The 65,208-nt window shown below is 46.3% G+C and overlaps 1 protein-coding gene across 1 annotated transcript; it reads right to left on the bottom strand.

Annotated features, from left to right (window-relative positions):
- Window positions 1–49,297: 49,297 nt before the first annotated feature.
- LOC134142371 (aryl hydrocarbon receptor-like) lies at window positions 49,298–60,733 on the bottom strand. The gene is given in 10 exon segments (XM_062579359.1): window positions 49,298–49,652; window positions 49,654–50,004; window positions 50,006–50,017; window positions 50,505–50,646; window positions 51,079–51,107; window positions 51,109–51,179; window positions 51,558–51,767; window positions 52,504–52,645; window positions 59,711–59,776; window positions 60,690–60,733. Coding segments are annotated over 10 exon segments (1,422 nt in total).
- Between the last annotated feature and the right edge of the window lie 4,475 nt (window positions 60,734–65,208).

A 65,208-nucleotide genomic window follows, 5' to 3' on the forward strand; every position in this document is an offset into this window, starting at 1 on the left:
TTAAAAAAGAAAAAAAAAAGAAAAGAAAAAACATGAGCAAACATGAAGAAATACTTTTCCTGGTATCTGTAAACACAGTGTGGTGACGAGGGTACTGCTTCTCAAGCTTCTACATATGGATTTGACAGAACTACCATTCAGAGTGGGAACTTCACCAAGGAGCATCTCTTTAAATCCCCGCTCTTCAGAGAAGCAGCCCAAGACAGTGCCTTGGCATGGCTGTACAATACAAACATCTAAATCCAGGTCTCTGCCAAGCCTATTAGAACAACAATAAAGTAGGAGACTTCTGCTACTCTTTGAATTGCCTGGCCAGATCAAGTCAAACACTGTTTATTCTTAGATTTTCCTCCACTCTACTTCACTTGGGTAAATTCATCACTTGACGGATGGAGAAAAACGGAATCCCAAGCTGAGCAACAGGAATCCTAAGCAACAGGAGTTGTTGGTGTTGCTTATGTCTTTTTCTGTTATAAGCACATTCATAATAGCACCATCTGACCTCTGTTACATCAGGCAGTTCTACAGGCAGAATCATACCCTGCTTCCTACCTCAAAGAGGGAGACAGCTCTGCTCTGACAGCAAAAGCTAATTTTTGCTGCAGAGAGTGAAAAAAGCAATCTGCACAGAACAGTCAGCTACATGTCATAGCGCATGGAACATACAGGAATTTGAGAATAGATCCAAAGCATCTCCAAACAAAGGTTAGCTCTGATGACACAGTTAGCTGTCCTAAGAGGAGTTTTTACCTTCTTGCTGATCATTGCTGTGAATAGGCCATATTCTTTTTCCCTGGAGATCCTGGTTGGATACCTTCTCCTTGCAGCATGCTAGAGACCTAAAAACTCATCCATTCAACACAGGATGGACAGCCTCTGCTTCTCCTACAAGAGCTGAGATGTTATGGGGTCACTTCTTAGTTACTTGGAATGCAAACAGGGTTCTGCAAGTTCTGCAACTGGCCTTTTAATCCTGAATATCCTATTTAATTGCCCCCCCCCCCAAAAAAAGATGCACTCAAAAATAAGGTGATTTTTCCTTGTATTTCTGAGATCTGAAGTAATGTAAACATCATGTTACATTGTAGTGTAACTGAGCATTTGGTATGAGGAGAGAGGACAGAGCATCTGGGAGGCTGAACAGAGCGATGTGTCAAAACAAAACATTAATTTACTTTCTTCCAGATTTGACAAAAAAGTGCCTCCATTTAGCAAACACAAACATTTTTGTTTTGTGTTTGCTCAACTTGCTGTCTTCAAGTGCTGGCAGAGCTGTGCTAACCAAGAAAACAGACAGTGCCTTCTGCTGGGTTTCTCTAAGGTCACACATCTATTCTGTACACCTGCTAGAATGCATCCTAATTCAGACTGATGGAAAATCTAGCTTCAATTCCAGTGGCAGAAGGCAGATATGGATATTTATTGTCATAATATGTGAAGAGCAAATAAAATGTTAGAACTGCTTTCAGAAAGAAACTGGACACAATTAGGAGTGGGACTGTTCTGGTACTTTGAAGTGAAACTTCCTGACGACCTTGAACCAAAACAGTGTTTCATATCAGCTTCAGCCAGAGGAGAACATTCAGTGAGGAGCAACCACACTACAGATCACCATGTACTATTTGGCTGGGTTCTTCCCGGGGGGGGGATGTTTGAACAAGCCCATGGGTCTGTGTACAGAGCCATCCTTGGGAGCTGGAAGACCCTTGGATCTGTCACTGTGGCCTTTTCCTTCTCAAAACCTCTCCTCTGACTTGCTGCAGCTGGGAAGGACAGCAGACACATGAATAAGGCCTAGGAGCTTGCGAGATTTCTCTGAAGAGAGCTCCTGTCTGCTGTTGAGACCCTGCATGAGTATCTCCATCTGAATGGCCCGCACTACCATCCCCAGCCTACTCTCAGCTTCTCCAGGACCTTGATCTGCCCCTGATCATGCACATCCTCCACTCAAACACACTGGAGTCATTCTCTGAATGCTATGCTCTGTTTTCATAAAATAAACACTCCAGTTCCTTGGCCTGTGCAGGCTCAAAGCACGAAGTCCTCACTAAAGAAATTACCAAGGCAACCAATCTGAAGTTTCTGATGTATTTTTAATGCTACACAAGATTACATATTTTACAGTTCAGTGGCCTTTTCATCTTCTCCTAGAGCTCTAGGACTGCAAAATTGGCATGTGAGGAAGCATTATACTCCTAGGCAAGAATGGGTTGAGCTAGTCAGAGCTGTCGTCTTCCTCAAGAGGGGCTCATTCCTACCTGCTTAATAAATTTGGACTGTAAATATGCTGTTGGAAGTCTGCATAAACCGCACCTTTAGGGCACTATGGATGGGCATTAAATAAAAGAAGGCAGATGTTTTGAGGTGAGGCAGCAGCTCTTGTGAGCATGTTCCCTTCCTCCCCAGCATCACAAATCCTTCAACACATCCACTTTCTCAGCTTGGGCTGGATCAATGCCTTACTGGTAGAGCATCTCAGATCTGAACCAGACACAATGTTTTCTCTGTGCTGATAACCCCAGGACTGGCAGTAAGGGTCACAGGAGAAGGGATCAGGTGCTGGTAATTGGAGACAGTGTCCTTTGCTCTCTGGAGAGCTATGAAGGTCAGTCATGCAAAGGAGCTAACCTAACAATTTGGGAATGAGGCTGCTGTTCCAGATGCCCTGGCTTTGTATTTCTCCTCTGTGGCACAGGGCAGAAGTCAGTGCATACAAGGACATTGCTAATACAGCCACTGCCAAGATCCAGGGGAATACCCCGGCATGCAGCCACTGTACCAGCCTTTGTCAGTCATGAAGAAGAAGTTACGATGGCATAAAGCCTCATACTTTGGAGATCCTGACACTGTCTGCTCTCCCTTGCCTAGTCTCACTGGGCCTGGAAGAAAGCCTACAAGAGATGACCCTGTGTGGTAAGCATCACCTTGTGGTTCAGTTTCCTCAGCTCTGAAACGATTCCAACAGACCTCCAGTAAATGCCTTCCAGTGCTGTCTAATAGCAAAAGCCATGAAAATAGACATCCCCCCCCCCCAATCAAGAAGAAAGCCGGTTTTGTTCCCTAGAAGCTGAACAGCTTTCCTAGCAGCCACATCACCACCTGGCTACTCTCCTCATAAGGACAACAGGTCCTTGCAGGGGCACCATTGCTAGATTTAAACAGAAATCCTTCAGATGGCAGGGTCCTCCTGCAGCATTTATCCCAGAAACCCTGTGCTCCATGTCTGTCAGGAGCTAAAACCAGTCCTGTAACACTAACCCTAGCTACAGATGGGGAATCCACAGGAGCCCAGTTGGTCTGGCCCACTCCTTCCCTTCACAATGTATAGGCACCAGGAGTAATTAGAGCCTAGCATGTACTCTCAGCCAAATTCAGCTATTGTTGCTGCCAATTCTTGTTTCATTGTCCAGGTCTGTATTTCCCCCATTCCCTTTATTCTGGGCACAAATGTTCTCTCTATTTACTGTGTCGATCTGAATGTGTGGGAATCTGCTGCAGAGGTTAATTAGTGCTACTAAATGCACTTTAATCCTTTGAGTAGTTTCTAAGGCATTTCCATACCACGATGGCAGCCAAGCACATCTTGCATCACTATCTTTTCTTAAGTACACTGACAAGAGGAAGACTTAATAACTTGCAAAATATAATGTATATGTTATCCTGTACTGCTTAATAATACAGATTTGTAACTAGGCAAGACTATTGACCCAATTCTCAGTCTTGCTTAGGCTTCAGTCAATTTAAAGTGGCTTAACCCCAGTTTAACACGCCTTCTTATTCTCAGGAAGCTGCTAGAGAGAGCCTTGATGACAAGAAGAGAACAAAAATGTAAGGCTGGAAAATTACAGGAAAGGAAAGGAAGAGAGAGCCTTACATTTTTGGCTAAGAGATGAGACAAAGGAGTTATAGTTCTCAAAGGCTTTTAAACATGTAGGAGAACTTCCTCATAGTGCAAGGGCAAGTTCTAGATCTCAGTTGGCTTCAGCATCATACAGGAGGGTTCCTGGAAGAGCCAAATCTGAACACTGCGGTTTTAATGCACAGCCTGGTGCCTCTACAAGAATGGCATCAAACTTGAGGAGTCTGATGAGCAGGGTGTCAGCTCCCAGTGAGTCTTGCTGAGCACAGCTTTGTTACATTCACAGTTCTGTGCTTTGATAGCAAAAACCTTGCATTTTGGATTATTGACAAGCTTAGCTTTAAGACTTCTCTCATTAAACACAGTGAATTCCTGACTCCTTAGCTGTCAAGCAGGAGTATTATTGCACTTCCTACTAAGAGCTGAGTGAGCTTTTAAATAAATGTTGGGGATGAACAGCATGCTACTGCTGCTTATACCACCACAGATGAAAGCCCTTCCTCTTCAGGCAGGTGAGAGTACTGCAGCCCATGTTCCAGTGCCAAGAGGGGACAGGAAGGAAGACCTGCTACCTCGTAGGACCTTGTTGTGAGGGTGCGTCTCACTATCAAAGCAAGATTTTTTTATTTTCGTCAGTGTGCAGTTTGGAGACACACAAGGAGTGTGTCTACAGACACCTCTGAGTAAATCACCAAAGTGGCAGGTTCAGCCCAGCCATCCCATAGGCATTAGTGGCATTGCCTGGGGGGTTACATGAAGCATGCTCTGGAAAATAAAACTGTTTTCTATGTTTAAAATTCAATCTTTTCCATGGTAATAGGCACAAGCAACAAGGCCAGAGTCTAGAACAGCCCCCAGTCCCAAGTCAGTTTGGCACAGTAACAGTTGACTTCTACTTGAGGCAAATTTACACTTTTTCATACTTAAAGAGAGAAAGAAGTGAATGCTGCAGAGCTGGGAACAGAATATCCTTGGACAGAGGCACAGTGTGCAAATGGCAGACTCTGTTGATATGAGGTTATTCATGGAGTTCACACAGCCTTTACATCAAATATGAGAGATGAGGTTTTGAGAGAAAACAGCAGGACAAAGGCAACCCAAAGTGCGAACTGTAGTTGATTAGGTAAAATATTTGTGAGCTATTGTGACTACAATCTCTTCACTATCACAGAGCTGGCACACCTGCCTCATGGAGAGTGTTGCAACTCAGGAACTCTGCTTTCCACAACAGCAGGTGCAAAGGGTACATCTTCATTTCTGCTAGGCAAAGAGGTGCAAGTCTTCCTCCTGGATCTTAGTGGAGTACATCCAAGCTTTCATGCCCTCCAGTTTAGAAGAGTGGCATTGATCTTACATGGCGTTACATGCGAAGGCTGCCTGGAAACTTCATACAGAATTTTGACTACTTTAGTGAGATTTCCTGCCCCCAGTCCTATTTCCTGCCCCCAGTGCCTTTCCTCCAAAAGGCAATCAGTGCCTGGGTTTGGGCCTACAAAACCCATTTCAGCCTTCTTAGAAAAGGCCTCTGTCTGCATTCCCCCTTGAGAAGAGAACCCAGGCATTCCACACTCAACTCCTCTGTCTTGAGGTACTGGCATGCTATCCCATACATCTGGATGCAAGCAAACCCCTGCCAGGGTGACCAATGTTGTGCTGATACTCAGAGAAACATGGAAAATGATTCAGTGAATGTGGCTGTCAGTGCTTCTTGGTTACAAGATGCAGCAGACTGCACTTAGCCCCCTGCTGCTAAGGGGATAAAAGAGAAACATTCACACTTTGTTGCTGAGGCTCCTCTAACAGCAGAAGTCATAGGGCAAGAGGCCATTCCCTGTGGGCTCAGAAGAAGTATAAGAGTTGCAACAGAGGGCACATTACACCTCTTTCCACACACTCCAGCTTGCTGCAGGAGAGGTATTTTGCCAGGTTTAGGAGTCACATTGCGTCATAACATGGGATGCCTCCAGTTTCACCAATGGAGCAAGCCACATGCCCCTTGCAGCTCCCTGGAGGCAGCTACATACGCTACACATACCGGGTGAACAATTGGCCCGTCAATGCCTATTTACACTCTCCACATTTTAAGCATCACTGTCTGAAAAACGGGGAAGACTCCACAACATTTTCTTCCCCATTTTCATCTGTGTTTGGGCAACACCCCGAGTGCTAGACCAGTAAACCCATTTGGTAAAACACTCTCAATGTCCTGTTCTGCTTGGCTTCCATGCTACACGTATGGTCCAGTAAAACAAACTGGAACAATTGTTCCTCTGGCTCAGCAATCTAGTGCTGCTCAGAGTGAGATGAAGAGGAGTTCTGATATTTGAAAGATTTATAGCTGGCAGTTTTCTCTGGGAAAGAAGGGAAAAGGAAGCAGAAGCAACAACAACAATTCTCCTCCAGCGATTTGAAGAGCGCCTAAACCTCTGCTACATCAGAACCTTTGTAAGTTACACAGTGTGAAGTTACTGAACAAGAGCAGGGAGAAAATGAGTTTTGCATCCTCAGTAAAAGGCTGTATTGATCAACAAATACTTGAACAGAGATCAAGAACTGGACAGTTTCTCCCCTTCCAAGCCATTACATATTTCACCTTAATATCCTGCGATTAACAACACAGCAACCTGCGCTTTAGGTAAAACTCAAAGCAGCTGAAAAGGAGTCAAGTGAAAGAGCCTGCCAGGCATACATGAGCATTAACCTGTAAGAGTAGCTCTCCCTCTGGTACTCCTGCAGTTGCCAAGTCTGGAGCCGGTCCACTGTCATGGTCTCCATTCCTCTCTGCTTCTTTGGCATTGTGATTCTTTAGAGCAACTGGAACAAAGCAAAGAAAAATGTTATTGCAGCACTAAATTCCCTTAGGAAGTCCCCCTGGCAAATATCAGAATCTGTTACGGACCTGGCTGCATTTGCAGCTTATACTTGGCAATGCTGCTCCAGAGGAAGCTGTGATGTACCATCACCTTTTGTTTCACTCCTCATTTTCCTCAACGTCTCTCAAGGACATTTTTAGTTAGTTCATCAGCCGTAAAAAATTTTATCATTTAGCAGCAGCAATCACTGAGACCCCCAGTCCCAATGTGGGTACAGTTTTAAAGCCTTCTCCCACTTCTTGCCAGGACTAAGAAGTCATGTGCAGGTCCAAGCCAGTCCTTAGGTACAAAGCCAAACACACTCTACTATCTCTTGGAGCACAGTGGCTGCTCCGTTTCTGCCAGAGGCATTACCATGTTTGGTATTTCTTTGCCGCATCTGCTGTGCTGAAATAGAATAGATCCACAGATCTTCCTGTATGCCTTGACTCTGCTAAGGATAGCAGAGTTAGGCTGATCAGCAGCAGTGGTGGCTTGTTTTACATGAAAAGCTTTGCAGCATACCCCATTCTCTTTTTGAATAAGAAATATGCCATTTTGAAGCGTATAGTCTCATAGTCCACCAGCATAATTAGTTTACTCAGTTAAATTAAGATAAGCCACCGTTCACAGCAGGAGAAAAACATCATGGAAAAACGTACACATAGAAGGAAGTACAAATACACAGACACTTGAGATCACAAGCAATCTGTGTATTTATGCACAATAAATATGGATGAGGAAATCTATCACTCAGATTTACTAAAAGATGCACCTGTAAAGTTTGTACTGTGCTCCCTGCCAATGAGATCATATCTGTATTTTAGGGTGAATAATGGTTAAACAGCAAGACGACAACAAACCTCTGTGTTTCACACGTCTGTCCAGGAGACTGTGGACAATGCAGGAAAAGTGAAAAGCTTCTTGCAAGCACCTTGAGGATTTGGCCAGAGTCAAGATGTCCCTGATAAACCAGCTCCTCTCGCTGGAGCCTAGGAGGAGAGCGTGCTAGGTGCCCACAGCAGATGATACTGTTGTAGCCTGCCAGATGCTGTCCTTTTTTGCTGCTCAAAGAGAGCGAATTCTTTTAGAATTTGCCTTTCCAAGCTCCTACACTGTGTGCCAAAAAACCAACATGCCAATATGCTAGGGAGTGTCAGGTGGACCCTGGCAGTAATTTAATCCCCCATAAAGCTGTCAGCCCTGATGGCAGCAGGAGCAAAGCTGTGAGCAGTAACTGATCAGCAAATCAGAAGGCACCAGTAACCAGCATGTAAAGAAAAACAGTCTCTCTAAATCTCTGCTCTCCTTTTGCTTTGCCAGAACAGCTGCTGAAACTTAGCTCCTCCATGAATGTGGAACAGATATAGGAGGACCTATGTATACAATCTTTGTGCACAAGCAGCTTTCCAGACACTGCAAATACCAAGATGCACAGCAAGCAGTATCAAGGCTCTATTCCTCCAGCTCAGCATTTCTGAACCTTGCAGAATAGAGAGATCCCAAAGTCAAATCCAGTAGCTTTCTTGTGTTAGTAACACAGCTGCAAACAGAAATATTTGAGTAATGGAGGAAGATGCAACCAACAGGAAACACTAGACTTAGAAGGGCAGGTGAGCAAGATTAGCTCTGCATCACACTAAGCCTCTTGGCTGTCTGCCATGCCTACCTGGGAGGCTGGATGCTCTGGTTGAAGAGATGCTGTATCTCTATGATGTGGGAAATGCAAAGGAAACCAGGAATTGAACGTAAAGCTCAAATTCTGAGGAAAATGGCTGCAAACATTCCCCTCTCTAAAACTGGGCTGATTCCTTTTCATTCCAGCTTCAATCTGTGAGAGCTGAAGGGAGGAGAGGGGCTAGTTCAGGCCTGGTGCTCTCAGTCTCTGTTGCAACTCAGAAAGAAAGAAATCTTGACTATTACCAGTCTCTGTTTGGTTTTCTACATAGATTCATACTGGTTGTAGACCACCCAAACATTTATTTTCCACCAAAACTAGGCATGACATTACAGTGGAGGGTTTGGCTATCCAGAGAGAAGTATACTCACTCATGCAACATTTACTCTGATTCCTATATATTTTTAATCTGAATGCTGCTTCTTCACCAAAAAATATATATATTTTTTCTTTTGTGGGTGGGCACTGGAATGAATTGATTCCACACAACAATTATATTCCTGTTATTTTTACGGCTTTAAAAAAATCTACCTTAAATGTAGTAGTAAACTCTCAAATCTTTAAAGTACATTTTGCATGTAAAGCTCTATCTTGGGCCTTCGTCAGAGGAAGGAATACTTTTCATTAGATGTCTCAACATGCAGGTCTTCTTACCAGAGCTGTAGTCCTGGTGGCTATAGCCACAGTGTTAATGAAGGGATTGACAGCTTCCTCCTGTGCCAGGGATGCCCTTCATACACACACATACACAGATGGGACAGTGAGACAGCCAAAACAGGACAGAGGATGACACACAGCTCACAGCTCACAGCTGTGGTGTGGCAGCTCCTCTTGCACTGCCATGGTCTGCAGCAACACAGAACTGTGTGAGTTGCCAGTATCGAGTCACAGGTTTAAAAAAAACAGCCCAAAGCCCTCTCCCAGTATGCAATTTGGAGCAAAGCTGAGGGACATCATCCTCTTGCACTACATTTATATTAGAGGGTGGGAGTATGAAGGCAATTTTGCTCCTCACTGGTTTAATGCAGAACAAACAAGCCCTGGACCAAGGCAACAGCATCAACTAAAGCAAAGGCAATACTCTCCCTGCTCCTACACAAGGTTGCCTATTTCAAAGTCAATCTAGATCTTCCAGGCATCCATCCAGAGACTCCCCAGAGAAGGGTCCCCTTGCTCTAAAATAAGCACTGTCTCAGATGTTGAGCTCACTCCGATCAACAGGTCATTAGCAGATTATACCTGAGCACATAGTGTCCTCACTCCAGACAGGTTTTATAAGAGAAAAATGTGTTCAACTGAAGTTAAAAACATTCTGACAAATTAAAATCTCATTTGTAAATAGCATTTTTTTAAACTCTTCCATGACCAGGAAGTCATGTAGCAATGACAGAATATCAGAGAAAGTGAGACATGGAACAGACAGCAGAGCATAAAACTGGCTCTCTGACCCTTACTTCTCTGCTCACCCAGAGGACCTTAAGCCCAGCACTGTGTCTCCTAACTCATCTTGGAGCTAAGCATCCTTGGATCACACCATCCCTGCACTGGAAAATCCTTTGCTACCAGCCACTTTCCAGGATCTAAATGGATCAGGACATGTGACTGGCAGCTGCCCTAACTCTGTTCCCAGGAGACACTGCAGGAATTTGGTCAGCAGTCTTTTTGTGACTCAGATTTCTCGAAAGTCCTGCCCTTGACAAAACAGCTGTGCTCAGCAACATATCACAGACATGTCACTGGGAAGGGAGTCTCCGAGAAATCTCCTGTTCAGCTTATGCATCTTGGCAGGTCTATCCCCAACACCAAATCAAGGCAGACCTGGCTTTCTCTAGCTGAAGATGAAGATCTCCCCTCTCTAAGGACCTGCCTTAGCGCTGCGTCAGCCTCCTGGGAAAGATGTTCTTACCTTCTAGCTTGAAACCCCAGGCTCCATCCTAGATCACTATCCCTTGTTATATCACCTGCAAAGACAAGTTAGGTTCCAACATCTGTGCCCCTGCCCTGAATTGGTTCCCACATTTTTTTGTAGGCCATATGCCCTGGCTCTTAACCACATGTTTTATTTCCTACAGCTGGACAAAATGTAATATAGTCCCTCATCCGTCAGCATCTTTCTGCTAGGATAGGCAAGAGCACAGAAAAGGCACCACGTCTCCCCATTGACCCACCCCTTCTCCCTCTCAAAGCATGTCTTCCCTCTCCCCATAACCTTGGTCCATCACTTCTCCTGGTTTCACTTGCAATGAGCAAAGTCTTCTGCATCATCTGCAGATGTTTGTCAAATGCTGACTCTCAGGTAGACTGGAGTAAGCAAGAGTGACGTGGCCTGTTTACCCTCACTGGTGTGCAACAAACATACCATACGTGACACTTGGGCCAGAATATGTTTTCATCAGATGCAGTACCATCCCAAATATTGACTCCTTTTGCTCCATATACAAATGCAAAGCAAATTCAAATTCCAGTGCTACTTCTAAGAAAAATCTGATTCTGCAACAAAATTCCTTCTATTAGGAAGTCTGGGGAACTCCTCTTAAGTTCAATGCACACAGATTACTTCAGGAGCTATTTGAACACAAAGGGACAGACAGCTCAGGACTACATTCACAGCATGTGTCTATGCAACAGCGGGTCAGTCCGGAATGTACAATGGTAGATAAGCACATGTTGGTGTCTCCTGGCTACTGTCCCATATTGAATGCTTTCTGCAATTATAGCATTGGTTCTGAGGGGCTGTCCAGGGTCCTTCATTTGAATTAGAGCCCTAGAGATGTCAATAATACCTGAACAACACAGTTCAAAGATCCTGCAAAGATCCACTTCTACCTAGAAGTCTGACAAGTCTTGAAATTGGTTTCCTCTATTTAAATAATCAGAGTTTTCTGCTCAGAAGTACCATTTTGGAAAATTCACTTTTCATCAGTATGCACAAGGAGCCGTGTCCGCAGCACACAATTAAAACATAGCAGGCCTTGCAAGCCTTAGAAAAAAAAAGAGACTGTAATGCTGCTACCATGCCATTATGTTTAACTGGCACATGTATACCAGCTCAGCCTAGGACCAATCATTACATTAGGCAAAAGTGCAGAACAGGACTAGGCTGGCCTGCTTGGAGTGGCAAAGAGCAGAGCACTGACTGGACACACTGCAGTAGTTCCAGAGTGTTTGCTTGGGTTTTGCTGTGGACCTTCAAAGTTACAGTCCTCTCCAGGACAGCAAGTGCATGATACTCACCCAGCACTCACTGCAGTTCCATACACATGCAAAAGAACTTAATTGTTTGCATGTGAAAAATATATAGAGAAAGAAAAAGTAAGCATATTGCTGAGTTATCATTTCAGGTCAAATCCAGTCTTAAAATAAAAAATGACAGAAGTGAATTGTGCACTGCACTTGCTAACACAAGAGAAAGGAGTCTTTCTGTCATGCTAGAAAGTTAAGGCCTATAATGCCTCACAAGCACAGTCAGATGTGGGAGAACATCAGGCTGAGCAGTGTGTAAGCACTGTGGCTGTATTATCCAGGCAAGCTCTAGTGTTAGAGAAGAAGCAGGCTTGCAGCAGCGCACTTCCCCATTGCACTGACCGTGCAAGACAAGAATAGACCTGGACGATAAAGAACAGCCTAAAAGGTTGTCACCCTCTACTCAACGGTCTGTAGTAGAGGAGTTTAATGGCTTGAATATTTCTCAGAGCTCAACTCTGCAAAAGAAAAATTTGTGAATAATTAATTTGGAACACAAGTACTGCCTAAAATAGACCTTCACTTTCAGCAGTATTGAGTACTCAGGCCACTCCAAAGCTTTCACAGAATGACGACATTCCAGTCATGTGAGCTAGCCCACCATGTCTCTGTAATTGCAATGGGGTCATGGCCCAGAAACCACATACAGATCTCTGGTTCCTCCTGCTTATTTCTCATGCTGTGTGCACTGGTGTACAGGCATTTCAGAGAGTTAATTGTGCATACAGGTTTCCCAGGAGCAGTGCAAGTCATTTCTCATATGCATATCCCTGGCTGCATGCACTTGCTGGAAGCCTCCCAATTTGAGCTGTGTTTTGTTCACTACTCTGTCTTTATAACTCTCCCCTTTCCCCATCCTTCCGAGTTTAAAGCCCTCTTTACCAGGCTGGCCAAACTGTTGGCAAAGACATGTGTGCCCCACTCAGTGAGGTGGATCCCATCTCTCCCCATCAGTTGCTGATCTTCAGACAGGGTCCCATGATCATAGAAACCAAAACTCTGTTGCCAACACCAGTGGTGCAGCCAGTTGTTAACTTGGAAAATCCACCTACTGCTTTTTGTATCCTTCCCCCTCATTAGCAGGACCAAGGAGAAGATCACCTGGGCTCCCAGACCCTTGACCACCATGCCCAGAGCCCTGAAGTCTTGTTTGATTGTTTCCAGTTTGCCCTTGGTATCATTCACACCCATGTGAAAGAGCAGTATAGGGTAGTAGTATGACATGTGGACAAGTCTTAGCAGTTTTTCAATGACATTTCATATAGGAGCCCCTGGAGCCAGCAAACCTCTCTAGACAAGAGGTCAGGTCAGCAGATAGGTGCCTCTATTCCCCACAGCATGGGGTCACCCACAACAATCACTCATTGCTTCTTCTGAGTGTTTCTGCAAGGCACAGAGTCTGTTGGCCCAGTTGCTTCCCTTAAAGTCACGTCCAGGTCCTCCTCATCCTGGAGGGCTCTAAACCAGTTCTTCAACTGCAAATGCAGGCCTTCAGGAGGAGTAGGGGCTTCTTTCCTTCCACAAGAAGCAACCAGTTTCCAGCCTTCTTCTACAGTGCTGTGCTGTACTATTTCACTCTGCACAGAGCCCTCTAGCAACTCCCCTGATGCAGGGAATTGGGACTTCTGATGCAGCACAATCTCCAAGAATGTCCTGTCTATCTCCCGTTCATTATTGTGGATGCTACACGGTCTGCGGACTTCCTCCCATAACTCCTTTACCTGACAACACAATTCATCAACAGCAGCACACATTTTGCAGGAGAGATGACTGTCAGCCCAGGCCTTCTGGAGAGGCCCCAAGCACTCCCTGCAGCCTGAGACCCATAGAGCTGCATCTGCTGTCAGAGAGTCTGTCTGGGTCACAGCTTCTGACACAGCTGATGCAGCAACTCCAACAGCTACAGGCAAATGTGCTTTGCAGCGTGTCATGACCATGTCTGTGGAAGTGGGCACTACTAAGATTGGGAGAAAAAAAAAATGCCTTCTTGCACCTTCCTGTGCACCTTCTGTGCAAACTGTTGCATCTGTTCACCACCTCCATTATCTGCACTCTCTCTCTTTCAAGCCATCGAAGACATCAGTTGAAATCTGCAGTGCTGCAGAGACAGAAAGGGAGGATGGCGTCCTGTCCTCCATGCTGATGCTTACAACCAAACCGCATCCTGCTTCTGAAAACATGATCTAACTTCCCCATGGTGGAGGGAGGGAAGCCTCCCTGCTTCTCCTGGAAACAAGTTCATTTCCCTTTCTGGTTAAAAACCTCCACATCACTCACCTGGGAATAACCAGCATGACAGAAAATCAGACTATCTGGCTCAAGGGCTCCTGAGCTAAGCTGAGAAACACTTGCATCCTGCCAAAGTGGGAGACCTAGAGCAAGGTCTCTCTTCTTTGTATGAGAAGACCTAGAGCTCTTTTCATACCAAGAGACTTCCCCTATGAGGGTTTTTTTCTGACCTTCAAACAGCATGTTTTCAGCAGAAGCATCCAAGGAACCCCAAACAGGGCTAAAGATGTACAGCTCTTCGCTATAGACATCTCAGACCGTACTCTCTCAGTGTAATTTTTTCTGGCTTCATCTCCATAGGCCTGCACAGCCTCTTGGGTTACAAATTCAGCAGAACTGTCGCAGTAAATCTGGCTGACAGAGCAGAGACCAGCTGGAGAGCTGATAATGGCATCCTTCACACTGTAGCTCAACTCTGGCCCACCCTGCCCTAACACTATCCCTTGCTATCCAGGAACAGTAAGGCAGGAACTGGGAAAAATTACTCCTTACAGAAAGGTGGCCTTTCAAACCAAACACTTGCCTCCACACCAGCTATATTCAGCAGGGAGATGGGATGCTGTCTTCACGTTTGCTAGTAAGGGCTGCATCACCTGGGACACTTATAGGACAAAAGAACAGAAGTGACTTGTCCTGTGGAAGTAAGTTTCCTCCCTTAGTTCACATGGTGTCCTCACCAGCGGCACTTACGCTGCAGGCAGATAGTGAAGGAGGGAAGTAAGGATGGGAAAGATAGGTTTGTACATTTTCCCTTCTATATATATATATATATATATATATATAAAAAACAAAATAAAATGAACAGAAACAACACCACCAACTTCTGCTGCACCTGGATGCTTCCCCACCCCCCCACAAAAAGCCTTTCAGTAAAGAGGAAAAAGAAATCCCTCTATATGTACCTCCCAACAGGAAGCGGATGTTGCTCCCTGTATCACATAAAGGACCATTTCCCGAGATGAACCAGGCATTTTGTTTTAAACACCTCACAGCAAACAGGAACTCTGCTATACACAACAGGGCAAATAACATGCTACTGTCATGCTCAAGGGTCTTCGGGATCGGGGGTGGGGACAAAAGAAGAGAACAGGTGGAGCTTCAAATCTTATAACGTGTTACATGATGGGGACACTGCTTTGTGTAGTTTTGGGTGACTTGCACAAGGCTTCCAAAAGCTGGAGCTCCTATTCCAGAACCACAGCATCAAGAGCAAGGGCACGCCCAGGCTCCTGCTTTTGGTGAGAGGTTGCAAAGTGTGAGATTTGCCTCTCATAGAGAGAAAGAAAAAAGGCTTTGTTGCCAGGACTGTGAGAGAAGTTGCAGTTTGGAAGTCTTTTGTCTCTTGTAGGCATCACAAACATTTAAGCCCTGTCACCCCGGCTTTTGCAATACTGCTGTGCCAGAGAACTGCACTGTAAGCCCTGGGGAGATGTGAGCACTGATTTCTACTCAGAGAAAAAGCATGCAAGAAACATACTATTCATCCAAGCAGAAGCAGTCCCTGGCCTCCCTCAGCTGGGAGGAAAAGACCAGCCTTTTGTGCAAGGAGTGAAGAATCAGGATCAAATGTGGAACCCAGATTTCCCCAGCAAGACAGAACACAGGACATGAAAGGGAGCAAACCTTCAGTTTTACAGTCTGAGACAATCTCTGGCCAAGAATTGTGATACTGGGGTCACATATCCTCCATCCCTACTTGTCTTAAATAGTCCCTAGCAGAAAGATCAGACCCATTTGGCTCTAGTCCAAATTGATGCTCCCCAGCTTACACACAGGTGCCCAGGTGACACAAAAGATTCTGTTCTGTTCATAGTGCCAGGGACAAACAGAAAAGTCCCCAGCCTACCAAGCAAACATACCAAAACAGGTAGCTCTCTGATCTCCAGGCTTATTCTGAAGTCACTGCCATTTCTTCTGCACAAAGTCATCTTGCCTGCTCATCTTGCCTGCTCCTGGTAAATCTCTCCTGTAGTTTGCTCAGTTTGCCAGCCCCCAGTTACACTGCTTAGCCTGGGGGGGTCCATGCATTTATATTTGCCCATGCGGTTTTCCTCCTCAGTGTGGAGTAGACTGAGCTTCCAGAAAGCCAGCCATCACTCCCAGCAATCAAAGAGCAAGAATCACAAAGCCTTGGAGAAACTTGAAATTCACCACCAGGGCCTCACTGAAAATTTCTCATCTACTTCACTTGCTAGGCCTCTCTTGCCTGGATTAGTGCTGTCAACCTGCAGGAACAGGACGACTGGTAAGCCAAGAGTTTCCTCCCTCTGTCTGCAATGCTGTACTTCCACCAACTCCCAACTTGGAAAACTATGTTGTGTGACAGTGATGGAGTGGAGTGACCTCCCCACCTACCAGGGTTGCCAATGAACTCTGGAATCTGAAAGCGCTTTTCAGACTGGAACATTCTCTGCACTGACTCTTCCCTCCAAACAAGCAAAAACACCTAGCAGAAAAAGAATTGCACATTGGCCACTGATGGCAAAAGAGGAAAACAAGAGGGCTCAGTCCTAAACACACTCCAGGGATTAATGCAGAAGCAGCAGCAGAACGGAACACAACACCTTCGTGTCTTCAAGAGCGGCAGTGGGCTGCATCCACACACCACTGTTGGAATCATCCTAACAAGGTAAGAAAACACTTAAGCCACTACAAGGGGTGGCAGGGACATCTGCATGTAAATTATTTGTTTGGACAGGCCTCTGCATGTAGAGAGAGGAGGATGTTTGATAATGGTGCTCCTTGCAGCCATTCTGCATTGCAAACCACCCCAGTGCATATCAGTTACTCTTCTGGGGAAGTACAAAGAAATTGGACTCTTAGAAAAGCCTTTGCTTTGGATGAGGCACCTCCCCATTAGTGCCAATAAAAGGAAACCTTCCACATTCCACAGTTCAAGCCATCTTCTTGGTAAACAGATCAAAAAAAAAAAAAAAAAAAAAAAAAAAAGATATGATCTGGCCAAGTAAGGCACAGAAGTCATACCAGGGAAGTATTAATCCATTATTAGTTATGCTACAGTAGCATTAGTCAGGTCCCTTTTTAACTGAAGGTCTGTCATGATTTAAGGAGGTGAATCACAGCACAGACCACTCCCAGGCACTGCTAACTAACACAGAATGAGAAGGGGATAATGAGGCACCAAAATTTGCAATAAAAGTGATTTTCTAAGTTAGACATGCCATATCTTCTAAAGATATTGCACAAATGTCAGCAACTATCCATACCTGTCCTTGTTCCCTCTTAGACTTTCCCCCAAAGTAAACACACCTCAACCAGCAACAAAGCACCCATTTTGCAACAAAAGCAACAGCAGAGCTCAGAAGGTTGTGATGAGTAGTGCAAAGCCTAGCTGTAGGCCAGGAAGTTGCAGTGCATGCCAGGGGTTACTCCTGGGTCCAAGCCTGTTCAATGGCTCCATCTGTGACCCAGATGATAGGACAGATGATATACCCTCAGCAAGTCTGTGGCTGACAGAAAACCGGGCAGATAGGCTGATACATCAAGTACTTATGCCGCTGTTCGGCAGCACCCTGACAGGCTGAACAAATGGGCAGAGAGGAACCTCATGAAGTTCCACAAAGGGAGGTACAAAGTCCTCCACTGGACTGGGATACCTGGGATTGTTTAGCCTGGAGAAGAGAGGACTCAAGGGGGATTTTATCAATGTTTATATATACTTGTTCAAAGGGTGTAAAGAGGACAGAGCCAGACTCTTTTCAGTGGTGCCCAGTAACAGGATGAGAGACAACAGCCAAACTAAGACACAGGAAATTACATTTGAACATAAGAAAACACTTCTTCACTGTGAAGACTGTTGAACACTAGAACACGTTGCCCTGTAGAGTCTCTGTGCTCGGAGATCTTCAAAACCTGACTGGATAAAGTCCTGGGCAGCGTGCTCTAGGTAACTCCACTTGAGCAGAAGGATTGGACAAGATAACCTCCAGAGGTCCCTTTCAACCCCAACTATTCTGTGATTCCAAAAAGAGAGGTTTTTAATTAAATTGCCTTTTAACCCTCCTCTCTCTTTCTGCCATTTACCAATTCCATGAAATGCAGATTTGCACTCCCATGACAGTAAAAAACAAACCAAAAAAACAGCTTTATCATGAGATTTTCCTTTTCCCATCTTTTCTGCTTCAAGAACAGCCCTGAGATGCTCATGGACAGAGGGACCCTGCAGTTCTGTTTTTTGGTATACACTACCTCATTTTAAATAATCTCTCAAAGTCATTTTCTTGATGCAAAGAAAAAAGAATATTTGAAATTTTGAAAAAAAAACCTCCAGCTTTGTTTTGAAAACATTGAGGTTTCCATTTAGGTTAAAAATGAAACAAATTGGAACATTCATTTGAACAGAAAAGTATCAAAGGTTAGTTTTCCCCCAGTCAGAATATCTGACAATGGGGGTGAGGGGAGGGGAGATGGGAATTCCTCTCACCATAAGAACAGCTTAGGCTGACAAATTTAGACCAATTCCACATAGAAGGCAGTGCAATGGCTGTTGTAACTCACTCACAGCACAGGAGTGAGTTACCTTCCCGACTGATGCAGTTTAAGGTTGCCCATATCAGACATTATCTACTTCCCTCGTCCCTTTGCTTGGCAAGGTCTCATCTTCCAGCAAGGGATTGCACTGCCTGCCACCCTCACAGGCCAGATCCTCTCTGCTGAAGGGATCCTCTAGGACCTGTAATTGTCACCTTCTGCCACATATTTCCACGCATGAAAGTATGCATGTTGTCAGTCCTGTTTCAAGTCAAGAAAGAGCCTGGCTATTTCTCTTCAGTGTAACATACTAATTGCAGTTTTCAAACAAAAGCATATGGGCTAGCACAATCAACATCCTCTCTTGACAGAACTTTACTATAATCAGCTGCCCTGCATGGCCCTAAGACAACCCCAGCAATGCCACTTTCCCAGGACACGCACTGGCTGGAAACACACTGCTGGAAACACTGCAGAGTAGATGAGAACATTTTGCAATATGCTGCCATTATCTAACCGCACAGGCAAGCATATTGAAAACCATTGTCTTTTCTTCTGTCTGCTTGCCCTGTTGTCTCCATTCAACTCTCAAAAGTCAAAATCTAGCCAGCTTCCTTGCAGCTCCTGGGTACTCTTCAATTACAGATATTAAGGGGGCAAAACTAGGCCTAAACTTCTCCTTCGTTAACATGCTAGAAACAATGTAAAGCTGAACTGTGATTGGGAAGTCAGCTAAAGCACTGTTACCTGGCTCTCTGATGGCACCTTAAATTAAGTCAGTACACCAAATGTGAGCATAACACTTCTGTGATATAATCTACGTATTTTACAGCAAGCTCGCAAGTCTCAAATTATTTTGGGAAGTAAAGAAGAGGAACATGCATTTAGTAATTTGTATCCTACTCTGGGATTTGGTTGGGGATTTTTTTTTTTTTTGGTTTCTTGTTTCATTGGGCACGAGCTGAGCTCTTCAAAGCGAATGCAAAATTATTCTACTTTGTCATAAAAGGAAGCGAACTGGTTCAATGGATGTAGGTAGTATCTCCTCAGATGTGAAGTGTTTAAAATGCATTAGAAGGAAAGAATATCACGGAAACTGCAGAAGAAATAGGTAGAGATTTGCTGAAACTGGGCAGCAGAGCTATCCTTTCTCTGGCTTGCTGAAATACATCCATTTTTCACCACTGAACTATACAGAGTCCATCTTCTAGCATCTGGCAAATACTTTCTGAAGACAGTAACAATTAATTTCAATTTGCTGAAAATTTCAATTTTTCAATAGATACTATGGTTTTACTCAGTGTTTCATAATACCTGCCACTGCAGGTATTTGTTGACGTAAATTTCATTAAATAGATTAATTTTTTATCTCTAGTTTGAATGGTACAGATACAAAGTTCTGTGAACATATCTGGTCAATAATAAATGACCCATTAGAAGAGTTAATTGCACTTTTAAAAGCAAGGATGCTTTGACTGCATGTTACTTTCTGCATGTCAAGTGAAAAGCACGTGCGGAGGTGAGTTTGCATGAGACCCATCATGAGTTTGCAGGAGACCTATACAGGCTTTCCCTTCATTTTGCAGGATCTATGATCATATGTACCCTCATAATCCTAGTCCTTTAGTTGATCTTAATGACAATCCTAATGCCAGTCTCCCACTGAGCATTTCTGGTGGTTTTCTCAGTGCAAATGTTAAATACACAATCACTAAAACAAAAGGACTAGTTTTCCACAAGCACACACGCACACTCAGCAAACTTTAAGTCCTCTGTCTTTCTCCCTATGGTCTCCATACAGGAAGGCAACCACATACATACCTAGGTCTGTGACTAATGCCACTGACTTCACATAGAAGGCAATGAGGTTTTTACCTTGAAGACCCTGTGTCATTGACTTTCAAAGGCAAAAGAAGTGCTTTGCACAAGGCTCTGTACCTTTGGAGAGGCAGCACACAGTCAGGCCATAGTATCTGTTATTCTAGAGGGAGTTGACTAGAATTACATAGTAAGATTTCAAATTCAGCCTGTGATTTCAGCAATAGTCTATTAGTGGTCTCTGTGGAACACCATACAGACAAGCAGGAGTATTATTTGTACCCAACTGGACACCATAGAACCAAATCCTAAACAAACAGGCATCTATTTCCTGCACTGTTTTTTCCCTAAAAATGAATAACTGGAACAGAGATTCTCTAAGTCTCCAGCAGGCAACTTCACTGCTTCTTGTGCACTTCCAGCTCAAGCCTCCTCTCACTTTGCAGTATTTAGCTAGTGTAAGAGTTTTCCAAATGACAGGTTAGAGATGGCAGAGACCCTCCACAGTCTGAGGAAGTTCCTTTGTGCCAAGGAAGATATGTTCATCCTGTAACTCATCACTGTAAATCATGCAGACACCTACAAGCTCTGCTTCCCCCTTAATACCAAAATGAATATTTTCTGTTCCATGAGCACTCCAGAACTTTTACAACTCACTGATTCATCTCCCCTCCAAAAAACTCCGTGTCTTCAGCAGAAATAAACTGAAATATCCCAGATACCAAGCTGGAAAGTTAAAGATATAGTCAATATGAAGTGTAAGAACTGCACCTTAAAGAAACAAAGTAGCATTATTTTAGACTTGGAAAAATTGCCTACAGTAAACAAAACCAGTAATAAGAATACCCAAGAGGAGTCATGACTTTCATTAAGAGTATGAGATCTATTTGTAAGTTTACAATAACCAGGTCAGTGCCAAATTCTAGACATTAAGAATAACTTGTGGGCAAACTATGTGAAAATTTGTTATTGAATTGATTAGCACAACCTTGAACAAACATGTAACATCATACACAGAACAAAGGGCTGCAAATCTTTCTCCCCAAGCAGAGTGCACAGCTCTTTCTCAGACCCTCACTGCATTCCCAGCATATGGCTTTCCCTGATGCAGCTCTCAACTGAGTCAAAAGACTCCAGAGAGCAAGAAGTCCTCCATGTCTTGCTATCAGCACATCCTGGTCCCAACGTCTGTCTCTCAAGAGCTTTAGATTTGCATTGTCTCAACCTGAGATCTTAACCTGAAGTTTCTTGCCAGTTCTGCTCCCTTGCTTGTGTTTGAATGGACTAGGAGCCTGGAGAGACCCCAATGCAGAGGCAATTCAAGCCAACAGAGCAGACAGCTATTGAGCATCTGTTTGAAATCTCATGGATCTCTGTCATCTTCCTACAAGTTATTTTCATAAGGCCCAAGGAAAAGTATTTTGCAAGGAAAGCAAAAAGCAGGAAAGCTGACTATCTACAAAGAGTCACAAGACTTGTGTGCTGTGCTCAATCACTGCCACCTCCTGTCTTTCCAGTATGAGCAGTAGATCTAGAGGCATCTCATTCTTTCCCCCATAACCCCTCTTCCTCTGCTCAAGGATACAGCATTTGTTCAGGAACTGCTCTGTGACAGAATTTGTTCTCAAATATTCCCCTTCAGGGGCCACCATGGAGGTCAGTATGGCTGGATGAGACCTTTGTGTGAACAGAAGCAGAGATTAGACAACAAAATAAGCAACAAAATGGATCAGAATACATTGGGTAAACGCCACTTTCACATACCAACATGGATGTACAAGCACTATACAAGCATGGATCTGTTCCCAGAGAGCACACTCTTCCAGAGGAGCTACTTCCTCCAAGGCCAGCTCAATCTGAAGCTGTATCTGCTGCCTGCTGAAACCACACTAGCATGGCATTTTCAATCCTGAGCTTCTCTCACTGGCACTGCATGCACAGCAAAGATAGGTTTTACACAATTAAGAAAGCAGTATAGTCAGAGGACAATGTTTTATTCTCTTAAACAATCCTCCAGGTTTTAATGTAACACCTATTTGCATATGCACTTGAATAGCTTAGAAGTTGAGAGCAGAAGAAGCAAATTACTAAACACCTATGAGTAAGACTTAATAATAGTATTCACCAAACAAAAATGCAAAGTGATAATATTAATAAATGCACATCCTGACCACATATCCTTACCCCTAAGTAGAGATTTCAGAGGCACAGTTCAAGTCTATTTGTTATAATTAGCATAAAAAGCATTTTTCTAGCCTGACTATGGCTGGCTAACTCATCTCAATACCACAGGGAAGAAGAGATTTTTAGTTCTGAATTTGGTTCCCTACACAAAATGTTACAAAAGCGTCTTACATCTTGAATTGCTTCCGAGAGCACCAACGGTCTGTAGGTTGGATACACGTTAAATCGGCTTAACGATTAATCCACATCTGTTTCATTTTCATGCCAGGCAGAGAGGAGTCTTACCTTACTCCCACTTGCAGAGGAACTTTAGTTGTCTTTTGATGTGTTTAGGAGGGAAGGAGGGAAGACTGTCAGGCTCTTCGCAGATCATTACAGCTCTAAGAATAACTGTTTGCACTTGTACCAGAGGTTTAAGGGATTAGGCCCAACCATGAGGCTGCATACCAATCCTTCAGAAGCCATCTGAGATTTAAGGACTACTGTAAGAAAACCTCAAACCCTCAACACCCTCAGGATTTTTTTTTTAAATATGAGAAATACAAACTGCTTGGCTTTATGTCTTTTGGATAAATTACACTATCACCTCACAAATACACCAAGCGGCTCAAAACCATAACTAAAAGACAAATCCACCTACTCATCCGTGATGACAGACTGTGCAGCTGATACTCATCTTGAGATTGATTTCTAGCACCACAATACATGCCTAGATATTTTTCTGGCCTGCTCACAGCCAGTTATGCATTTGAACTGCCCAGAAGACATTCATTTAGCTGCTGCCAAGTCCAGTTCCCTGGACAGGATACTTAGCCTGGTCAAACACCTCAGAGGTATCAGGCAGAGACTGCACATGGGCAGAGGTGTATTTCAGTTGCCAAGGAGCCTTACTTTAAAGTGGAGTTATCTGCTTATTAGCTTACAGTATAGCTCAGCACTGGAGTTCAGAAATGCAGCTCTTGGCACTACATGCCAAAGTTTTCTTATTGATGTTCCTATGGTATATAAATCCAGGGCTCAGTTTGGATGTGTCAAGAGAAATTGCTGGAAGTGAGGGTTCCCGAATGTTAGCTGATGATTAGCCAAAGAGCAATCAAAACCACTTTAATGGCATTTGTCTGATGAGGCAGCCTACTTCATACCTGGAAGCGTGTCATCCAGTGGTGCCCCCTCCTACACTTTAGCTTCAGGAACAGCTAGAAGAGCTGTGCACTGGTATCTGAAGGACTAGGAAGTTTGCTGTGCGGAAACCCTTTGAAATGGCATAAACCCACCAGCTATTTGGAAAGCAAAGTGAGATCAATTCAGGTGACCTGAATCCTGACAAAACACTTGTATGGCAGACACCCAGAAACAAAGCCAGTAGGGCACAGGTTTTTGACAGGCATGGGACTCCCTGTGAGCACAGAGCTGGCCAAAGAAGGGCAAAAGAGTATTCTGTGGTAGGGCTAGCTCTTGCACCCCAAAGTGGCAAGGCTTACCCTAGAACAAGGCACTGCAAAAAGTATGGCTCAGACAAGCTTTCCAGCACACTACAGAAGTATGCTTACAGTAGCAAACTGCATGAGATTTCTGTGATCTAACTCCTAGAGTATTTTGAGGTCTACCAAGTAACTTCCTCACCAGATATTTAAGTGGGAAAAGCAATATATGTATCCTACAACCAATCACAAGGTGCCTTTGAGTCATTTCTTTTAGCAAGACTTAGTAATAAATACTACACAGAGCATAACACAACAGCAAATGCAGCCCAGATGCCTTCCTTAAAGGCTGCAACTAGTGCATTCTCTTTTTGTTCTCCCCCCTTTTTGGAGGGTGAGGGAGGCAAAAGAAACAGTGACCTCTCTGTACACAAGCAATGTTTACCAGGCTCGCTGCGTCAGAGGCATTTAGTGTCAAGTGAAAGAATGGGGAAGGATTAGAGGGGACCAGCCCGCCAGGCACAGTCAGACTAATCTGTCAGTGCTCATTTGGAATTATGCATTGAGCAGACCCCAATACACTGGCGCCGGGCAGCCCAACAAGATGTGCATTATTAGAGAGGGACAGGAGGATGGCAGAAACGAGGCTCTGTAATTACTTGGCTTTGTTGCACCATGCTGAGGACAGTCCTCAAAGGAAGAGGGAGTGGTAAGAGAGGTTCCGTGGGCTTGTCACCCACCAGGAGCTCACAGCACTCTAGCCACAGGGGTCACAGGCAAGGCTATTCTCTGGCTCTCCCCACTGAAATTCACTCCTGCCAAATGTAACATCATCACTAAAGCCCTTCCAGCCAAAAGGCCGTATGATGAAGGCCAGCTCCTTGCACCAAACCCCGTATCTACGGTCCAGGTACTACAGAATCTAACCACAGGGCAACTGCTGAGGTGCAAACACAGGTTGAGCCTGGAACATGGACCACTGAATCCTTCTCCTCAGCTTGGGAAACAATAGTTCTGATATTTAGGGCACCCTTTCACCTCCCAAGGAGGTGGGGTTCTCATACTCTGAAAGATGTTCATATAGACCAGGAAAAAATGTTAAAACACTATAGTCTTAAAATATTTGCTTCACCAGGTTGGGAGGGGCAGAAGGAAGAGAGAAAAGAAGGAATGACATTTGGGGGATTGTTCCCTCAGCAAGTAAAGCCAACAGAAAAGGGCCCTGGACAGGAAAAGAGCAGGAAAGAGCTTTTAAATCACACAATGTTCCTAGATTTGGGAACCAACTTCAGCTCCTTCGAGTCCTCCTGTTCCAGGCTAACAATGCTGGCCTGTCATTTCAGTGCTGCTTTATCTACTAGAAGACTGTAGGATGATGCAGAGCTAGGCCTTATAAATCTATATTCCTAGCAAAATCTCTCTCCTAACTTTTCAAGCTCTCTCCTACCACTGTTCCTTCACCCAAGTTTACCTCTGTCACGGTAAGTAATGACACAGTAAGTAATTGTGTTTAAACACTCCTGCTTGCAGACCCCGACAATAGAATAAGAATAAGGTATCATATTGTAGAGATTGTCATCTTGTAGAGGACAATGCTGTTCTTTCACAAGAGAAGTCTATTACATTCCACTACAGATCAGATCTGGATGAAAACTGGTGCCTAGCACTCTTAAAGTAACAAGGACAATAGGTAGGCAGTCTGTTACTGAATGAACTCTTACTGCAGAATGAAAGAATGGCCAAATACACCCATTTGCACTCTGGCCCCTACCAGAGAAGGCCAAAAATCTAGCCAAAATTAACAGAACTACTGTTGCAAAAGAAAGTGGAGGGAAAAAAAAAGAAAGAAAAAAGAAAAAGGGAGCTGGAGTGGGGAGAAGGGGAAGGCCCAGCTCCGTGCAGAGAGGAAGTTAATTTGGGCATTCCCTCATCCATCTGCAACATGCCAAAGCCACTCACAGACAACAGGAGATTGCAGTGGAAGCATGGCCATTTCTTTTCAGCTATTCCTAAACTTGCCAGTGAGGGCACAGGTTAAATCAAGCTATTGCAACACCCTGATCTCTGCAGAACCATTTGGGGTTTACTCTGGTAGTTCTGAGTAGAGGGGCACAACTTCCTGATTAGCAAGTAACTCCTCTAGTCCTGCTCAGGAGTGCTCAAATGCGGTTATCAAGAAACATCACACATTCCTCCTCAGCACGCTCAGGTGGATGTGCCGTTTGCTGTAGAGCCTGCTAGTGCATTCAGTAGGGAACACAAAAGAGAAGACAGAGCCACATTCTTCCCAAAGATGCAAGATGTCAGGACAAGCGGTCACAGCCACAAGTGGAAAAATGGGAAATTCCAGTCAGACATTAAGAAAACTTCTATTAGCATGAGGGTAGTTGAACAGTGGGACAGGAGCCCACAGCAAGGTCTTAAGATCTTGATCCTAAAAGATCCTTGGAGATATTCAACACTTAACTGTATGAAGCCCAAGGCAACATGCTATAATTTGCCCTGCTTTGAGCAGGCAGTTGCATCAAAAACTTCCAGAAATCCCTTGCAAATTATCAATCTATGATTTCCTCTTGCTCTGCTCCTCAGCCTGTACTGCCACACCTAGTTTCTCCTTGGGAATCTGTATTGCATTTTCAAGCAGGCAGTTGTGCTCCCATGGGATTTATCCAACTCTATCAATTATTTTTTTCTGCCAAATGCAGTAGCTCTTCACCGAACTATATCAGAGAGCAGACAGCTGTTCTGTCTCACACATTCGAGCACCTTCCAGATACTCACACAGCAGCTTAGGGCATGCCAACAGGAAATCTGCACTATTTTAATCAAACATTCTTCCACTGGTTTCTCAGCTGGAAATTCCTCCTTGATCTTACCTGCTGAGTAAGGAAATTTCAGTCATTTTGCAAATATATACATATATATATATATATAAAATACAGGCCTAAAATACAAAATACTAGGAGAAATATTTAAAATATCAATATATACCAAGTCAGGCCTCCATACTTTCAGTATATTTTCTTTAATATCCATGTCTTTGTCTAACCTCCATCCAACCTCTGAGTTCTCAGGGCTAAAAGCACTGTTGACTGACACAAGTGTTGCTAATGAAAAATAAATCACTGTTTTTCTGCAGAACATCCCATGCTAGGAGAAGTCTATGCTAAAGCCTGTTCTTGGTTTTATATGCACAAATCCATAGTAAACATCCTGAAGACTGAGTAGCCCCAGCCCAGAGTACAGGCAGAATTCACTTTTGTCTTCTGAGATGGCTGCAACACATCTGACACAAGGCAACACCGTTCTTAAGGGAAGGGAGTCACTAGGATGGCAGGAGACAGTGGGCATCTCTGTGCTAAATAGACTTTGCAGACAGCTCCTCAACATGTCTTCTAGTTCTCACTGATGAATGCCCGGCAGGCATGGTGCATTTGCTGAACACTAGCCACATCCCTCTCCAAAAAGAGATTCATTCAATTCCTCACAAGATTTTCAGAGTGTCTGGCCATGTTCTTTATAACTCTTTTTGTGAGAAAGGGCTCTCCTCATATCTCTTCTGCATACAGGAAACAGTCAGACACGCAGATAAAATCCCCAAGCAAAGATTTGGGATAGCTGAGCTGAAGTGCAATCACAAGCACACCATTAAACAGAGACTTCAAGTTTGATTCTGGCGATGCATCTGATACTGTGGAGCACAGCATTCAGCTCCTTTGACCACATGGCTGTACTTTGTCCCTTTTGTCCCCCTAGTTTTGGGGCTGCTCTGTTGTTCTAAATTCACTGCTGCTGATCCCACTCTCAGACATCTCCTTCTGCTTGATGATTAATGTGCAAGCTCACAAGAAGTCCCTCACACAGTCAAGTAACAGAATGCAGCCAATGCAGGTGGAAGAGATGAGAGTAGGGGAAGCATTTTATGAGGGAGAGAGAAATGGAGGTAAGATGGTTGTCGAGGGATGTATGATTATTATTTTTAAGCAACATCACTCACCATCCTTACCTTACTCTTAGCCTTCCTCACAGTACTCAACATCCAAGCAAACTCTCTCTCCACCTCATTACTACCCATGCCCCCAAGAGTTGGCAGGGGGGAGGGGGAAGAAGTAGGAGGAGGGGCAGTGGAGTTCCCCACATCAAGAAAAACCTGTCTTCTCCTCTTCTCTCCTCCACCACTTTCACTAGGTCTTTTCCTTCAGACAGTTGGAATCACAGGGGACCTCCTGTCTGACATGGGGACTCAAGTGCTGCTCTGGCAGCTCACATTTGTGTGTTTAATCTCCCATTGGCTTTATTTGTTCATGCTTACAAAAAGGTACTGAGGCCAGAGAGGACACTGACAGGACCAGCACCACACACTTTCCTGCCCACAAACCTGAGAGGCACTAGGCAACATCTCCACCCTAATTGCAGCAGAGGTTTTAACTCACTCAAGAGACTTAAAATCTGTAAGTCAAGAGACTTACAACCTGTAAGATGCACCCTGTGGAGTGACTAGACAAAGGCAACACCATCAGTCCTGCCCACATTCAGAAACAAACAGTCACTGTCACTCATGCATGATACTCATTCTGTGCTGCTCTGTATATGTTAAAATCCATCCACATCGCTAGGTCATAATTGTGACATTATGAATCAGAAACATACATGAGCACTGGAAGAGGTTGCCCAGAGAGGTTTTGGAGTCTCCTTCTCTGGAGATATTCAAAGCCCGCCTGGCTGCAACCCTAACATGCTCTAGGTGACCCTGCTTGAGCGGGGGGGGGGGGGGGGGGGGTGGACTAGATAATCTCCAGAGGTCCCTTCCAACCTTACTGATTCTATGATTCTATGATCTATTGTTACAGGAAACAAGAGTCTGACCTCAAGGGGATGCAGACAGCAGAGGAAGAAAACCTGACCAAGACCAGCAAACATGAAGATTTTCCAGAGCCGCTCCTGCTAGGAGAAAACAAAAATTGTGTCCTCTGAAAAACAGAAGAGGCATAGGAGGTCAAACAGCTCCAATCCCAAAAAGGAGAAAAGCCTTTTTTTATGCTGGATCTACAGAGTAGGCAGGAAGAAGAGAGGGGAGGGAAGGCCATATCTGACCCCAAACTCAAGGTTAAAAAGGAGTTCAAATTCAGCTTGTGACAAAGAAGAGAAACAGGATCAAAAAAAAGATAAAGTCTCTCTAGATAGAAACTTCAACCTACAAAAGTGTGTGTGTGCTCATATACACATAAGAGCTTTGCATACAGCTAGCACAGACCATGAAGCATGCAGGATCCACCACCCTCTTGCAAAGACTATGCTTGAGTCCACTTTATTCAGTCCCAGTGTTTTGGGTACAAAAGCTAGCTCAGTGTCCAATGTATTCCCCCACAACTGATTTTCTTCCTAGGACTACCCAAAATGCACTTCATTTCCAGTAGATAGGTCAACATCCTAACAGACCATCCTAACAGACCTTCTCCATGGATGAATATCTCTGGAAATACTATACATAGGTCAGAATGCCCCTGGGCATAGTTCTTTGCAACAGGTCACAAAGCCAGACAATCACAGGATTATGCCAGCTATGATGGTCATTACATAAATTACCATGACACTGAAAAGATGACCAGGTCTAGAGAGGGCCATTTCCCCTGGTGAAGAAGACACTATCCAACCAGAAATCTTTGACAGCCACACAGAAACACAATCTGGCAGATCCTTCCACTTTATTACCATTTATCAGAAGGCAAAAGGTTTTCCAATTTCTTTTCCAGATAGAAAAGGTTTCATTTTAGATCATATAAAAATGCATCATTAAAGAAAAAAAGAATCCTAGTAGTATTTCCCCAGATTCACGTTAATACTAAGCTGTAGAAGCCACAAAGGCTCCTTGTAGGAACAGGCTAAAGCATATCTGATGCATCCCAAGAGTATCTCTACTGCATACAGCAACATAACTCCCATCAAGATGCATTTCTAAGGCTCATCACCGAAATCCTCGCCTACTAGCACCATACAAAAAGAAGAGCTTCCACAGCAATCCAAAGTAACCTACATTTTACACCAGTGGGTCACAATACTAGCACAGCACATGAAACATGCACTCTGTTCCCCATTCAGCAATAATTCCACCCTCAAAAACAGAATAAATCTTCACTAGGTACTAAACATATTGCAGAGGCTACAAAGACACCTTCCTCCTACCCAACACAAAAGCCCTTTAGCTAAGTCACCTTTGTGGCAGCAATATTTGATCCTCTACCATCCAAACAAGCATGCACATCTGTTTCTGGCACACCATACGTTGACTGCCTCTGACATCTAAACAACATGTTGGTTTTCATGGCAAAACTTTGTCAATTCATCCAACCTATTCAGATTGGCTGCTGCAATGCTAACACAGGTATACTTTTTATGAGATCCTACTAGGGAATACCAAGGCCTGCTCAACATTTTGAGGAATATATCGGATGACTAGGAGACAGTTTAGAGCCAGAAATAAAATGAAAGAAACTCCCAAAGATTCTATCAGTGAATAAGATTTGGAATCCATCTTTTTTAATCACAGAACTCCCATACTCCCCTTGATAACATTTTTCTAAAAGCCTATAAAAATTGCCCTGTACACCGCCTACTCACAATTTAAGCTATTTGAAAATAAATAATAAATTTTAAAGAGTTAGGGAGAATCAGCAGTTAGGAAGAGGAAGAATTTCTGATGTGCAATAAATTATTTAAGATGGGGCTACAGAAATGGCAGCTGGCATGAACCAAGTAAACTGGTTTCAATGATTTTACACAAGCTAAGACCTGATGAAGGGCACATTTTTGAAAGATGTTACTCCTCACAGTGGCACAGCAGCACATCCCAATTTCTGCCATCTCTCTTCCTTCTCCTGGGTCTTCTCTAAGTGAGCAAGGACGTGAATCACACTTCTAGCTAGCTAAGATGGGAAATGCCAAAAGTCTCATTCTTTCCCAGTAAATTAAGCAAATTGCATAGACTGTTTCTGAGCCCATGTAATGTTCCCTGACTTGCGACAACCGCAGCACTTGCATTTTCTGATCTCACAGGGAACTTGTCACTATTCAGCAACTGAAGTAATTTTCTTGGGATCCCAGTTTTACATCTCAAAGAATGGAACACATCCCCAAGTTACCAGCAAGCACATAGGCAGACCCCTAGCTACTTCAGATGCTCTACCCAGCCCCTTCTAACCCATTCTCCTGATAGACTGAGCAAAAAACCTAAATATGAGTGAGATGACAGAAAAAAACCAAAACAAAACAAGGACTAAAGGATTAAGAAGTAGAGTATTTCAAACAGGAAGGTGTTGCACTGTTTCCTGACATCTTCAGTTAGAAAAATCTCCAGTTGGGATTGACTTAGAAGTCAGTTTTCCCCTGACACTACACATCCCAAGTCGTGTGTCCCCCCCCCCCCCCCGTTTTCAGAGCAAATCATGCTGCGAGCAGAACTTGGGACCTACTACAAAGCCATGATGGCCCAGACAGCCTCCCCACTGCCATCCTGCAAGCAGGCATGAATTACGACAACACAGCAAGAGGAAGCACAGCAACCTCTCTATCCCACAAAATGGGGAAAGATGTGCAGGAAGAAAAGGGGAGCTCCCCAGCTGTCAGTATGGGAAAGTGGGTCTCCATGGCACTCGTCTCTCTTTAGTCAGCCAGACATATATGGGCTGTACATGACCCCTCTCAAACACACAGAAGATTTCAATATGGATCAGACTTAAGCTGAACAAAAAATGAAAGGAAAACAAACATACAAACAAAAGGGGCTTAATGGGACATTATCTTCTAACATAAAAGACCTGTATGAATCAGCATCTCTAGCATACATGGCAGCTTTGTGAGGAACACACAAGAGAGGCAAGGAGCAGCAATTGCCAATTGTGAAACCAATACGCTCCTCACAGACAATGTCCTCATTATCATCACCAAAAAAGGTGCCATTACCTGAAAGCATCACAGGAGTCTTTCTAAGCTTAAGGCTGTCCCAACAATAGCATGGCTTGTTAGAGAACAACATAGCAAAAGTCATGGATGGCTACATGCTTTTAGAAAAAACAGGCCGGGAAGGTGAGGTGGTGGAGTTGCTCTTTATGTAATGTGTGGAGCTCTGCCTAGGGGCGGAGGAAGAGAAAGTTGAGAGCTTATGGGTAAAGAGGGGTGTCCTGCTGGACCTTGTATTAACCACCAAAGAAGGACTGGTTAGAGATGTGAAGGTTGGGGGCAGCCTTGGCTGCAGTGACCACGAGATGGAGGAGTTCAGGATCCTGTGTGGAGAAAGCAAGACAAATATGTAGGACTGCAATCCTGGACTAAAGGACAGAGGACTTGGGCCTCTTCAGGAACTACTTGGAAGAATCCAAGCACCCTAGAAGGAAGTGGAATTCAAGAGAGCAGGCTAGTACTCAGGCATCACTTCCTCCAAGCTCAAGAGTGGTGCAGCCCGGTGAGTAAGAAGTCCAGCAAAGGGGGCAGAAGACCTGTATGGGTGAGCAAGGAGCTCTTGGCAAAACTCAGATAGAAAAAGGAAGTACATAGAGTGTGGAAGAGGGAACAAGCCACTTAGGAGGAATATGTGGTCAGAGTATGCAGGGATGTGACAAGGAGGGCTAAGGCCCCATCCCTGGCAAGGGATGTCAAGGACAACAAGAAGGGCTTCTTGCTACCGATGTATTTGAAGACTAGGGAAAATGTGGGCCTGCTGCTGAGCAGGGCGGGGGCCTTGGTGTTGAAGTCTACAGAGAAGGCAGAGTTACTGAATGCCTTTTTTGCTTCAGTCTTTACTGCTAAGGGCAGCCCTCAGAAATCTCAGGGCCTAGAGATGGGAAAAAAAGTGCAGAAAGGAAGACTTTCCTTTGGTTGAAGAGGATCGGGTTAGATATCTTCTAGGCAAACGGGACATCCACAGATTTGAGGGCCTTCATGGGATGCACCCATGAGTACTGAGTGAGCTGGCAGATGTTATTGTTAGGCTACTCTCCATCCTCTTTTCGAAGTCCTGTGGAACTGGAGAGGTGCCTGAGGACCAGAAAAAAGCCAGTATCATTCCAGTCTTCAAAAAGGACAAGAAGGAGGACCCAAGCAACTCTAGGCCAGTCAGCCTCACCTCCCTCCTTGGAAAGGGGATGGAACAGCTCATTCCGCATGTCATGTCCAAGCATATGGAGGAAAAGAAGGTGATCAGGAGTAGTCAGCATAGATTTCACCAAGGGCAAAGCGTGCTTAACCAATCTGCTAGCCTTCTCTGATGGCATGACTGGCTGGGTAGGTGAGGGGAGAGCAGTGGACACTGTGTACCTTGACTTCCGCAAGGCTTTTGACACTGGCTCCCAGAACATCCTCCTACATAAGCCCAGGAGGTGTGCGTTGGATGAGTGGACTGTGAGTTGGACTGAGAACTGGCTGAAAGGCAGAGCTCAGAGGGTCATCATCAGTGATGCGGAGTCTAGTTGGAGGCCTGTGGCTAGTGGAGTTCCCCAGGGCTCAGTACTGCCTCCCATCCTGTTCAACTTCTTCATTAATGACCTGTACAAAGGGACAGAGTGCCTCCTCAGTGAGTTTGCTGATGATACCAATCTGGGAGGAGTGGCTGATACCCCTGAGGACTGTGTTGCCATTCAGAGAGACCTGGACAGGCTGGAGAGCTGGCCGGACAGCAACCTCATGAGATTCAACAAGAGCAAGTGCAGAGTCCTGCACGTAGGGAGGAATAACTCCATGCACCAGTACAGGCTGGGGGCTGACCTGCTGCAAAGCAGCTCTGCAGCGAAGGACCTGGGAGTGCTGCTGGACAACAAGTTGACTATGAGGCAGCAATGTGCCCTTATGGGGAGAAAGGCCAACGCTATCGCAGGCTGCATTAGAAAGAGTCATAGAATCATAGAATCAGTAAGGTTGGAAAGGACCTCTGGAGATCATCTGGTCCAACCCCCGCCCCTGCTCAAGCAGGGTCACCTAGAGCACATTAGACAAGGTTGTGTCCAGGTGGGCTTTGAATATCTCCACAGAAGGAGACTCCACAACCTGTCCGGGCTCCGTCACTCTCACAGGGAAGAAATTCCTCCTCACGTTCAGGCGGAGCTTCCTGTGCTTCAATTTCTGCCTGTTGCCTCCAGTCCTTTGGCATGGGACTACCGAAAAGAGTTTAGCCCCCATCCCCTTGACACCCTCCCTTCAGATACTTAGGCACATTGATAAGGTTCCCCTCTCAGTCTTCTCTCCTCCAGGCTAAAGAGGCCCAGCTCTCACAGCCGTTCCTCAGAGGGCAGATGTTCCAGTCCTCTGATCATCTTGGTAGCCTGACGCTGGACTCTCTCCAGTAGCTCCATGTCTCTCTCGTACTGGGGAGCCCGGAACTGAATGCAGTACTCGAGATGTGGCCTCAGCAGGGCCAAGTAGAGTGGCAGGATCTCTTCCCTCGACCTGCTGGCAGCACGTTTCCTAATGCACCCCAGGATACCACTGGCCTTCTTGGCCATATGGGCACATTGCTGCCTCAGAGTCAACTTGTCACCAACCAGCACTGCCGGGTCCTTCGCTGCAGAGCGGCTTTGCAGCAGGTCAGCCCCCAGCCTGTACTGGTGCATGGAGTTATTTCTCCCTACATGCAGGACTCTGCACTTGCCCTTGTCGAACCTCATGAGGTTGCTCTCTGGCCAGCTCTCCAGCCTGTCCAGGTCTCTCTGAATGGAAGCACAGCCCTCAGGGGTATCAGCCACTCCTCCCAGATTGGTATCATCAGAAAACTCACTGAGGAGGCACCCTGTCCCTTTGTACAGGTCATTGATGAAGAAGTTGGACAGGATGGGACCCAGTAATGAGCCCTGGAGGATGCCACTAGTCACAGGCCTCCACCTAGACTCCACGCCACTGATGAAAACCCTCTGAGCATGGCCTTTCAGCAGTTCTCAGTCCAGCTCACAGTCCACTCGTCCAACGCACACCTCCTGGGCTTATGTAGGAGGATGTTCTGGGAGCCAGTGTCAAAGGCCTTGCTGAATTTAAGGTATACAACATCCACTGCTCTTCCCACATCTACCTAGCGAGTCATTCCATCATAGAAGGCTATGTGATTCTGTCCCTCAGCCCTGCTGAGGCCACATCTCGAGTACTGCATCCAGTTCTGGGCTCCCCAGTACGAGAGAGACATGGAGCTACTGGAGAGAGTCCCATGTAGGGCTACAAAGATGATCAGAGGACTGGAGCATCTCTCTTATGGGGAAAAGCTGTGAGAGCTGGGCCTCTTTAGCCTGGAGGAGAGAAGACTGGGGGGGGGGGAATCTTATCAATGTGTGTAAGAATCTGAAGGGAGGGTGTCAAGGGGATGGGGTAAACTCTTTTCAGTAGTCCCGTGCAAAAGGACTAGAGGTAATTGGCACAAACTGGAAGTTCTGCCTGAACATGAGGAGGAATTTCTTCCCTGTGAGAGTGACAGAGCACTGGAACAGGTTGCCCAGACAGGTTGTGGAGTCTCCTTCTCTGGAGATATTCAAAGCCTGCCTGGATACAATCCTGTCTAACGTGCTGTAGGTGACCCTGTTTGAACACAGGAGTTGGACTAGATGATCTCCAGAGGTAACTTCTTGTTTGATACTTTGTGAAAAAAATAGCCATTTTAAAACTGTCTTTTTAAGGAATTGCAATCACCCCTCCATTTTATAAGTTCCTTAAGCTGAGAATTTTAAATTATTAATGTTTCAGGAGAAACTGAGGCCTGCACTGCACCACAGACTTCCATTCCACACAGTCCTCAGTTCCCAGTCAGAACAAATCTTTTGCCCGGTCAAAGCCTTCAGGAACACCAACACAATCCATGCCACATTTCTCACCTTTGCTTCAGAGCATCTTAACAGATGTGGCAAACTACTAGGACTCAATTTCTTCCTGCAGGGCACTGTTCAAAGGATTTCAGGCAGCATATACAGTATTGCAAAGGCTGAAACATGAGTCACTTATCAGAGCAAAAAAAGTTTGTAAAATAAAAACTGTGTGCAGATACAGTAAAAAAATTTGACCTGACATTGCAAGACAAATAATCCATCTCCACAGCCATTAGATGTTTATTTCACCTGCCTGCTAATCCTATAAGTGCTCCCCCAGGGTTGAGGGGAAGGACATTCAATGATTTGGAGTTTAAAAATCAGTGTTTCTTAGCTCACATGTAACATTTCCATGCCACTGCTATTTTTCAGTAGGGAAATTCAGGGCTGTCTAACTACCTCTCCTGAGGGCTTATATGAATTACAACAACTATATCCCAATGCAATGCAGAAATTTCTTGAATATGGTGTATTTTAAAAGGTTCCAAAATAAACTGTAACCACATCACAATTATTCATTGTCATAAGACTTAATAAGACTATATCATATTACACCAAAAAAGTCATTTTCATTGTGAAACTTTCCAACTCCACTGCATAATATGCTGCTATTGCCACAGCTGTGTCCACCAAAGCCTCAGCCTAAGACTGCAGGGAAACCCTCTAGCCTAAACTTCAATTCTTGACCTCAATGGAACCCACAAGTAAAGTCAACTTAATCTTTGAAGATCTGTTTAATTCCAAACAACCATGAACTTTGCTTTTGTCAAAACAAAACACACTCACAGATCTTCCTGCAAAGCCTTGTAACTTCATTTTGCAGCTTGCAGTCACAAAATGAGGAAATCAGTCATTAAAAAAAAAAAAAAAGCATCAAGGGGATAAAATAAATACTCAGACAAAAACAGATGCATTTTGCACAGTGCTATTCATCTGAGTTAACATCAGTGCCTAGTTATGGCCTAGTTCTCTAAGAATTAGTGAGTGCTATACATCTGCACAGGGTCTGCTTTCTCAAGTAAAAAGAAAAGAAATGAGAGGACAAGAATGAAGGGGTTATCACAGATGTGACAAGTGTGACAAGTCACCAAGCAGCATTCAATAAACATGCCAACAAAACAAGCCCAGGAAAAATCTGAACAAATTTTCATTAATGTGCCAATATAACACAGTGAGTAATAATCAACAAAGCTTACTAAGCTGGAATTATTCAAAGCAACAACACCTGGCCGTGGGATGAACTTTGCTGGCTGCTCTGGATCTAACACTGCACTTCTGAATGGAAGCTTGCTCAACCCCCAAATAACAGCAAAGCAATGTGGTAGGGTAGAAAGGGGAAGAGCCCAGCTAAAGTACCTTGTGCTGCAGAAGAGCCCGCAGCTCACTTCACCTTCAGCATCAGTGCTGCATGCCATTGCACTCTAGGAGAATCATCAGCACTATGCTCAGGAACAGGGAGAGCTTACGCAGATATGAACTGGACATTGAAACTACAAACATCTGCTCACGCACAGTAGTCCTCTTAGCATTCAGTTCAGAGAGGGAAAGAAACTCAGAGGTCCCCCAGCCTTTCTCTGCAGGGAAAGGCATCAGTGCCTTAGCACAGAAAGCATGCTCTCATTTTGGGTGCCCCTCTCCCTGATGTTTCTGTCTCAGGGACTTTCACATGCATGGAAGGGAAACCATGCAAGTATAAGCAGCCCCAACAAACCAAGCTGTCTCTGTAGGAACACTACAAGTGGGAGGCTTTGGGCGAGAGCCAGAGCCCCCTTCTCACTGCAGCTAAGGCTGCGTGGCCATCCCGCTCCACAGCCCTTGAGACACTTCAGGGACGGCCTCCCACCGACACCTCAGCTTACCACTGAAGAAGCTCTTGGCCCTGAGGTAGCTGACACCAAGGCGCAGTATGGACAGCTTATCCAGGCTGGTGAGGACCTCCTCGGGGAAGGGGAGCAAGCCGGCCAGCTGCTCCAGCTCTGAGTTCAGCCGCTCCCGATGGCGCTTGGAAGGGTTGGACTTGGTGCCTTCGGCTGGCCCCGGTTTCGCCCTGCCAGGGGAGAGCCGCCACGCGCCCACGTCACCCGCCGGCACCAGCCCCGCGCTGGCCCCGCCGGGCACACACCGCCCGCCCGCCCGCCCGCCGCTGCACCACGGCCCGCTGCCCCCGCGCAGGGGCGGCCCCTGCCGCGGGCCCGCGCTCCCCGCACCCACTCACACTCGGGGCACCGGCTTCCTTCGCTTGCGCCCCGCAAACATGGTGAGCTGGGGCCAGGGCGAAGCGCGGCGGTCAGCGCAGGGCGCCGCGAGGCTGCAGGGCGCCCGGACACTGCCGCCACGCGCGGAGCGGAGGGCACGCGCTGCGGAGCGGGGCTGCCTCAGCCGCGGCACAACCTGGAGCGACTCCCGGCCGGCCAATGGGAGCAGCCGAGGGGGCTGGGCACCGACCCCCGCCCCGGGGGCGGGCATGGTGGGGAGGGGCATGCCGAAGGGGTACACGGGGGCGGGGGGGATGTAAAGGGCTAAGGGGCTTTTGAGGGTTAAGGGGGATGTGGGGCCCGAGGGGTATATATGAGGGGCATAGAGAGGCTGTGGGGTGGGTAGGGAGGTAGTGTGCTGGGAGTGGGAACAGGTTGTGAAGGAATGGTGAGGGAATGCATGGTGTGTGTGGGGGTGATAGGGAGGGTATGGGGCGTGAGCCTCACCACCCTGTGGGGCATATGAGAGGGGATTGTGAGAGAATGTGTGTTACTGTGATTGCACTGGCTGGTCAGTATGACTGTTCCTGTGACCGTGTGTATCAATATGCATGTGTCAGTGTGTGTGCCAGTGCACCTGACTGCATAGGTCTGTGTTGAGTGTGTGGGGTGTTTTTGTGTCCATGTGACTGACTGCATTTGTCTTTGCATCAGTGTGCGTCAGCATCAGAGCATGTGGGAGTGTAACTGTACGGGAGAGTGTGCGACATGGGAAGTTGTGTATGCATTCCATCAGAGTGTAAGTCTCTGTGTGTGTGTGTGTGTGTGTGTGTGAGTCCCAGCACTACATTGGGTTGCATGGGGTGCAAACACACATACAGCTGTGCACACAGTGACAGTGAGACACTGTCACACATAAAACTGAGCGTGCACATGGAGGCTAGGGACACTGTAATCTTGTATACACAGGACTGGTGGGACAAGCCATCAGGGCACAAGCAGTCCAGGAGGTTCTTGGAGAGATCTATAACAATTTGCTGATACAGATGATAGAGGAGTCCAGGAGGAGAGGTGCTCTGCTGGCCTTTGTCCTTGTGAACAAGGAAGGGCTAACTGGGGCTGTGAAGGTTGGAGGCAACCTTGGCTGCAGTGACTATGAGATGGTGGGAGCAGGGCCCGGAGCAGGATCACAGCCCTGGAATTTAGGAAACCTCTTCAGAGACCTTCTGGGAAGAATCCCAGGGATATGGCCCTAGAGCGAAGCTGGTAGGACCTAGAAAGTTGGTGGATTGGCAAGTATCCTCCACCAAGCTCAAGAGGGGTCTGCCTCAATGAGCAGGAAGTCAAGCAAAGGTGGCAAGGTCATCCAGCCAGCCCTGCATGGATGACCACAGAGCCCCTGGCAAAACCCTAGTCGAGGAAGAAAGTCTACAGAGGGTGGAAGCAGAGGTAGCTGGCCTGGGAGGAAAGCAGCAACATTGCCTGAGCGTGCAGTGATGGGGCTAGGTAGGCCAAAGTCCATCTGGAGTTTAATCTGGCAAGGGATGTCAAGGACATCCAGCATGGCTACAGTGACTACCTCAGGGACAAACAGAAGACTAAGGTGACTATGGGCCTGCTACTGCATGGGATAGGGGCTCTGGTAACAAGTAACCCAGAAGAGGCTGAGAAGAGTACCTTCTTTGCCTCAGTCTTTACAGGTCTTCAGAAAAATCACAAACCATAGAGGCCCAAGAGAGTCTGGAACACAGCAGACTTTCCCTTGTTGGGTGAGGCTCAGCTGAAGGACTCCTGAAGCAAGCTGGGCATGCACAAGTCCCTGGGGCCTGTTGGGATGCACCTGTGAGTGCTGAGGTAGCTGGCTGTTGTCATTGCAAGGCCACTCTCCATCACCTTGTAGGAGTCCTGGTACTCAGAGGAGGTGCCTGGCGCCTGGAAGAAATCAAATGTCACATCGCTCTTCAAAGAGGACAGGAAGGCAGACCCCAGGAACTCCCAACTGGTCAGTCTTGCCTCAATTCCTGGGAAGGTGATACAGCTGCTAATCTTGGATACCATTTCCAGGCCCAAGAAGGACAAGATGCTACTCAGGAATAGTCAGCAATGATTCACAAAAGGAAAATCATGCTTAACCAACTAGAGAGCCTTCTCTGATGGACTGGTGGGCTGGGGAGATGAGGAGTAAGCTGTGGCTGTTGTTTACCTTGACTTCAGTACAGATTTTGACATGGTCTCACATAATATGCTCACAGACAAAAGCTGAAGAAGATGAGACCAGATGAGCAGGCGTGAAGGTGAATTGAAAACTGGCTGAACAGCAGTGCTCAGAAGGTTGTGATGAGTGGTGCAAAGCCTAGTTGGGGACCAGGAAATAGTGGTGCACTTGAGGGTTCACGCCTGGTTCCAAACCTGCTGAACAGCTCCATCAGTGACCCAGTCAATGAGACGTGGCGTACCCTCAGCGAGTCTGTGTCTGACACAAAACTGGGTGGAGTGGCTGATACACCAAGTGGTTGTGCTGCCATTAAGAGGCACCTTGACAGGCTGGAGAAATGGTCAGAGAGGAACCTCATGAAGCTGCAGAAAGGGAAGGGGAGAGTTCTGCCCCTCAGGAGCAAGGAATCTCTGTAAGCTACATGCTGGGGGCTGATGTGCTGCAAAGTAGCTCTGCAGAGAAGGACTAGTGGACAGCAAGCTGTCCAGGAGCCAGCAACATGCCCTGGTGGCAAAGGCAGCCAACAGTGTCCTGGGCTGTATTGTGAAGAGTGCTGCCAGCAGCTCAAAGGAAGCCATGTTTCCCTTCTCAGCACTGCTGAGGCCATACCTGGAGTCCAGAATCTGGTGGGCTCCGGAGGACACAAAAGACATGGAAGTGCTAGAGCAAGTCCAGTGAAGGGCTTCTAAAGTGCTAATGGATGAGAGTGTCTTTCACAGGAGGAAAGGTAGAACAAGCTGGGCTTGTTTAGCCTGGAGAAGAGAAGGCTGTGGAGGCACCTTATCCATGCCTCAATATCTGATGGGAGATGGTCAAGAAGATGGAGCCAGACTCTTTCCAGTGGTCTTTTCAGAGACAGGACAAGAGGCCCTGGGCACAAACTGAAACACAGGATGTTCCGTCCAACTCTGTGGAAAAGCTTTTATTGTGAGGGTGACTGAGATGGAACATGGTTTGAAGATCAGCAACTGGTGGGGAGAGATGGGATTCACCTCACCAAGTGGGGCACATGTGTCTTTGCCAACAGGTTGGCCAGCCTGGTAAAGAGGGCTTTAAACTAGGTAGGAAAGGGCAAGGGGAGAATCACAGAGAAAGGGTAGTCAATAAAACACAACTCGGGTTGGGAGGCCTCCAACGAGTGCATGCAGCTGGGGATGTGCATATGAGACATGGCTATGGGGGACCCCCTTACACCCTTCCTGTGAAACCTGCTGACACAACTACCTCTCTGAAATGCCTGTACACCAGTGCACGCAGCATAGGGAATAAACTGGAGGAACTGCAGATCTGTGTGTGGTCACAGGGCCATGATCTCATTGCAGTCACAGAGACATGGTGGGCTAGCTCACGTGACTGGAATGCTGTCATGGATGTCTATGTGCTTTTTAGGAAAGACAGGCCAGGAAGGCGAGGTGGAGGGGTTGCTCTTTATGTGAGAGAGCAACTGGAATGCATTGAGCTCTGCCTAGGGGTGGAGGAGGAGCCAGTTGAGAGCTTATGGGTAAAGATCAAAGGGCAGGCTAACATGGGGGACACTACTGTGGGTGTCTACTACAGACCACCTGACCAGGAAGAGGAAGCTGATGAGGCCTTCCAAAGACAGCTGGAAGTAGCCTCATGATCACAGGCCCTGGTTCTCATGGGAGACTTCAACCATCCTGACATCTACTGGAGGCATAAACAGTCCAGAAGGCTCCTGCAGAGCATCGATGATAACTTCTTGACACAAGAGGTGGAGGAGCCTATGTGGAAGGGTGTGCTGCTGGACCTTGTTCTAACCAACAAAGAGGGACTGGCTGGAGATGTGAAGGTTGTAGAGAGATGTGAAGGTTGTGGAGATATGCAGCCTTGGCTGCAGTGACTGTGAGATGGTGGAGTTCAGGATCCTGCATGAAAGAACTAAGGCAATAAGAAGCATTGCAACACTGGACTTCAAGAGAACAGATTTTGGGCTCTTCAGAGACCTACTTGGAGGAATCTCATGGGTTAAGGCCCTAGAAGAAAGCAGGGTCCAGGAGAGCAGGCTAGTATTCAAGCATCACTTCCAAGCTCAAGAGCAGTGCATCCCTATGAGTGAGAAGTCCAGCAAAGGAGGCAGGAGACCTGCATGGGTGAGCAAGGAGCTCTTGGCCAAATTCAGACAGAAGAAGAAAGCACACAGAATGTGGAAGAGGGGACAGGCTACCTGGAAGAATTAGAGGAATGCTGTCAGAGTATGTAGAGATGCAGTGATGAAGGCTAAGGCCCATTTGGAATTGATTCTAACAAGGGAAGTCAAGGATAACAGGAAGGGCTTTTTCAAATACATCAGGAGCAAGAGGAGGACTGGGGAAAATGTGGGCCCACTACTGAATGGGGCGGGTGCTCTGGTGACAAAGGCTACAGAGAAGGCAGAATTACTGAATGCCTTCTTTGCTTCAGTCTTCACTGCTGAGGGCAGCCCTCAAGAATCCTGGAGCCTGGAGACAAGGGGGAGGAAGGCTGGAGAGAGGAAAACTTTCCTTTGGTTGAGGAGGATAGGATTAGAGATCTTCTTCTTCTAGAGTCTCTTTCTCTAGAGATATTCAAAGCCTGGATGCAACCCTATCTAACATGCTCTAAGTGACCCTGCTTGAGCAGGGGATTTGGACTAGATGACCTCCAGAGGGCCCTTCAAACCTTACTGTTTCTATGATTCTATGATTCTGTGAATAGTTTGTCTGGAGAGGTTGTGGAGTCTCCCTCCTTTGAGAGATTAAAAAGGCATCTGGGCGTGGTCCTGGGCAGTCTACTCTAGGCGAGTGTGTGAGGGTTGGACTAGGTGATCTCTGAAGGGCACTTCTAACCTCAGCCATTCTGTGATTCTGTGGTTGTGCACACACATGGAATCTAGGGGGGGGGTGGGGGGGGAAAGAGTGCGTCACACATCCACACTGTGCTATGCACACACTACTACACACTCACATGGAGGCAAGAGGGGACAGAGTGTTGCAAACACTCCCTCCCACCTGTGCGTGAGGTGGTGAATGGAGTGGGATATCTATGGAACATGATTTCCATATCCATGTGGGATGCCAGCACACATGCACTTACACAAGTACATACGGTTGCACAGTCACACTGTGGTGGGTGGGACTAGTGTGTCATGCACACTGCTGCACATGTGATGGCTTGCAGAGTGTGCAAGACTGTGTCAGACACATTGCTGCACACATGTGATGGGGTTTGAGAAACCGCATTACTCACCTTGTCTATCTGGGCTTGTGCACAGGCCATGACAGGGTTAACTGTCACACATGCACCCTCACACACACAACTGAGGGAGACATACCCACACATAATGAGGAGTCCCGCCTCCATCATTTTAACCTAGCTGCCAACCCTGGCACAAGCAAGGTCCTTGCATGGCGAGAAGAGCTCGGCTGAATGCCCTGAAATCAGCAGAGTGTAAAAGTGACTCAGGATAGATTTGTTTTTCACCTTGCAGATTTAAGCCACTCAAAAATTTCAGGAGTTTCACCCATCCTGGGAAACTGGAGAAGGAAATGCTCATCTGTGCACACTGTTAGGACCAAGGGAATGGCATTGGTTCCCCTCCTGATAGAAAGTGCCCTTGGCAGGATCCTGCATGAGGCTCCCCTGATGTCACTGGGGAAAGTACCCGGGGTGACTCCCTACCCCAGCCCTGCTCATTCTGGCTTTCTGCCTGGCAAAAGAGGTCAGTCTTTACAAAATGCTCCACACAGGTGCAGCAACACCACCAAGCACTGAGCAAGGTGGAAGTACAAATCCACAGGGAAGAGCAGGCACCTGTATTTCCCACTCCCTGTAACCTCTGAGACTGCATTCCTCCTCAGAAATCACCCTATCTGCCCTTTTTTACAGGACAGCGCTGTTCCTTGCACACTCCCAGCCCTGGGTCTCGTGATCACCAGACTCCGTAAATGGCTATCGGAGGAAGCAGCTGAGCCAGGGCTGTGCTTTTCCTATGGTCAAACCCAGAGAAATCAAATTTGGGGTGAAGCTGAAAGGAGGCTTTTTCAAATAATTGTTCATTTAAAAAGAAAATGGAAAAACATGGTATGAGGTCAGACAAAACACTACTTTGATATAAAGCAAATTGCCTTTTAATACTTACAAAGTAGGTGAGTTTCAGTTTTTTTCTTCCCCAACATCGTTTGTCTGCAAACCATGAAATGAAAAGGCAGGCACTCATCATAAAAATATGTTTTATATGCACATACATAACGTATAGGGAGTTAAGACATTAGTGACAAATAGTGCACTGGGGACACAGAAGGTCTGTCTTGGTCAAGGGAGCCAGATAGGGTGCCATCTCCTTCAGTTGCCATGGGAGGAAGAATAGACCTGCAGTGAAAACACCTGCATTAATAACTCCCGTAGGACACAGAGCCCTCAGCTCCCCCTTCCCCTCTCCCTCCCCGCCCCCCCCGGCCTAGGTTGTGCACCCTTTCATGGCAGAACAATAAAGGCTGGCAAGAGGTGTCCACCCTGCTGTTTTTTTTTTAAACCAGTGTCTTTTCACTTAAAATTCCTAGCCTATGAATCCATGAAGTGCAAGGCTCTGTCTCATAGCAGATCAGGTCCCTGACCTCCCCTAAATACTCCTCCAGACCTCCTCTTCAGACAGCTCAGGCATATTGCTAGCATCACTCTCCTCTTGGCCAGTTTATCTGGTGCTTGTCCTGAGCAGCTCATCCTTTCCCTAGCATTTTCCCCTGGAGCAATGCCATGAAGCAGAGGCTCTGGGAACCCCAGAATGGCAAAGTATTCAAGGTGAAAGCTGAGAATGTAGGAAAAGAACCAGGGAGACAAGGCCATTCCATTGCAGTTCTCCTTTTATGTCCACTGCAGCACTTCTGGATCAAAGGAGCGATGATTCAGACAGAACCAGGACATATGCAGGTTTGTTGTTGGGATAGTGCTGGAATCATCATCTGATGTTTCTTACTTGGGGATTGTTTCAGTGTATTTTTCTACTCAGTTCCATGGCAAACAGATAATTAGTGGTGAAAAATTTTGTTTGGTCAAAACCTGCTTTTCCACTGAAGACCATCTTTTACTGAACATTTACAACATGCCTGGATGTACAGAAAAATTAGCAGCTTTCCCTGAATTCCCATTAGGCTAGTGGGAAGTGGGACAGTTGCAGATTGCAGTGGGTCTAACAGAGAAAAGCTCCTGTGTGTTCTGCTAAACCAGGAGGGAGTTCAGTGTCTGCATGAGGTCAGCCTCTGTGATACATCCACAGCACACTGTGACTTTTTGAGCACCTGCAAAAATTCCCCCCAGCCCTCCAAGAAGCACATGAGAAAAGTATACACATCTAATGCTTTGTTCTCTGAATTACTGCTGGAAATCAGACAGAGCAATGAGCAACAAGAAAAGAGGCTGATTTATCTCCATATCATTTGGTATCCTGGCACTGTAGTCTCTAAATTCATGGCTAAAAAGTGCACAAGGAAGTGCAATGTTACCTTGGTAGGCTGGTGGAAATACTGGCATGGGATGGGAGTGCATCTGGAAGAGCTGAGAGCTCAAAGACCAAATTTCAGTCTCCGAATTCATGGCTGAATCCCGAAGCCTGCTGGTTAAGTGCAAATGGAAGCCCAGAGGGTCAAACTACATTCTGAGCACCACACCTGATGTGGCTTTTCTTCTGAGTGTCCAAATACAAGACTAATGCCACAAAGCCAACATCTTAGAAGCATATGGGGAAAATACCAAAGAAGCACACTGGTACACAAAAAGACTGCTGTCAGGCCATGGCACATTGCTCTGCTGGGAACTATGCCACTCAGTAAGAAAAAGCAGTACCCACTTGATACTGGTTTAAGAACCACAAGGGCCAGGCCAAGGGTGTGAAGCTCAGCATAATGGACGTAAGGGGGAAGATCTGGAGGTCCCCAGCCACTCTGACATCTCTAACTGACCTGGCCTGCCAGATCTGGCATCAAACCAAATTCACTGTCATTTCTTTTTCTGTGGGCTTTCCCTATTAGATCTAGTATAATTTGGCCTATGGTGGAAAAAATACTCTATTGGTAGAAGTACAATAAAAGGAAATCTAAAGAAGTAGCTGTCCTTGTCTCCTAGGACAACAGTTTTAAGACCACGAAATTAGTCCAAAGTGGAAAGGCAGAAGATAGTCACTGGCTCTCTTACTTCTTTTCTTTATCAAGACTTTGGGAGGAGCATGCCATCTTTAGCAACTCCAGGGGTAAACTCCATTGCAGGGGGTTCCTCCATTTGATAGCACTGCTGAGCACAGGAAAGGAAGGCAAGGCAAAGGTAGGTCAGTGGCAAACCCAGAGTGAGCAGACTGGAATCAGCTGGACATTCTCCACTTGATCATGGTTGGTACCCATTCCTCCAAGATTCCTGAGAAAAGGTAGCTGAGGATGCCAACACCATGCCTCTCCTCTAGCCAGTTCTACTTCCCAGTGAGACCCTTGAGAATGTGCTGAGCTTCTCAAAATGCTTTGTAACATCCTCCTTTTTAAGGAAGCAGGGTCACCTTGCAGTTCAGCTATGTCCTGATCACAAGAGAAGGAGAAGAAGGAATGGAGGAAGGGAGCAAGGAGCAGAGCAGAGGTGTTCAGTCAGTCTGAGATGATGTTGTTACCGAAAAGCAGAAAATCAAACTCCTTAACAGCAATGTAGCATTAAGAAGCAGGCATTCCTTTAACAGGCACCAGGAATGTAGGGGATTCCTCGATCTAATATGCCCCCCAAGACCATGATTCGCTTAAGTTATATCTGATACCTCTCATACATATTCATTACAATTAATTTTTGGCATCATTACTTTTCCAAGAATTTGTTTATATTTTTACATATTATTACGCGTCTGCATTGAGTCCATGAGGAGCTGGTTTTGGGGGTTGCAGAGGTCTCTAGTGGCAAGTAGATATCATACCAGGAGTATCAAGCTGACCCTTGGTTGTACTTTCTTCCTCGGAACTTCCATGTAAGTCTCAGCTTGGCTCTTCTCCTTGTTTCTTATACCTCTTGGTGATACGGTTTAGGTCAAATCAGTCTGTTTTGCTTTAATCTTGCAGTCCTCTTGTTGCTGTCTCCATAATTATAGTCTGGTTGAGTCTGGCTGAGGGGCCTCAAGGCCTAGCTGTTTTTCACAATTTTCTTCAAGGCTTAGTTATCTACAGCTATGTGAGGGACTGAATAACAACCTAACAACTCAACAACAAAGGTGATCCACACAAACAGGTGATAGTGAGACTACGCTGCTTACAGAAACAGCAGTTTAATGGTGTGTACCTGCAAAGCCAGGCTGGCTGGTCAGTCTGTAAGAGCGTCTTAAGAGCACACTGGCCAGCAAATAGGGAAGGAAGTCTTACGCCATAATGAGAAGGAAAGGAAGATTACACTGCAAACTCCAGCTGTGTCTCAGCAGTTGATACTCAGGCCAGTATATGAATATTGTCCCTGGGCTGGGAGGTCAGGCTCTATCAGAACCTCTCTTTCAGATTCCTTTGCCTGCTGGTGGCTCACACTCATCACTGCATATGAGAGCTCTACCCATGATTCCGCCTTCCTTGGACATCAAGAGAGAGAGAAACTTCCCTTCTGACATGGCTGCATTTCCCTGAATAACTTCTCATGGAGAAGCTGCAAAACACTTGATACTACGCTATCTAAAAGCTCTGCTGTGGGAACCTCATTTCAGGCACTGGAAATAAAATGACTGCTCAGGAAGTGTGGGGCATCACTTGAGGGGGGGCCTGGCAAAGTACAGAAAAGCCCATAATTGCCAGACATTTTTTAAAATATGCCTCCCAAACTGTAGATACTACTTCACAATCAGGCTTGAAAACAGACTTCTCCTATACAGTGTTAAAGAGCTGGCTGGGAGAAGTGTCAGGAAAATATTCTAAATTATTAATTCAAAGAAATGGGCTTGTTGCTTAGAGCCATCTTTGTGGTTTGAAGCATTTCTGGGCATTTTTCTTGCCCAGAAGCCTGGAAGCCACATGGCTCCATTGCACAAAGGGTGCACAGACAGCTACAACTGCCAGCAAACCACATCCCATCTGTCACCATGTACTCCTGCTCATCACCCCTTACTCCACATGTGCAAACAGGTGTCTTTTGGGTCCCACAGCCTTCACATCTTATCTTGAATTGAACATTTCAAAGACAGAGTGGCTGCTCACCTGCCTGTCTGTCTGTGAAGGACACCAGTGGAAAGCAAGGGCCTAGCTCAGGCGAGGTTGCTTTTGCACCTACTGCCACAGGGAGAGTTGTTGAGCAACCCAGCATGGGTCCTGATGAGTAATGCAATGCTCCAGGGTGGCTCTCACTGTGGCAAGACAAAGTGCTTGGGTGCTAGGGAAGGGATATTTTAGAAACATCCTTAAGAAAGGCATTTTGGTGTTTAAAGAAGCCCTTGATATTTCCATACTCTCACTGAGGCAGCACAACGTGGTCTGTCTGTTGAGTGTTTGGGTCAATGCCAATATCCAGCAGGAGTCTGTTGTGTTGCATCAGACTCAGCTCATTGCATCCCTGAGGATGTGTCCCAGCCTGCAGAAGCTGTGGCCAATGCTTCATTAATCACTTGTCCTCTTGGATCATTACCCAGTCCCCTTCCTAGTAAAAGTTGGACTCTGTCAGGAGAGCAGGAGGCTGTTTGGGGAAGCTGTCAGTTCCTGGCTGCTGTCCAGCTTCTAATGGCTTTCGTTCTTCCACAGGAAGAGCTGCTGTTGCATTACAGAGGTCCTCAACTGCAGAGAACTGGACTGTACAAGACTTGCGCAAGCCCTGTTCTGGGCAAGGAGCAGGTTGCAAGGGTGACAACCACAGCCCAGCCCCTGGCAAGACAAGCACATTCTGTTGGCTACTGACCAGAGCATTTCTCTGTGACTCCATCTGCATTCCCACCACTCCCAGCTTTTTTGGAGCCACAGTCACCCAAGCTTCTGAGGGGCAATCTCCTGGAACAATGTTCTGCCCCAAAGCATTGGCTAGGTTTGCCAGGACTTGAGTATCACGCTATTGAGTCACTAGTGCATTTGAATCCAATGGAGGTGGACAGCCTGAGCCCATTAGCTGGTGCTCTGTCTGGCTCTGAATTTTAGGAACAATGCTGTCTGCAGGAAGAGAGCTGGTACCTTCTGCTTGAAAAAATTATCCTGGGTTTGCCGGCTGATCTGTTACAGAGGGTTTGCTGTGGGATTCTGAAGTATCTGGGGTGGTTCTTCTCATGAGCCCAGCTGGGTTAAATGGGGCCTGCTGTTTAGGTTGAGCAGAGCTGCCCTTGGACATAATGGAGACAAGAGAAACCACAGCATCTTGGTCTTGTGCATCAGGTGCTTGAAGCTGTGGTGATGTTTGAAACCACAGTGGTGCAGGAGCTGATAGTCCAGTGTCTTCCCAGTGTCCTTCCTGAACGGCATCTGTTCCATGTAGGTGTTTACGCCACTGCCCAGCCTCTCATCAATATTCTGAGATGTCAGCACCTCTGCACTCAAGCCAAACAGAGTCTTCTCCCACTGCTGGAGTTCCATGTTGTCAGCATTGAGGTTCTGGAGGGTCTGACAGATGTTCCTGTCCACTTTTCTCAAAGAGAGTTTCAATGATGACCAGGAGGGAGTCGTTGTCCTCCTTGGTGTCGCTAGCTTTCTTGTCTTGGCCTGGCCCATCAGACTCACTGATGAGACTTATCAGGGGAAACTGTCGGACATTATCAGCATGAGAGACATACACAGATGCATCCTGCTTCTTCATGGCCTCAAGAAGAGAATTGAGGACTACTGAACACTGCTCCATGTGAGAGTCTTTACTTGTTTGAAACTCCTCCTTAGTCTGGAAGGAATCCAGGAAATCAGGAAGGTCATTCCCATATAAGACTGCTTCCCCCATGGCAAAACTAAAAAGCAGCTGCAGGTTTTGCGTCTGCAGATGTTCTTCCTTCTTCATTTCTTCAAGGCAGGATAAAAAAGAGATGGAAACAGCATGATTACGTTCTCTGGGCAAGGCAAAACCAGCCTCCAAATAGCAACATGGGAGCTCACAGATCTGAGCACTTCTAAAAGATAGTGTTAGATTGGATTGTTACTAGTAGTAGTAGTGTTACTGCTGGTGGAGGACTGGGGCTGTGGAGAGCCCACAGGGAGATCTCTGTTGTTTGGGAGGGGCTGCCTGCACAAGGCTCAACCTAGGCAGAAACAAGTATGTGTGTAACAATGTTCCTATAGCTGTTTTACAGATAGCATTTTCAAACCTGGGCTCCAGCAGTCGCCTGTCCCCCTTCCTATGGGACTGTATGCACAGGAAGATGCTGGCCATGCAGCCCAACCACACTTCCCTCCAACTGCATTGCCATAAACACTTCTATCATCATCCATATCTCTAGCCTCTGAGTTGCGAGGAGGAGATGAAAACAGTCCCAAATACAGTAATACTCACAAGAGGACCCGCTACCTGGCAATGATGCAGTCGGACTGGCCTCCTTTGTACACCAGCCTGGCATTGGCCTGGACCCAGGCCCAGCCAGCCCTCTTGGTTAGTAGCTTGAAAACTGTTAGGCCACTCTTCCCTATCTTCATCACTGGGTCAGAGAGAAAACACAGTTGACACAGACATGATTAGTCTGTAACTCCATGACAATAGACAGATCACATGTGCAAGAGGTCACCATCTGGTGAATCACCTCACATCCATGCTATGGAAGCAGGACAAAGTATGTGATGCTGTGTTTCATGACCATGCTGTGTTTCTCTGCACAGAAAGGCACTTTGCAGTAATAACTCCTTGTGCAGGCATCACCCACAACAGGAAGTTCTTTATCACAATCACTTCTGATCCTGGACAAGATTGCCCATCCAAGAAGCAATGGTCACAGCATAGTCAGAATTTCACTTCTACTGTGGTGACATGATGATGCCAAGTTCCCCATTACTTATGCCCCCATGAATGCACACACTGCAGCCATGATGTCCCCATGCTGAGTCAGGGGCCCACTGTTCCCCTCCACACTCACTTCTCACATGGTTATCTGTGTAGTACATCGTCAGCCACATGCACAAACTGGTATCCAGATCCCCTCATACATGGCTCCGTTTCTGTATATCCCAGCACAATCTTTTCCCTGAAAACAGGGTACAAAGTGCATCCTCTTCCCAATATCTAACAGTTAGCACCTGTTAGAGTTCCTAATTTTGAGTGGCATGGCTGCTCCAGCCCAGGCTAAGCTGTACTCCATTTTACAGGAAACTCAGGCTGGGTTCGCTGGGCTAAAACATGGGAGCTAAGAAGTCCTGGGACCCATTTAGTCTGCTTTCTGTGTTACTGAGCAGCCAGGAAACCTGAGCTGCAGAAATGCCCAGCAGTGGACCAAGCAAATTTCCAAAGGGGTCAGACACCTGCTGGGTTTGCCATGGAAGTTTGGTCAGAAGTGCCCTGCTCCTAAAGATTTTCTGTTCACGGTCTGTGGATTTTGCTACAGCAAAGGAGGGAGACACCATATCTGGAATCACAGGCAATTGGAGTAAAGTCCAGCTTGTGCTTTGTCTGGAAGATGAATGTCTTAGTCCAAAACTCCAGGATCGAGAGTGGCTGGAGGGGAGTTGCAATGGCAAAGAGAGCCAGCCGGGGAAGCAGCAGGGAGCTATTGGATGCCCCCTTCTGTTGCCCATGAAGCAATTTCAAGAGTCCATGGTAATTCAAGGCCTTATAGGGGGTAGAAAATGAGGGTATGAGGTAAACAGTGTGAGGAAATGAGAATTAGCCATCCCAGACTGCCTTGACTCACACCAGCATGGGACATGAGTGGCTTCTAGTGAATGTACGTGCACAGCGTACGTGAAGCATGGGCTCTGCCTGACAGTGCTGTGTACGAAACGGTGCTATCATCAACGCTGTTACAAGTGGGAGATGTCTCTAAGCTGCATTCAGAGCCTGATACAAAGGGTTTGCACTGAACTGGGCTGGACAGCTCAGAAACACAGCTTGCTCTGTCAGGGTTAGCAATCTGAGTCTATGCTGACATCATCAGGCCTCTGGAGATGCTGTTCCCCATTGCAATTTTTGACCCACAGGGCAGCTTCCCAGTTCAGTGGCCACTCAGTTTCGAGGTGTTCAAATCTTGTATGGACCTTGCTTTACGACCTGATCAAAGATGTGTGCACATAGTCTGTGGCTACTGGCTGTGAAACCTATGGAAGTGACATTGAGTTTTGAAAGAGTCAGGCCTGGAAGGATGCTCAGTGCACCTGGAACTTTGCTGGGTCCCACCATAGAAGTGTGAACAAAGGAATATGGCTTTCTGCTGAGATGTGCCAGGTTTGCTCCATCCTCAAGCAAGAACTCATCCCTCCTTGGGAAGCTAGGCTGCATGGCTGGCCAGCTGTATACTGTGGGGGTGATGCTGGGGGAAGAAGGGTACACTGGCAAAGGACTGAGTTACCAGAAATCCCGAGGAGTTATCTAGCAAGCAGTGGAAACAACAGATGAAATTCCTCTCCAGGAAGCAGGTGCTCTCGGGGGGAGGTGCTGGGGGCTGTACATGGTGCTGTATCCAGCTGACAGCGTCTGGTCCGCAGGTATGGCTATGAAATCAAAGGGAAGTGAGAGTCGAGAGCGAGACAGAGCACATTCAGATGGACCATAGACACTGTTCTCCATCCAGACCTCCATCCCCTGAAATAATCCTATACCGCCAAGATCTCTGGTGCTGTTCATTCATATAAGGTGGGGAATATAATCATGGGAAACAGGAGAGAAGGATAAAGTGTGACCTCTTCTCACGGCTCTCCCTTGGCATTGCAGATTTGCTCCTGATGAAGACTTTGCTGCTTAAGTGAACCTATGAGCATCAAAAAATGGATGCAATGTTGCCATGGGAAATTAGCAGTTCATAATGGTTTCTGATCACTTTTCTTTTTCTTTCCCTCATTATTAATATGCATACATGATTGAAAGTTTAGTCCTAGAGTGAACACAGAACAGTCATGAAGCAAGCTCAGCTTGTATCCCAGATAGAAGTAAGGGAATAAACTGCCTGCACTGCAATAAACAGATTTTCAAATGCTCAAAAGCAGAAAGGCTTTTGAGAGCAGTCCCCAATCATCCAGCACAGTGAAAGAAAACACATCATTTCTGTTTGCTCAATTTGATGACAGGAGGGAGGGGAGGCTGTGCCAACATTTGGGACTCATGCTCTTATGTTTGGCTGCTATGAGGAATGCAACTACAAAGCGGAAGCCATGGGATGCTGCAGAGCACCGGGAAATCACCATCCTTCTAGTCATCAGCCCACAAACATTCCAAATCTGCGAGCTCCCACAGACAGATTGCAGGCACTGATGTGGCTTTCAGACTTCTGCCACTGGGCCTGTCCACAAAGTGGGGCTTAGCTGCAGCAAATGGATTTGAAGATCATGAGCACAGGCACACAGGCTCTCATCATGCACAGTATTCCCATGATAACTCTTTGCTGCTCCTGCTCTAATCTACACATCCAAAGAAGCAGTATGCCAATCTGCTAGCCTTCTCTGATGGCATGACTGGCTGGGTAGGTGAGGGGAGAGCAGTGGACGCTGTGTGCTTTGACTTCCGCATGGCCTTTGACACTGGCTCCCAGAACATCCTCCTGCATAAGCCCAGGAGGTGTGTGTTAGACGAGTGGACTGTGAATTGGATTGAGAACTGGCTGAAAGGCAGAGCTCAGAGGGTCATCATCAGTGGCGTGGAGTCTAGTTGGAGGCCTGTGGCTAGCGGAGCTGCCCAGGGCTCATTACTGGGTCCCATCCTGTCCAGCTTCTTCATCAATGACCTGTACAAAGGGATAGGGTGCCTCCTCAGTGAGTTTTCTGATGATACCAATCTGGGAGGAGTGGCTGATACCCCTGAGGGCTGTGCTTCCATTCAGAGAGACCTGGACAGGCTGGAGAGCTGGCCGGAGAGCAACCTCATGAGGTTCGACAAGGGCAAGTGCAGAGTCCTGCATGTAGGGAGAAATAACTCCATGCACCAGTACAGGCTGGGGGCTGACCTGCTGCAAAGCTGCTCTGCAGCGAAGGACCCGGCAGTGCTGGTTGGTGACAAGTTGACTCTGAGGCAGCAATGTGCCCATATGGCCAAGAAGGCCAGTGGTATCCTGGGGTGCATTAGGAAGCGTGCTGCCAGCAGGTCGAGGGAAGAGATCCTGCCACTCTACTTGGCCCTGCTGAGGCCACATCTTGAGTACTGCGTTCAGTTCCGGGCTCCCCAGTACGAGAGAGACATGGAGCTACTGGAGAGAGTCCAGCGTCGGGCTACCAAGATGATCAGAGGACTGGAGCATCTGCCCTCTGAGGAACGGCTGTGAGAGCTGGGCCTCTTTAGCCTGGAGGAGAGAAGACTGAGAGGGGAACCTTATCAATATGCCTAAGTATCTGAAGGGAGGGTGTCAAGGGGATGGGGGCTAAACTCTTTTCGGTAGTCCCATGCCAAAGGACTGGAGGCAACGGGCACAAACTGAACCACAGTGCCACAGGAAGTGCCGTCTGAAGACGAGGAGGAATTTCTTCCCTGTGAGAGTGACAGAGCACTGGAACCGCTTGCCCAGAGAGGTTGTGGGGTCTCCTTCTCTGGAGATGGTCAAAGCCCATCTGGCTGCAATCCTGTCTAACATGCTTTAGGTGACCCTGCTTGAGCAGGGGGGGTTGGAGTAGATGATCTCCAGATGTCCCTTCCAACCTTACCAATTGCATGATTTTATGATTCTATGAATTTGTAAGGACAGAGAAGGGTTCTGGAGCCATGGAGCCAAGCCCCGAAATTCCTCTTGTACGGTTGCATTTCTATCTAAAATATTTAAGCTCCTAGTTTGGACCCAGAGATTTTCCCTCACACAGCAAGTGTGAGCAAAGCCTAGCGCTGTTTTTCAGGTGTTGCAGGAGCTCACATGGGATGGGAGAAGTAGGGTAGTTCCTGGACCCATATAGTCCTCAGCCTCCTGGCAGAGCAAGTTAGGCCCAGGGGAGAGATCTGAGCCACTGGCCCACTAGCCGTGTCCCTTCATGTTCCCACCAGGCCAGGAGAGACACTACAGCAATGTGATGGGGAGCCTCTCAGGGCACCAGCCATATACCTGCTCCTCTAGCCCACTTTGCTGAGCAGCTGAGGGACTCTATGGACACACTAGGCGAAGAGCCTGTGGGCAGGAGGTGAGGTGTACATGTGTGTGGTCCTTGCACAACTGTGCCACTGGACATCTTCACTGAACTCGGGCAGTATGGCTCATCCTGGCCCTTCTCTGCAAGAGTTAAGCTCCACTATGCCAGCATTACTGCTTGGAGTGAAACCTCATAAATGGGTGGGCCTATAATCCCCTTGGGACAGCTGACCTACATGGCAGATGCCAGGGTGCAGAGCTGATCCCTGGTGTATACCTGCAGCCTGGGTTTTCTGACACACAAAGCAGAAGAAACATTGGAGCTACCTCTTTCTTGCAGTGCAAATGAACGCATATCGTTCTCTATGGCAGTGGGTATTTGCTCAAGCTGACACAAAATCTTCCCTCAAAATTGTCCTTAGGTTGGAAGCTGAGTTCGGGCTCACACTGTTTCAAAAGTGTTCCCCAGGAAAGGAAGTACTGCACTAAGGATTTCCCCGAGCAGCCTCAGAGAGTCCTACAGGCTGTGTTCCTGTTCCCTGAACAATCCATTTTCTACATATTCTCTGGTGCATGAGGTCTCTGGGACCAAAGCAGGAGGTTTCACATCAGCTGCACCCAGGGATTTTGCCTAAAAGGCACATAGTGAGGTAGGGTGCCAGGTGGTAAATAAGTCAGCCCAAGGAGCCACAAAGCTGTAGGTCCTGGTAACTAGATTGCTGCTCAGAAGGCTGAACTGAGAAAGCTGAGCCTACAGACACTGTGATATACTTTTGAGTCATCAAATGGGAAGGTAAACTGGCCAACTGTGACACTTGGATGCTTTCATGGTACTTCAGATGGAGGAAAGTTTGACCTACTCTGTTAGCTCAAAAGGACAGGAAGGCTCTTCTTGATTTGAAACCTCACAGTACTGTAGTGGTTCAAAGTCAGCCACGGTGCAGCACTTGGCCTGTGGCAGTGAATGTCAACTCTCAGCAAGCCCTAACCTGAAGGTCTCTTATGTTACATCAGTCCAATCTTGTGTTGGATTCCGTTTCCTAGTCTGGAAGTCCCAGGAACACTGACTTCCTCCCCCCATCCCTTTGTGTTTCTGCCTCATATGCTGGCAGAAGAGAGACCTCCTGCAAATGGGACCAAGCAGGGGAGATTATATCTTAGAGGCAGTGTTGGTCAAGTGGGGATGGGTTGGTCAAGGGGTTGTGTGCTGTGGGTCTCTGTTCCAGCTCCCCGAGGTTTCATCTTCTTTCTGAGCCAGATGCATAAGCATTAGGTAGCATGGTGCAGCCATCTAAGAGCAATGCTGAGAAGAGGAGGAGGAGGGAGAGCCTCCGGGTTTGCTCCTTCCACACCGATTTTTTTGTCCCTTGCTCACAGCTGCTGGGACAGATATTGGCAGTCATGTGTTGGATCAACCCAAGGCACTAGGAGGGAATGGACAGATGTACCTGCACGCCAACAAGGTGTCATTTCCTGAAGGAGACCTTCTGCTCCAGGTATTTGCGATAGCTCAATTGTCTGGTGCCTTACTTCTGTTCTTGCCCTCTGCTGAGTACAATGATAGGTCCTCCTGATCCTGCTGATGGGCCAGCACCAGGTGCTACGGGACATGTGGTCCCATTTGGAAAATGAGAGAAGACCCTGGGAACTGTTTCCATTTTCTGCATCCCCTGACCAGGTGATGAGCACCTTAGGACAGGGACTAGTGACACTGCTTGGTTGGGGTAGATCCCTTTCTCAGAGGCTCCTTCTAACCTCTCTTCCCTTTGCAAACCTGTGACCTGCAGTGAGGACAGCCATGATGGTTTGGCTAAGGAATTGGATCAGAAGACAAAATAACACTTCTGTTGCTTGGAAGAAATAAAGACATGCAAACAGACCATACAAAATTATCCACAGGGATGGCATCTGAGATGGCCCATTGCAAAACAGTAGGACAAGACCTGACAGCACCAGCATTTGCTAGAATGGCTCAGAAAGGCACAAAGTGGCTTGTGGCCTGGATAAAAAAGTTTAAAATGAAAACTTAGTCCTGTAAATTGTTTCTACAAGTCTCTAAAATGTTTTTCATGGCTACATGAGTGTTGCGACACTGAGGATGACTCACAGGACAAGCGAAGGTAGCTACTGAGCCCCCAGTAATGTGAGCTACAAAACTGGAAGCCAGCATTGGATCAGTTTGACTCAAAGGGATTGGAATCCTTGCAAAGTGTGAAGGTTTATATACTGGACTAGAAGAGCTAAAAACACATTGTTTACAGGGAAGACAATCTTCTGTATGACTCAAAACAGTATTTTTTTAACTCATTAGTATTCCTTTTTACTATCAAAACAAAGCAATCAGTTAACTGATCAAAATGTTTACTAGCAGTGCTTTCTCTTGGAATATGGATTTACCTCTTCTTTCCCCTCTCCCCTCAGGCGAGTAAGGAAGTTACTTCCCTTTCAAGTGAGTAGGAACTATAAAATCCTTCCCCATGTAGAGGGTGTGCTGCTCTTTGCAATCAGACATAGACGAAGAATGAAAAATTCTCACAAACCAATTACTATAGTTTTTGACCAGATTGTACCTTCCTTTTGCAAAAATGAGACCAGAGAGAGTTGCCCAGACACACAAGGAGCCTGTTAATTTCCTAAGGATTGCATATATGTTAGGACTGTAGGGCTGGGGAAAATTGATAGTGAGCCTTGGCATTTTCCATAGCTATTTAGAAAACGTAAATAGTTTTTCAGTTCATTCTGCCTGAACAATGTGATACAATGGGATACAATGTGAATATTCACAAATGTGCATCTATTGGTTTCTAATAACTCAGTGTCATGGTGGAGAGATTTTTTTCCAGCAAGGAGCAGCAATTGGGTGTATATTTAACTGAAGGCTGTGTATGTTTAATTGTGAAGCGCACTTTGAGAAGTGAAGATGGCAGATGGTGTGAACAGCAAGATGATTTTTGTAGAGATTATTTTTTTTGTGTTTAGAGCTTTATTCTCGATTGTCCATTGAATGGAGCAGTTTCCCAACTTGGTGTCTCATTGTGGCAACTGAACACCAAGAAATATTTGAGAGCCTTTACAAACATAGAGTCTACTAGACATTTGTCAGGAGCAAGAATAAAATCAAATGGGAAAAGTTCCATGTAATCAGAGATAGATGAGATCTTCATGCTGTTGCCTCCCTGAAGATGTGTCAAAGAGCCTGCATGTTTATGAGGAGAGGGAGGAAGCCACACAGGCATCACATATATGAGTTCAAGGCCTCATCAATTCCGCATCTGAATTTCCAGATTTTTCCAACTTTTTAGTTTCAAAATAGGTATTGTTTTTAGCTACAGTCACATCTTTCAATGGTAGCAGTGGCTGAATTGGTCTTACTTTGCATTCTGGCAAGCCAATAGCCCTTGCAAAATTTGTCCAGTTGCTCCTGGGAAAATCCAGGACACATAGAAGAGAACAGCCAGGCAAGTGGAGGTGGAAGTCATGGGAAGGGGCTCTTACAAGTGCAATATATCCCTTTGGAGCTATGTCTACAATGAATTGTAATCCTGCTACATGCAAGCTACATGCAAAATGCAGAGGCCTTTGCAAAGAGGATGCATGTTTTCACATGGCTTTGACACATGGAAGCAAGTGCACAGATGCACACTTGACCACCTCTGCTCTGGCTGCTCCCGAGCTTGGGTGAGCTGTGCAGGTGTTTATACACCTTTGGAGCTGACAGCAGTAGTCTGTGGGCTAGCGATGTGCTTATAGTCCTGAGGTACTAAGAATTAAAAGGCAGGTTTTTGGGAGTCTCCAAAAAAATTGTGGGAAGACCTACATAAGCAATGCAGAAATAAACTTGTATAACCCACTGGGAAATTTGGGGTGAAGAGCAGGCCTCAGGGTGCCTTTGGAGTTCATCCTTAAAATGAAAGAGCAAGTAAATATGTCAAGTCAGTGGCTGACTGTAGTTGCCACCATCTCAGAAAACTTCACTATGCCTGAACTGGTGCTAGCCTCCTGGTGCCACTGGGCTCTTGCATAGCTCAAGGCTCTCTCCTTGTGGTCTTTCCTCCATCCACACAGTCTACATTTGTCACTTCTTGTGCTTCCATGGAAGATTTTCTGCCATTTCCTTAAAGAAAATCAGATCTGCCAGCTGGACAGGCCTGGGTTTTGCGAGTTGAGATACAGAGTGTGTCACTTATTCCAGGCACTCCAGAAACCTGTCCTGCTGATCTCTTCTGATGCAGAAGGTGCCCGCTGGTGAGAAGGCTTGGACAACGGCTCTAGAAAAATTGGCCAGGCCATCTTTCATCAGTACTTATGTTAACATTGAGAAGCCTATCCCCCAAAACTCCCCAACTATCTGGGGTTCAAAGCTTAATGTAGTCTCAAGCTGCTTTTCTTTGTTATGGGTTTCCTATTGATGAAGAAGATCCCTTCCTCTTCCATGGACACTTGAGAAACACCTAGAAAAGGTCTTCTGTGTGCAGCTGGATTAAAGCTAAGAGGAGTAACTCTCTGCTGAATTTACCTTTTCAGGTACTCAATGGATTTGTCATCATTGTGACTGGAGATGGCTACATCTTCTATGTCTGCCCTACAGTGCAGGAATTCCTGGGGTTTCATCAGGTTGGTACTATTTTTTCCCAGGTGTAAATAAATGGTGGCAATCCAGGGCTGGGCAAGAGATGCTAATCGTGCTAACCAAGGCTCTTCACTTCCCTCCCAACTCCCCTTGGCCATTTTTGATGTACACTTTCAAATGAGTCATAGTCTATGGAGGTAATTAAATCCAACAAACACACTCATGATTTTAGTAGTAACAGATGCAAACTGAGCAATGGCAAGCTCTTTATCCTCTTGTCTTTGTGTGCAAGAGGGGTGTGAGTTTTTTGTCATATGGTTTAAATTGTGCTACTAGGTGCATATACTTTCACTTGCAGTGTTGGGGGGGGGTAAGGGTGGAGGAAGAAAGGTACACACTAGTGATTCATGTCAGTGCCCTGAAACACTGCAGATTACATGAGATACCGAGAAGTGGGGCTCTCCCCAGTGTCCTGCCAGTGACTCCATCCTTCCCATTACCTTAGTTTCCTTCAGAAATCAGCCATGGGGTCAATAGTAGTGCCATGAAACTGCAAAATTCATTTTGTTGTGGTCAAAGCCATGGAGAGAGCATTGGTTCTGATGCAGCTGCAGAGACCAATGTTTTTTCCTATCTCTTTGCCCCCTTTCCCATCTTGCCCATAGGAGAATCCTCACAGGCACCAGAAGCCTCGATATGAAACAGCTGTCAGGAGCAGGGGATGGTTTTCTCAAAGTGGTTGTATGTCTAATAAAGTAGGATGCTTTGCTATGGTGCATCTCCCAAAGCATGAACATGGTAGTTGATGTCTCAAGCAAATCATTGGTTCAGCAGGGCCGCTCTGACCACAACTCTGTGCTGTGCCAGGTCTCAGTGGCACATGACCAGCAGCTCCGGATGCTGAGCCACAGGGCTTGGGAGTCACCGTGAGACCCTCTTCTCCAAGGAGTTGTTATGTCTCAGAGCCATCGTGCTCAAGGAGCCACTATGTGGTCAATGTACCCACTAGGCCACCATCCCCAGAGCCACTGTGCCCAAGAGGTCACTGTGTGGCCACTCTGTCACTATGCTGGGAAGCTACTACGGAGCCATCATGCTCAGAGCACTATCAAATCCTGAGAGTCACTGTGTGCAAAAGCCACCCTGCTCAAAGGCCACCATGCACAGTGTGCTGAGGCCCATCTGGCCTACAGGCAGATAGGAGAAAAGGCAGGATCAGTCAGTGGCAGGGCTGGGGCACCAAGGGCAGGACTGGAGCCAGCCTTTGAAGTCCAGCAGCACAAGAAAACAGGTTTTATGTCTCTGAGTGAAGAAAAACAGGTTAGAGCAGCTGCTTGAAAGAGCTTTCTGCTGGACCTCCTACTGTCTGTGCCACTGGAATGACAAGCTTTGTGGGCTGGGAGGCAGAACATTTGAGGACTGGGCAAGGTCAGAGAACATGGCACTCCTGCACATCTGGCAGTCACTGAAATGGATATGCAAGACAGCAGGCAGATGACTTCTAATAGAGGAGCTGAGAAGAACCAGGCAGGGCTGGCCACTTGCCCACTGCATCATCTTCTGGCCACGACCTTGACATCCTTGCTGGCCTTCTCAGTCCAAACAGGGTGGAAATGTGAGGAACAGCAAAGCCAAGCTACTGCAACAGTGATATGAAACTAAGAACTTCCTCTGTCCACATCAGCCAGTTCCTCATGCTCAGCCCTTATTGATCACTCGGCATTAGTGAAGAAACAGGTCTCCCTTCAACCAGCAACCATGCCATGGAACTCTGAGTAACTTCTGTCAGCAAAGCCTCCCCTTCCAGAATTTTTTCATTAGATATATATAAATTTGCAGCATGATTCCTTTTTTCCCTCAAAAGCTGACCACTTAAGAGCAGTTTCTTTGTGCCTCTCATGCTGCAATGTCTTCAAGATACTGTTCACCAGCAACCTTGTGTTGTTGTTCTTCACATGCTGTGCATTATTCCTTCCATGACACACCTACCACTCCCAGTCCCTTCCAGAAAAGACAGGCTTGTGCAGCCTGGGAGATGTAGTTCTGCTGGACAGCCACACTCCCCTTGAACCCACATAAACTTTTAGCACCACGATATCCTTTGGCAATGAATTCCCCAACCACTACTACACAGAAAATCATCTCCTTTGACCTGTTTTTAGATTCTCATTTCCACTAGCTAGTCCCTGTGCTGGAAAAGACTGAGCAGCCAATTCCTGCCTAGTCTTTCCAAGACTCTGAAACCCAGACCTCTACAGCATCTCCCCTAAGTTTCTCTTTTCCTGAAAGTAAAGTCCCAGCTCACTTAGTCATTTTGTGTCAGATCTTTGATCATCCTTGTTTGCCCTTCTCTGACTCTCTTCCTGTTATATTATTCTTGAGATGGGGAGGACTGTGAGAAAACTGTGGGTTTACACAGGTGACAAATAATTTTGTTTTCCTCTCTCTTTCTTTCATCAATTTTTCCTTTCTGGATCCTTGCTGAGTTGAGAAATTTATGGAGATGTCTTCCATAAGCCGAAGATCTCACTGCTGAGTGCTAAAGCTCAGCTCAGAGCACTTTGTTTTATGTATACAGTTGGGATTGTATTTTCGCACTTGGATTGCTTTACAGTTATCTACACTGAATGGTACCTGCTATTTTATTGCAAGGGCACTTGGTTCTATACACGCTCCTAGGTGAGAAAATAGGGCCTGGTTAGGTTTCTAAACTGGCAATTTGTCTCTTTGAGTTACCTGCAGTGATTTAGGGAGGTGATCTCCCCAGTGTGTTTCAGGGCAAGCATCTCTCTCTGAGCAGTCCCTTCCTTCCTGGGTGGTGAAGGGCATAGTGAGACTAGGCAGGGAAGGGTCCATCTCATTCAAATCTAAAGCCACACATGTACAGAGGAGCACAGAATCGCAGTCCTCAAGAGATAGTGCATCTTCCAAACTGATGACCCTTTCAGCACTCTGACACAGTCCAAAAAGCTCCGTTACCAGGGCTTTCACAGCCACTGTAGAATTTTTCCAAGTATTTCACTGCCCTCTCACTGGAGAGATTTGCCTGACATGTCAATGTATTAGAGACAGAACTGTTAAGGACAAAAAGCCAGACTTATCACAGAATGACAGAATGGGTAAGGTTGGAAGGGACCTCTGGAGATCATCTAGTCCAACCTCCCTGCTCAAGCACGGTCACCTAGCATGTTAGACAGGGTTGCATCCAGGCAGATTTTGAATATCTCCAGAGAAGAAGACTCCACAACCTCTTCGGGTAACCTGTCCCATGCTCTGTCACTCTCACAGTAAATAAATTCCCCCTCACATTCAGGTGGAACTTCCTGTGGTTCACTTTTTGCCCATTGTCACAACGCAGACAGGTTATGCATACTTTCAGGCAATTTGCAAATCACAGAGATAAATTCTTCATATGAAATGTGATCACTTCTTGCCAAGGGGCAAAGCAAAAATAGCGAATGGTATCAGAAGGATCGCAGCAGAAGTATCCAATGTCAGTGGAGCTAATGTCAGAGTTTGGTAAGTAGTGTGTTAATACATTTGTTCATGACCTCCTAAACCAGGAACCTGGTAATTTAGTCAGAGTATAAGCCTTTTAATAAAGTAGTCAAAAATTCAGTTCAACCATGGAAATTTCACTTCAGTATCACCATCAAGCAGGGAAGGGAAACCTTGAGAGGAATTTGGCAAAGCCACCAGCATCCCTGGCTGCCTGGCTACTCAGGTGTCTCAGAGTGACAGGCAAGGCTACAGGAAGACAGCCCATGAGACACCCTCAGATTTAGGAATCCCTGGAATAATCTCTTGCTCTGCAAAGTTCCTCCACTCCCTTCTTGCCCCGACGTTCTTCTCCCACACTTCTCCTCTCCAGCTCCTACAAACCCCAGAGCCTTTCCAAAGCAGCTCTGCATTGATGTCCTACATCCACATACAGTTTTTCTCCAATACATGGTTTTCCTCTTTAAAGCCCCTGGGGATAGGATTTGTCAAAGATGGAGCAGTACTTACAGCAATTTGCTTAAAACTTTGTAAGGCATTTACTGAAAGTCAGGCTTGGGGCAGCACACATTTTTCAGCCCTACAAAGCAGGAGCGAAAAGCCCAAAGAGAAGTGGAAACATTATCTGTGGCTCTTAGTGAACTCTAGAGCTGTTGTTTCCCTCTTTCTTTTTACCTTGGATAGAGTTGAGGATTCCAGTTCAGAAAAGAGAGGGTGTGATTTCCCTAATAGTGTTCGCCCAGCTCTGTAGGGCTGGACATGACGGAGTTTCCTGAATGGCAAAGTAGTCTCTATCAGAGCATACCCTCCTGGCTGTCTTATAATAACCTCCTTCATAACCTGGCCCAAATTACCTTTTGTGATGTATTAGGAGTTAACTTCTTCCCTGTCTTTCATTCCTTCACCAAGTACTGAGAGCTTATTTTGTTTGGGGGTTTTGTTATTGTTGCACAACCTTTTCAAAACCTGGCAAAAGAGATTAAGCTAAACCACAACAGTAAAGCGGGAACACTGACTAGACCATAGATTTCAGAATAATTAGGAAGTCTATGCATTGCCACTCTTTACACCCCCATTACCAGTGCCCAGTTGTATAGTGGTATCAGTGGCACCTACTTAATGCAGCAGGTAGGGGGGCTTTACAGCAGGGCCTGAGTGTCCTGGCTGAGCTCCACACCCCAACATCAGGTACACAAAGCTGTACTGAACAAGAGGCTAAAACCTCGCAGTCTAGACAAGGAGATCAGCCATAGCCAAGAAAAGAAAAGGAACACAAAGATGCAAATGCCAGGTCACCTGAGAGCTCAGCAGCTTGGTCACTCTAGCGATCAGCAGCTTTGTAGGGCTCAGTATGCTTGTCACTTGTTCGCAAGAAGAGCAAGAACAGGAAGAAAGTAGTGCTGGGCTCCTCTTTTCTCTCTCTCTGTGGCAGAATAATTTGCATATCTTCCTCCCTGACCTTGTGGGAACATGGGTATCCCATCATACGGGTTTTGGAGTGTGTAAGGAGTGGAAAGGAATGAGCACCATGCTGCTCTGCTGAAGGATTGCTCAGCTCAGGATTAATATCTGCTGCTAGGTTGCCAGGCAGTTCAAATAAAGCCAGAAAGAATGGGAGGAAGCTTTAGAGCAAGCAAGAAGCGTTTTGAAGTCAGCGGTCTCTTTCAGTTAAATGGAAAGCCAAATGCATAGTCTCTCTGGTTGGAACAATCAGCCTTGCCAAGCTTTCTACAATGCAGAAACCTAGCAGAAACGCTTTGCCATATGCTAAACCTCCCTCATCTCAAGAAATACTCAGATATAGACAGCACTTTGTTTTTCTTTGTCACCACTGCTGGTTCTCCAAACATCGGTGTTCTTAAAGCCCCAGTTCTGAGTGGCAGTTTGTTACACAGGACTCTCAGCTTCCTTTTTCGGAAATAAAGATACTCAGTGTCTTCTAAAGG

The sequence above is a fragment of the Rhea pennata genome, chromosome 6 (genome assembly GCF_028389875.1).
Source record: "Rhea pennata isolate bPtePen1 chromosome 6, bPtePen1.pri, whole genome shotgun sequence".
In the NCBI taxonomy this organism is placed as follows: domain Eukaryota; kingdom Metazoa; phylum Chordata; class Aves; order Rheiformes; family Rheidae; genus Rhea; species Rhea pennata.